Raw genomic sequence first — 61,921 nt, forward strand, 5'->3', positions numbered from 1 at the left:
GTTTAGAGAGTATTCAGAGTTTTTGAAGGCTAGAGACGGCTAGAGACCAAGGAAAAGGGAGAAGAAGCATTCTTGGCATGAAGACGGACGAAGCGACTACCGGAGACGGAGAAGCATCATCTACCTTCATTTTTATTTCATTCTTTCTCCTAATTTTTGAATGTTGTTCAAGAAAATGCTTTGTTTGATTTTTATTTTCATTATGAACTAATTTTTTTGTTAGAGGGACGACGTAGCTTGACTTGAAACCATGTTTTTGATACATTGATTGATATATTAGAATTCTTCATTCGGTTTATTTGTGTTTTTCTGAATTGATTGCGTTCAATTAACTGATCATTAGTTGAATTTTATATTTATTTGAAATCTAGCACTCGAGAGAGGCGATTTTGAATAGGACCGTAGGAAAATACATCATTGGTGTTTATAGAGTTCGAGAGGCCTATAACTCCATTGAAGCCTTTGTAAGAATTATTGTGCTATTTACCGGATTTAATAGTTGAACTTAGATAGAGATATTGAGTTTGCTATTGAATACGAATTTCTGCTTGACACTCGAGAGAGGTAGTAGAAAATAATAGGAATTCTTGGCTAATAAACTAGAAGAATTGATAATTGAACAATCATTAGAAATAAATTGTGGTGGACAGTCAAGTGAAGTCGAACCTCTAGCATTCATCGCTTATTGAATTTTCATCTCGTGAACTCGTGGTTATTGAATTTTATTTCTTGCAAATTTTAGTTTCATAAAAAATCAAACCATTTTCGTAGCTCTACATAGGATTAGGATTTTATTAGTTGCAAATATTTTGATATAATTCATTTATTCATTCTCCGTGGGATCGACCTGGACTTAAATTCCTATATTATAACTTGACATCATGCGCTTGCGAGCGAAAAACACGCAACAAGTTTTTGGCGCCGTTGCCGGGGATTGAATTTTATTTGATTTATATTAAATTGTGCTAATTAGTCTTAATTTTGATTTAGAGCATTTTATTTTATTTTGTTGGTTCTAATTTTAAAATTTTCCCTGTCTATGCAGTTTATGCGAAAAAGCCAAAGTTACGACTCACTGCTCTTTGATCCGAAAATCGAGAAAACTGCTAAAGCTTTGAGAAAAGCTAGAAGAGAAGAGTTGCAACAAATGACTGAAGAAAGGGAAAGAGCTGTCAATAATGCTCCGATGCCGACCAGAGATCACTTTCGATCGGTGATCAATACTCATTATTCTGGGATAGCTCGGTAGAACATCACGGCGAATAATTTTGAGTTGAAGCCAGCTCTGATTAATATGGTGCAGCAGAATCAGTTTAAGGGTGCAGCTACTGAAGATCCAAATTTGCACCTACGTATTTTTTTGGAGATTGCTGACACATGGAAAATTCATGGTGTTACTGAGGACACCATTAGACTACAATTGTTCCCGTTCTCTCTTAGGGACAATGCTCGCAGTTGGTTGCAGTCACTACCTCTAGGGAGCATCACTACATGGGAAGACATGACATCTAAATTTCTGGCTAAGTACTTTCCTCCTGCCAAGTCTGCCCAACTAAAAATTGAGATCACAACTTTCAAACAGCAAGATTATCAGCAGCTTTATGAAGCTTGGGAGCGGTACAAGGAGTTGCTTAGGAAGTGTCCAAACCATAATTTTCTGGATTGGGAACAGATCGAGTGGAACGGATAAATGCGCCTACGAGGATGAATGTGGATTCTGCGGCTGGAGGTACTATATTTGCAAAGGACCATGTACAGGCCTAAGATATGCTGGAACAGATGACGGTCAATAGTTTTCAATGGCCATCTGAGCGTATGTGAGTCAAGAAGCCAGTTGGATTGTATGCAGTGGATCCTCTCACATCGATCACCGCTCAATTATCTGCACTGACTACACAGGTAGCTGCATTGAATAAAGTGAGTGTTACAGAGCCAGCAGGTGTGTCGGGTGCTATGGACAAATCTCACTATCATGAACAAGTGCAGTACATCAATCAAAGAGGTTATGGAGGCTATCAAGGTAACCCTGTCCCTAATACTTATCACCCTAGTATGCGTAATCATGAAATTTTTCTTATGCTAACAATACTAATAAGGATGATGGTAAGTTGTCTTTGGAGGATGTGGTAAGTACCTTTGTGCAGGAATCAGGTAAGAGGATGGTGAGAACTGAGTCTCGCCTTGACAGCTTGGAGACGCATGTGGTAAATATGGGTGCCATGATGAAGTCTATGGAGACTAGCATTGGGCAGTTGGCGAACGCACTGAAGGATAATAACATAGGCCAGTTTCCGAGAAACACTGAGGTAAATCCCAAGGAGCAGTGCAATGCTATCATGTTGAGGAGTGGAAAGCAAGTAGATAGAGAAGAAAGCCAGCCATCTGAAACATCTGAAAAAGTTGTTGTTGAAGAAAAGAAAATTTTGGAAGCGGTCGAAGAGAACAAGCCTGAACTTGACCAGAAACCAATGTACAAGCCTCCACTTCCATATCCCCAAAGGTTCCAAAAGAAGACTCTTGATGAGCAGTTCTCCAAATTCTTGGAGATTTTTAAGAAAATTCATATCAACATCCCCTTTGCTGATGCTTTGGAGCAAATGCCGAATTACGCAAAATTCATCAAAGAGGTGATGTCCAAGAAAAGGAAACTGCTAGAGAACAAGGTGGTAAATATAACTGAAGACTGCAGTGCGGTGCTACAAAAGAAGATGCCACAAAAGCTTAAGGATCCAGAGAGTTTTACTATTCCTTGCACAATTGGTTCTTCTTATTTTAATAATGCACTTTGCGATTTAGGAGCTAGCATAATTTAATGCCTTTGTCTGTTTTCAGGAGCTTAGGACTTGGTGAGGTTAAGCCCACAATGATCGCTTTGCAGTTGGCTGATAGATCTATTACATATCCGCTTGGAATCATTGAAGATGTTTTGGTAAAAATAGATAAATTTATTTTTTCTGCCGATTTTGTTGTGCTAGATATGAAGGAGGATACAAATATGCCACTGATATTGGGGAGACCATTCCTGGCCGGATACCAAGATCGAGGTAAAGAAAGGTGAATTGTCGATGGGTGTGAAAGGCGAGAGAGTAATTTTCAACATATTCATGAAGACACTTAATTCACCCATCGAAGAACTATGCTCAATTGAACCGGTTGTGAAGTTGGAGAGTTGTCAAAGAGCTGATTTTGCGGTTGATTCATTGAAGGAGAAAGCGCCAAATTTACCACCAAATAAGGCCACGAAAAAGAGAGAAAAATTTAAAAGGCGGTTCGTGGAATTTATTTGGCGCGTGAAAGAGAAAGGGAAGAATTAATAGCGGTGAAAGTCGGGTTGTCGACTCTAAACTAAGCGCTTCTTGGGAGGCAACCCAAGCTAGTTTTAATGCGTTTTTTATTTTCTTTCAGTTGTTTTTGTTTTTATTTTCATCTTGAGAAAACTAGACATTAATAATGATTTTGAATTGTGTAGGTGAAAAATTATGGAGCTGAAAGAGTTTAGGAGCCACCCCTGATGAAGAGTTTTGAGTGATTACGAAGATGCCGAGTACTGAAGCTCGGTTCCCAAGGTATGTGTTATTGGTTTTATTTTAATTTTTTTTGTACATCGAGGACAATGCACAATTTAATTTTGGGGGTGTTTATTTAAAAAATTCTAAAAATTTTGCAAATTTTTCATGAGTTAGTTTGAGTTGAATAAATGATGTGTACTTGTGTTGGCCTATGATGAAAATAATTTTTGGTGTTAAAAATGTTAATGTTAGTTATATTTAATCTTGAGTTCTCACCCATATGCACTATGCCTTGATTGTCTAGACTTAAGTGATTAGAGAATCTTTGTGATTTTGTAAGTGAATTGGATGATTTGATTCTTAACTTTGGTGATTTATGCTTGAAACTGAGGCAGAATTCTACGAGCTTAGAAATGAATTAGGCATTAAAATATGAAAAGATTAATAATAACTCCATCCGGGTCATTGATAAGGAATTGAAATCCTAATTTCCTTGTCCTTGGCTAAGTATGCGGAATAAATGGGGTTGCAAAAGTGAAAGAATTAATTTTTGAAAAAAAATTAACAACTCCATCCGGGCTTGGAAAGTGTTTGAAATTCTATTCACTATTCCATGCTAAGTTTGCGGGAAAAAATAATGGGGTTGATGTTCCATCCGGGCTATAGACGAGGGGATTGAAATTCGAATCCTATCTTTAGTTATAGCTAAGTATGCAGGTAATTATTGGGGCAAAATAAAATAAAGCCGGATGCAAAATATGGAGAATTTATGAAATTTTTTTGGATATAACTTGAAAAGTCCTTTTGATCTTAGTGAGTAGAAGTTGAACTTGGTGGATAGTGTTTTGAAACTAGAGAGCGGAGTTGATGATTCTATGAAACAAACTTGTTGCATTAGTGTATCGAAAGCGAGGAGGATAGACAAGATTGGTGAATCACACACACACGAGAAATCTTGAAAAAATTAGCGGACATGTGTATTGAATCTTGAAATTTAAAAATTCGGAGGCCGATTACATTACTCATTATTGTTTTGCTCGGGACTAGCAAAAGTCTAAGTTTGGGGGAATTTGATAAGTGCAATTTATGCACTTGATTTATATATGATTTGTCTTGACTTTTGTGATGTATCAAGTGGATATTATGCATGTTAGTTGTTGTTTTTGTGAGTTGCAAGAATTGGCGCGAAAGTAGCAAGAAGAAGCGGAAGGATGCATTATGGAGTATCAATTTCAGAAAGTTATTGGGAATTATTGAAGCATCAAAATCCAATCTCCACTGTTCATATTAAAGTTTAGGATGTTTTAAAGTTGCTGTAAAAATTTCAGCTCAATCCGACGGTTAGTTTGGGAGATATGATTTTTTGAACATTGTCGCGCGTTGCAGAACAACACATGAGAGAGTAGGGCGCGCCCGCGCCTCCTAGACGTGAAAATGGAAGCTAAAGACGTAGCTCAGGCGCGCCCGCGCCGTCCGAAAGTCAGATTTTGTAATTTTTTGGGAAGGAAATTTTGAGACTTTTTCGGGCTTTATTCGGCGGGCTTCGAGGACATATAAAAGGGACTTCAAGGACACAATCAAAGGGGAGAGCCGCCACAATACATCAAAGAATTCTGAGAGTTTAAACTTGAGATTTGAGAGAAAATATTGGAGGAGAAATCTGCACTACATCAAAGGAAGAACACGGAGATCGATCAACCGGACATGGAAGAGTGACTACGGATTTGTTCTTCTATTTTTATCGTTCTTAATTGTTGAATTGATGTCTAGATTTATGAATATTTTGTGTTATTTGAATTCAGTTATGAACTAATTTTTATAGTCTAGAGGTCGGATGGAACCTAGTGTAGACACTTTCATGAATTTTTTTTTTATTGCATTGAGTTTCTTCTATATTAATTATTTTTTCTAGAATTGATTGTCTTTTCAATTATGTGATTAATAATTGATTTGTAATATTTATTTGAAATCTCGCACTCGGGAGAGGAGATTTTGAATACGACCATTGGAAAATATACTGTTAATTATTTATACAACTCGGGAGAGTGTATAATTTTAACATAGCTTTTAAAAAGAACATTGTTTTGTGATAGATCACTGCAAGTAGATTCTTAATAAGGATATTGGAATTGAATTGTAGTTGATAAAAATTATTTGTTGCTCGGGAGAAGGAAATAATAAATTTAAGTGTTCTTTGCTATTAATTTACTGAAATTCATGAAGATTAATTAATTAGGATTGATTGTTGTTGAAACCAGGTGAAATCTATACCTCTAGACCATTTTTTCTCTGATTGATTTTTATCTGAAAGTTGTGTGCGTGCTATTAAAAACTCATTGATTATTTTATTCTGCAAAATTCTGAGAATTTGATTTTCTAGATAAAGTTTAGACTATTTTAATTACAAGCACTAAATATTTTCATTTTACTCTCTGAGGGAACGATATTTGATTTTTTTCACTATATTAAAACTTGACACTCGTACGCTTGCGAGTAATTTTCACAACAGCAGCGAAAGCTTATTAGCGTTGACTCGTGGAGGTGCTAGGTAAGGGTAGTTAGTGCCGATCTGGTCTAATGTATCTGGACCTAGTTAATAAGTCTTGAATTTCGAGGACGAAATTCTATGTAAGGGGGGGAAGGAATTGTAGCACCAAAAATCTTATTTACTAAATCCCATTCATTAAATTAAATAAATATCATGATTATTATTTTTAAGTTTAAGTTTAATTGATTTAAATTCTTTATGTGAATTATGTGTTAATAAAATATTTTATTATTTATTCAAATGATTTTTATTTTATTGACTATTTAATTAATGTTTTTAATTGTTTAAATTTATTTGTCTAATTGATTTTATTGTGCAATTTCAATAGTTTTAAATATTTTAAAGGTTTAAGCTTGCATATTTAAATGATTTTAATTTTAATTGTTTAAGTTTATTCTTTTAAATGATTTTAATTGTTTAAGTTTATTTTTTTAAATGATTTTAATTGTTTAGTTTATTTTTTAAAATGATTTTAACTGTTTAGTTTAGTTATTTAAATATTTTCGAGTGTCCAACTTATTTATTTTAAAATAACCTAATTTTAGCGATTAATTATTTTAAATTATTTTAAATGTCTAGCTTATTTATTTAAATCATTTCTAATTGTCTAAATCATTTTAAGGTTTTAGACTTGTTTATTCAAATATTTCTTTTTATTTGTCCAAATTATTTTAAAGGTTTTTATTTCCACTTGTGTATTTATTTAAATTGCTTTTAAACGTTAGTCTAGTTTGTTCAAACTATTTTAATCGCTCGACTTGTTATTTAAATATTTTACTCGTCGCCGTGACATCAGAATATTTTAAGTGTTTAATTCTTGGATTTTCATGCCTAAATCAGTCTTTAATATTTATGATTTTAATTATAAATATTTTCTGTGCTAATTGGCTAAATGTTATATTTTTCCCGCGTATTAGAATTTATTATTTTTAACTTTTGCAAAAATTAGTATTTTTATTTCCAGATTAGTAAAATCAAATTTAATATTTTAAATTATGATTTTTTTAAGTTTGTATTTTTATTTAGGCGATTTAATTGTAGTCCTAATTGCTAGAATTGATTTAACACTTTTTAAAGGTGTGTTTTATTTTTTCATGAAATTTCCAACACTCTCATTTTTCTAGTGTTTGCCTACCTATACACTTGAATTCCAAGGATTTATGTCCTGCGCATCGGCTTCTCCCTTCTTAAGCTCACGCCGCCTGTTCTTTTTCTTTCTTTCCCTCTTCTCCGGCGAGGCATCAGATAGGCGAGCTGGTCGAGCTTCTTGTTTCATTCGGAGCTCGGTTTTCTTTTTTTAGCTCATTTCCAGCTCACTTCGGCCGCGGCATTTGAGCCCTTGTTCCCTTTGATTTCTTTGGTTAAAGCTTAGGCAAGGATATAAATTTCCTTGCTTCATTATGTGGTTATTATATATATTGTGTGTTGCATTTCTTGGAGCATTTGAAATTCCTATGTATATTGTGCCCTGTTTTCGAAATGTGTATGAGCAGATTTTTCGATTTGCTTACATGATGATGCTTTGATCTTTCATTGTGAAGTATAAAAGGGTGTTTGGCATTTAAAAAGGGTTTTCAAGAAAGCTATATTACCATCGAAAACTCCAGATTTTTCCATGCTTGTGATTGTCAAAAAAAAAAATCCAGAAATGTGCTTGACATCGGCTCGATAAATCTCCAGATTTATTTACATGGTTTAGTTCGAAAATTTCCAGGTTATTTCGTGTCATGATGTTCGAATTTTCAGAGGTTGCATAGCATATGATTTGAGCATTTTTCCAGCTTTCCTTCATGGCTTGAATTCGAAAGTTTCATTGTTCGCATAGCATGATGATTGATCAATTTCCAGAATTTTTCCTTAGCTTGTTGGTTCGAATATATATGATGTTTTTTTGTGTTGATTCGGATGGTGATTTAGAGCTACCATGGATGATATGTAGTTCACGTGGTAGCAACTAGGATGAATTGAAGATGGCTTGTGAGGAGTTGAAGGGCATTCGAATTTTATGGGTTTTGGGGCTCGGTTTTGGTTGCTTTGTTGACTTGGGTTTGAGCTGGTTTATGGGAGTTTCTAAGGGGTTAATATGAGCTTAAATGTTTGTCTTGAACCTAGACTAGTGACTTGGAATATTGGAAGATTTATAGCTAAGTTTTGGTTGAGTTTGAGATTTAAGCTTGAGCAGAATTTTCATGGATGTTGGGGCTGTCCGGAAACTGGTTTTGAAATAGAGGTTAAACTCGGGTTTTGGTTAAGGGCTCGGGTCTGGAATTATTCTAAGATGTTGGGAATATGTCGGTTCAAGCGTGAATTAATTCGGTTAAGTTTTGGTCGAGTTTTAGATTTTTGATTTAATAAGGTGCAGAATTTTCTTGAAACCAAAGGGCTGTTGCCCGGAAATAGGAATTTTATAAAATGATCGCTTAGGAAATAAATTCCAAGGATGATTTCCCTACTTAGTTCTAAGTGTCATGGAGTCGTGGATTCAAGCGGAATCCTTTTTGATTAAGAATCGAGCAAGTTAAAAATTTTGCGGGCAAACCGCTCGAATTTGTCTTAAGTGCAAATTATGGGTTAAATTTTCCATCCTTTGGGTAGCTTCCTAAATCACCATCCCGGTCATTCTTGTGTGAGTCATATGCATGATTATCGATCAACATTTACATGTACATCATATTTAAATATGCATGCTAAGTCTCATATTTATAAATGAAAGAAAGTATTTTACGAACGAAGTGAGATGATTGTGACTACAGTAAAATTCATGTGTTTGGACGGACTGGAAGACGTCTTAGCTTCCCTTACAAAAATTCATGTGTATGGACGGGATAGGAGAAATCTTGGCTTCCCATACCAACCATAGGGCAAGACGGGTTGGGTGTTATCCTGACTTTCATTCGGCATAGTGCACTGCAGCCATGATCATGATCGAAACCCACAGAGTCACAATCCAAGGATCTAAGTTCACAGTTTCAATTCAAGTCATTTATATGCATGTTCAGTACAATATATTCAGTTTCATTGTTCATGTTTGACTTAGCCATGCATATGTTAAATTCATATTCACGTCATTTATTCAGAAATCATTTATTTAAGTTTAAGGGCACAAAAGTATATTTTATTACAAGTTATTTTCAATTTGCTTGTGCTTGTATTTATGTAGTACTTGTTATCCCCCCATATTTTTGCTGAGTCTTTTAGACTCACTACACTTATTGTTTTCAGGTGAGAAGTTTTTCATAGAGACTGAGGGGCAAGACTATCGAGCGGACTGCGATGCAGGCACGGCACATCCCTCCGACCTATGCCAGTCTTCCACAATAGTAGTTCAAGTTTTAATGCTTCAAAGACTCTTAGCTTATTAATTGGACCAATGTAATGAAAGACTCATATATTTATTTGTGGGCATGTAAATATCAGATTATTACGATTTATGGATGTTTGAATGTCGTAGATCTTTCTTGGGTTCTCGTTCTTTCTTTTCTCAATCTAGATTATTTAGTATCGTCGGTTTTATTATTTTTTTAAAATTATTGTCTGCGTCAGGTGGGTTATGATTTAAATAGATAGGTCATGCCGAAATTTTTTTGAAAATCCGCATTTTATTTAATTATTATTTAAAATAAAGGTTAGGGTTGTTTCACATGAAATTCTAGAAACACGATTAATCTAGAGGAACTCAATTTATTAAAATCACAAATTCATGAAAGTGTGTACACTTGGTTCCATCCAACCTTTAGACTCTAAAAGTTTAGTTCATAATCAAATTTAAATAAACACAAAACATGTTTATAAATCCAGAAATATTCAGAAATAAATAAAAAGTAGAAAATAAATCCGTCATCGACGTCGTGTCCGGACTCTCGATCTCTGTCTTCATTCTTCAATTAAAACACCGACTTTTACCAGAAAATCTTTACGTTCAAGCTCCAGAAACCTTTTCTCTGATTCACATGTGATGTGTGGCGGCCCCCTTTTTTTCTATCAGACAAATCCCTTTTATATGGCCTACAAATCGTCCAATAAAAAGCCCACGAAAATACCCGAGTTTCCTTGAATATTAAAATTCCTCACGTATGAAATTCCGTCGCGCGGGCGCACTACAGCTACATATTTCTTGTCTTCAGCAATTCCAGGTAGCGCGGGTGCGCAGGCAAGGTAGCGCGGGCGCACTTGACCTTCAAATTTTATTTTTTTCCCCTGCTTCACAACAGCGCGAGCGCGCTACTAAGGCTGCGCGGCCGCCCTAGTTTTTCGAATTTCAACCTTTTCGGCTCTTCTTTTTATCTCATCTTGCTTTTTGGACTCATTTCCACGCTCTTTTCCTTCACATCAACGCAAAAGTCATCTTTTATTTATTTCACTGCACACCACAAAACAACACAAATACCACATAATTCCGCTCGAAACAACAATTAACAAGAAACTCAAATACAAATTAAGTGCACAAAATGCACTTATCGGCCGCCTCTTTTATCTACGTGTGATCTCCCCACTTTCATCTGCTGTTAAGTCCCCTTTTATAAGGATTTGAAAGCTCATAAAATAAAGCCATCAAAATAAGATTTTTAATTGCCAAAAATTCTGATTTTCTGATTTGCGCGATATCTCGCTCGAGCAGTAAAAAATACCGCTCGAGCGAACAACATTCTGCCCAAAAAATTTATTTTTCCAGCCCAGGTCTCGCTCGAGCGGTAACAAATTCCCGCTCGAGCGAGCGAGTTTCTATCAAGTGCGCAGCGTTTTTAAAAAATCATATCTGGGGTTCTAACCTTCGGATCGAGACGAAATTTGGATAGCAACTTCAAAACAACTTGAAATTTAATTTGGACATTAAAGATCGGATTTAGATCTCTCTAGCATTAAAAATGAATTTTTGACCATTGATGCTCCGTAAATCATTCATGTGGCTCTTCTCTTTCTCCAAAAATCATGATTTCTTCTCAAATTCCTAAAAAAATCAACCCGAAGAGTGAAATGCACATGCATGAGATTAATTATAAATAAAACATATAAAAACACACATGAATCCATATGAATGCACACAAAATGCACTTATCAGGTACCAAGACACTAAGGTCAAGAAATAAGGTCATAGGCCGGGCCCAGGGTATATAGCACGCTGCGCCGTCGCCTGAGGAGGTGGCTCCTACACCCAGTGGATAATGGTGACCTGATACTAGTACAAGTGTCCAACCGAAACGGTGACTGACACAGGACTTACGTATCCAACCATCCACAAACTCGTTGGGTGAGCGCCTTACTACAGGATATCTTAAGGATATGGAATCAATATGCTCATGTATGCAACATACAGTCATGACATGATGTATCATATAAATCATGCAATCATATAATACATGCAAACACATAATACTTGCATACTCAATCTGGATATCTCGAATAATACTTTCGTACATTACTAAGGCAGATCCTAGAAGCTCCCCTCTAGGTCCAAGCCTACCATGCAGCACTACAATACATAAATACCATGTATTATCTAGCATTCCGAACATCACCTATCATGCTCTAAAAGCCTTAATTAAACTATAGCATACTCCATATTTCCTATAAAGAGCTACAACCATACTTTTGTCCATCGTCATCCCGCTGATTTATCATGCCCCAGATTCTGGGTATAGCCTAGCTACGACTCTTGGACACCTCGCCAAAGCTCCGCTGCTTGGCCGCTACTATGGACACCTTGCCAGAGCTCTGCCGCCTGGCCACTACTACGGACACTGTCCGTTATATAATAATATATTATTTTCTACTCCAACTCTTAAAGAAAGAGTCCCGAAGCCCTTAAAATAGAGCCATTACGGAGAGGAGAGGAAATTTAACAATTCAAAAGTGAGCCCTCGGACCCCTATTTATAGGCATCGATCGGACGGTCTAATCTTTGCATGGTTACCACGTTGCATGCAGACCAAGTTCGGACGGTCCGACCCCTCTTCGGATCGTTCGATCTCATACGTCCGAAACACTTGTACAATATTTCTTGCCACGTCCTGGTGGACACATCGGACGGTCCGATCCTACACATCAAATCGTCCGATCCGGCTATGTGACGTCAGCAATGACATCATCTCTTACCCGAGATTTGGACACCTGTCCCTGGGTGAGTTCGGATAGGTTAGATCCCTTGATCGGATCGTCCGATCTCACTTTGACTCCGAACCCAAATCGTGCCTCTGAACCATCCTGGTTCGGACCCTCTGAACCTAGTTCAGATCTTCCGAACTGCCCGAGCCCAATAAGCCCATTAACCATTTTTTGGGCAATTATGGACCCAATTCCTTGATCTGTTAGATCTTATTCAAATCCCTTAATCATGTTTTATTAAATCTAAACATGATTAGCAACTTAATCTTGTAAAATGGAACTGGGTTACTACAATACTTTACAAATTGATTGAATCTTTTTTTAAATATATCACAACCCTTTTTTATTAATTGTCTAGAATAAATATACTAACTGAATCTTGGTAATCAACTAACGAACTTTGTAGGACAATCCGGACTCAAACCCGGTTTATTATAATTTGACCTAGTATACTTGCTAGTCCCAACTAATTTTGTCGGTCAATATTAAAAAACAATCATGTTTTGATTTCTTTTTTAAGATTTCTTTTCTAAGCATTATTGATTATGTTATTGTATTTATTGCACCTATGAACCGTGATTAACTTCAAAGGTATTTTATATGCTATAATTGAGACCGAAAATTTATTTTATAACACGATAGACTAACATAATCCATGGATCTAGAACTTACACATACAATGTAGTTTGGGTATATGTTCGTCATATTCCAATATCTCGAAAGATAGATGATTCCACATTTCGTTAATGAAATTGAAATTGTTAAATAACACAAAGACAATTGGTTATCGCATTTGTTAATCAGATCAATATAGCTCGACATAGTATATCGATAATTATGGGAATCTCATCAAAAGCATGACTTAAGAATTTATTCAATCATTAGATAATATTACGGGGCAGGTGAACCAAAATTCGAACAATTGTTTATTTATTATTTTAATTTAATTAATTAATATTGCATTTGTTCAATATTTTAATTTGAATTTTCATTTAGTTTATTAATTTATTCACTTATCGTTTTAATTAACTAAATAACTGCGATCGAATTAAATTTGACAACTTGTTAGACTATATTATAACTTAAATCGTACACTTGCGGTAATATCGAGCAACTTGAGATTTAATTGTTACAAAATAATGTCTGAAAAAAATTCTATTAGGAATTAGAAGGTTTTTTCGGAATTATGAAAAAATAATATTCAACTTGCTATTAGATCAAGCGGAGAAGCATAAAATATTCCGCCTCCGATCGCAGCATTATAGGATGTCTCTGACATGGAATGTAGTGACCCGTATCCTAATTAAGGTGATTAAATTGCTAAAGATGATCAAGGGATGTTAATTGGACAAATCCAAGACTTAATTGAGTTTCAAATTATGAATCTGAACTTCGATAATTTGGATTAGTTCAAACGATCCGAACTAGGATCGGAGGATCCGATCTGCATGAGTTCGGAAGTTCTGTTGGAGTTTGGAGGCAATTGTCCCAGATGAGGTCATTCAGGTGACGTCACATGGAAAGATTGGACGATCTAAAGTGGAGATCGGACCATTCGATGTGCTGTTCGGACAGATGTCACAAATTGGTTACATGTGGCGATTGAGGGAGATCTGACGATCCGAAGTTGGAGATCGGACCGTCCGATCGTGTTCTATAAATATGGGGTCCGAATCCTCATTTCCTTGACAATTCACAAACTTTTCCCTCCTTTTCTTGGTTGGTTGGGACGTCTTTCTATTCTCCTAGGAAGAGTGCGGTCGATACCAAGGCGTTCCGGAAGTCATAGCGGAGTTGTGACCAAGATTTGGGACTTTGATAGCAAAGGGCTATCGACAGACGCAAGTATAACTTAAGATCCCTAATAGGATTAGGGAGTATCTATTAGTCTAGTTAAGGCTTTTAGATCAGTAATAGTGACATGGATAATATTGAATTGTAGGCTTGAATCTAGATTTGTGATTCTAGAGATTCTGGTTTTGAGGTACGTAAGTACTGACCGAGATAGTCGGCATGATATACACTTATATGTTGAATTTTATGTGCCATGATTTACTGCTTTATGCACATGCATGATCATATTGGACTTGTATCTCTTTACAGATGAGTCATGTTGGTAGGGAGGGCCCTACATTTATTGTATTTTTTCTATCACCAGGAGACGTCGTGACGACAAGGACTGACGCTACGGTGGTAGGGTGAGTATGTGGATGTACCTTGCGGATTTGACTCCAGCCGGTACTGCAAATTTGATAGTGCCCCTGAGAAGACTGAGTTTTAAACTAATTTCATACATCATATTTGTCTGCATATTCATGCTTTCGTATTGAGCGTAATCGCTCACGTTCAGTATTTCTATGTGTTCTGGACACCCAATTCGACGGGCAGGCCTTTGATTGGACGATGCCGGAGGATCGCGGCAAGGTTGAGACCAGTTGTCAGTTTTCAGCGAGTTTCCCTTAGTGGTTAGAGATTTGATACTCTGCTTTCGATTTGGTTGTATTTATACAGTTTTTACTATGGGTTTAGTGTTGGTTGTATTCCATCGACTGTTTCGTATTTGGATTTTTGAATTTTGATGTTAATTTCTGATTATGTTTTGCTTAAGTCAAATGCATGCTTAACTAGTCTTAAGTTGTAGGTGATCCAGGTTGGGTCATGATATGAATCTAGAAGGCTCTCGAAGATTCATATTGTTCCAAGAATTGTCCCATAAGTTGTCATCGAGATTGGACTGATTTGGGATCCATGGTAATCAAGTTGAATTGCTTGAAGATCAATTTGGAGGTTGTTTTAATGTTCTTGAAGTGGAAGAGGACCAACAGGGTTAAGGAAGATGGAGCAGGGAAAGGCGCCTCTGCGCATTGGGACGCGCATCTGAGCCTCGTGGTAAGGAACAAGTGCAACTTCTCTTGTGGGAGCACTATCGCGCAAGCGGTAAGCGCAATTGCGCTTAGAGCAGCGCTTCTGCGCGTCCGGGAAATCCAAGCTACGTACTTGTGCGCATCTGCGGGAAAGTGTCTCGCATTATTATGCCTCTGCAGGAAAGTTTATCACATTGTTGCGATGCTGCGGGGATTTCTTGCGCTTCTGCGTTTTTTCCAAGAAAAACACACAACACAATGTTTTGTGTGTGTTTTGAATTTTATTAATTATTTGTTATTTAATTAGTATTTTCCTATTTTTGAGTGTTATAAGTCTACTAGGAAACTTTTAGAAGATGATATCTGATATCTTTTGCAATATTTTGCATTATCTTTTATTTTTTATTGTAAACTATAAATACATTGTTTATTTTCATTAATGAATAACATAGTTCATATTATTGATTTTTATCAGTGTAAAATTCTCTCTAGAATTTTATTGAAGCTTTTGCTTTGTCAAAAATCAAACTTATCAAAGTTTAATTACTTTGTGGTTTTTTCAATTGATTATCTTCGTGGATTGTCAGAAACAAGTTTTCTAAATGTTCCGTTGTGATTAATTGTTTATCTCGTGATTATCTGTTGCTAATTTCAAGTAAATTAGAGGTCGATATCCAAAAACTTATTTGTTCAAAAGATCGGGACAATATTATAGAATATGTTTTTATTGAATTGAGGGTACGATTCGTTTATAATCGTGTTTGCTTTTCATGCATCCAAGATTCGCATCATTTGGTATCAAAGCCAAAGTTTTGAATCAAGCAAGTATCATATCTTTTCGTTCTTCGTGTTCTTCATGTTCTTTGCTCTTCATGTTTCGTTCTTCATCTAAGTCTATTTTGTTTCAAATTTCCAAATCTTTTTCGTGTCAATCTTGTCGCCCAAGTTTCGTTTCTTGTGCTGCAAGCTATCTCAAAAAATTCAAAAAAAAAAGACAAAAATCGGTCAAAAAAATTGAAGGACCGAAAAAGCTCAAAAAAAAAAAGAGAAGCGAGAAAGAAAACTTGTGGAAAAATTTCTTGTGTCTTGTGAGTCTTTGGGTACAAAGTTATTTCAATCTTCATAAAGTCAATTCTTTGTTTTTGTGCCATCTACGTGAGTCGATTGGCAAGTGTTTACAAGTTTTGAATTTGTGAGTTTGATATTTAAAATCACAAAGCATAAGACCTTTCTTCATAATATTGAGTGAAAAAAAGGAGTGTTTGAGCGATTTCTTTGAAGTGACTTGTGAGATTTTGGGTGAGTAATTTTATTACTAACCTTTTTCTTGCAGGTACAATGAGTTCTAATAGCCAAAATTTTTGACAACGCCAAATTGGTGATTTGTCTAAGATGATGAGAAAGACGGCTAAGGATGCGTTTAAGCCAATACATAAGAAATTGAGTAAGTTGGAGGATGAATATGGCATTGGTAGAGATGAAGAAAGTTGTAGTGCGAATTGGGGAAGAGAAATGAGAGATTATGTGGGTATAACTAAGATGATGAAGATTCCGATATTTTATGGAAATGAGGATCCGGAATTGTATTTGAAGTGGGAGAAAAGGGTAGAAAGTGTATTAGATGGTCATGATTATTCCGAAGTGCCAAAGGTTAAACTTTTCACAAACGAGTTTATCGGCTATGCTTGAACTTGGTGGGATAAAGTGGTGGTTAATAGGAGAATATGTGGAATGAGTCGTATAGACACATGGGATGAGGTGAAGAGAGCTATGTGGACATGTTTTGTTCCTAATGAGAAGAAAAGTGGAGTTCCAAAGCATGAATATCAAGGTACATCTAAAATTTCAAATTCTAGTAATTTTAATATTGTATTCTTATGGTGTTCTAGAAAATATGAGCATGATATGAGGCAATGTCTAAAGGAGTCTATGATGAAATTGGTGGGTTCTCAAGTAGATGTTGAATCCAATGTTTTAGTGGATGTTGAGGCAAAAGCTGAAGTTGAAGAAGTTGAAAAATTTGAGGTTGATGATACTTCAAGTATTGATGATGTGAGTGTTGAAATATGTGCGGTGGAGGGTGAGTCATTGTTTGATGATAATTCTTCTATTGTGCATGTTGTGGGTGATAATCTTGTTGGTATCACTTGCGAGTCTATTGATGAGTCGTGTAATTGTTTTAATATTTCTTTGAAATTAAATCCAAAAGAACTTCTTGAGGATCAATTGAATGTTGAAAATTTGTGTGATATGGCTGAAAAAAAAGAGTGAACAAAAAAGTGAGATAGCCATGGAGAAAGAAAAATAAAATTTAGAGGACGAAAGAAAGAGAGTACAAAAGAGTGAGATGACCTTTGAGAGAAAAAAAGAGAGGAAAGAGACCAATAAAAAAGAAAATATTATGGTCCAAAATTGTGAGGTTGAAAATTTTGTGCAAATGAATAAAATCCCTAAAGTACTTTTGTACAAAGAGGTTTTATCTCATTGTCATGATTTAGCCGGTTCAATCCCGAGCATTGTTTGTTCTTCTTTGCAGGATTTTGGAGAAGTGATGATGAAGAAGCAAACGAGATACACTACTAAAAGAAGATACAACATGTTGGATCCATGTGAAGTTGGTCACACACAAAGTCAGGTTAGAGATTTGAGAGTTGTTTCATTCGAGGGGTATGATTTAAATTTTAAATACCAATCAAATGTCTACTTTCAAATGTATGATCTCAATTTTAAATTTCTTGGATTAAATTTCTTAGTTGAAGGATTTGTGAATGTGCTATCTATGAAATATGGATTGAATTCAAATCTGGATCTTAAATTATGGGAATCTAGGTATGTTGAAGAATTGAATAATTTGGATCATATGGTAGTGTTGAAGTCATTTCTTGTTCTTGATGTGTTGGAATCTTGGTGTGATTTAAGAGTAAGTAAGTTGGTGTGTGTTCAGGGATTTAGAATTGTTAGCGAAGAGTTGATCAAGTACCAACGAGATAAGAAAAATGTGGTAGTTACTACACTATCACAAAGGTATGAGTTCTTATCTCTTTTGGTTACAAGGTTCTTATGGTTTGAAATTATTAATAAATTGCATGAATGGGTCAATGACTTTGAGGATGTGTTTGAAAAATACTTGTGCAATGTTCATGATAAATCTTATTTGAGCACGTATTTGTTTAAAGAAAATAAGTTTTTCTTTATATGTTCTTCATTGCATGATTTGCTTGATGAAAGGGTATGTGTCTTGAGATTGAAGTGTAATTTTGAGAGATCCAAAAGAATGAGTCTAATGGATGAATATTTGATATGGTTGTGAAAATATTTGTTGAGTGGAGTTGCAAGAAGCATGTTGCATGTGTACAAAAAGTGTTAAGAGTGCAATTCTATGATTTAGATGGCTTAAATCTTATTCCTAGGACACAATGGTTTAATATGTCAAGAAAATTTGTGTTGGGGTTAACTAGGTTTAAAAAGGGGAGAAATCTTATATATATTATTTGTGATGCAATGTTGAACATAATCTTGCAAGTTAATGGTTTTACTGTTATTAGTTGGTACATGAAAAATTTCATGAATATTGATATAGTTATAATTGTGCGAGATATGCTATTGTTTGTGAAAAATATTTATGAAATTATTGATATTTTTTTTATGGATTTTGCAGGTAAGGGGAAAAGGATCAACAAGGTGAAGGAAGATGGAGCAGGGAAAGGCGCCTCTGCTCACTGGGTCGCGCATCTGCGCCTCGTGGTAAGGAACAAGCGCAACTGCACTTGTGGGAGCGCTATCGCGCAAGGGGTAAGAGCAATTGCGCTTAGAGCAGCGCTTCTGCACGTCCGGGAAATCCAAGCTACGTACTTGTGCGCATCTGCGGGAATGTGTCTCGCATTCTTACGCCTCTGCGGGAAAGTTTATCGCATTGTTGCGCTGCTGCGGGGATTTCTTGAGCTTCTGAGTTTTATTCCGAGAAAAACACACAACATGGAGATTTGTGTGTGTTTTGGATTTTATTAATTATTTATTATTTAATTAGTATTTTCCTGTTTTTGAGTGTTATAAGTCTACTAGGAAACTCTTAGATGATGATATCTTTTGATATCTTTTTGCAATATTTTGCATTATCTTTTATTTTTGATTGTAAACTATAAATACATTGTTTATTTTTCATTAATGAATAACATAGTTCATATTATTGATTTTTATCAGTGTAAAATTCTCTCTAAAATTTTATTGAAGCTTTTGCTTTGTCAAAATTCAAACTTATCAAAGTTTAATTACTTTGTGGCGTTTGTCAATTGATTATCTTCGTGGATTTTCAGGAACAAGTTTTCTGAATGTACCATTGTGATTAATTGTTTATCTCGTGATTATATGTTGCTAATTTCAAGTAAATTAGAGGTGAATATCCGAAAACTTACTTGTTCAAAAGATCGGGACAACATTATAGAATCTGTTTGTTATTGAATTGAGGGTACGATTCGTTTATAATCGTGTTTGTTTTTCATGCATCCAAGATTCGCATCAGGTCACTACATGGAACAACCTCCATTACTACATTACAACATGATAATGTTGAGCTTATAGAACCCGACCATCTTCTCCCGATTTTCCTGGTGAACAAAAATGTATGATTCCGCTTGTCTGATTGTTATGAGATTTTTGTGGCTTACCTTTATTTATCTAGTATAGTTGCAACGTTTCCCTTAAAAGAACATGTCACCAAAGCATCTCCCACTGGAAAAGATGATGAACCGAGTCTCCACTCGAAGTGGACCCATTCGGTGTGCCACCGACAACTTGTTAGGTGGGGTGGGTTGGTCAAAACTAAAATCGAACTTGATTTTCCCGAGATAGATTCAAGTTCTAAGTTTTAATTGTTTTTCAAGTAACTATATTTTGAAGACTATATTTGACTCATTATGATGAATTGAATGGTCCAGTTCATTCCTTGCCACAACGGTCATTAGTCACTTGGTGGACAATTTAAAGTAATAGTTAGTTAATTAGTTCTTCTTCATCTTTTTCGTGAATCTACACAAACCTCTGATACGGGTGATAAGTGCATTTTATGTGAATTATTTCGTGTTATTTTTATGTCTATTTTGTGTGCATTCATATTGTTTTATGTGTGTTTTTATTTGTTTTATTTCATGTGTGTGAATTTCACTCTTTGGTTTTAATTGTAGGAAAGATGAGAAATTAAAGGAGTTTTATGCAAAAGAAAATAAAAGAAAAGAAAAGAAAAGAAAAGAAAGAAAGAATGAAGCACAGAACAATGAATATGAAGAACTACAGCTGTTGTATAGAGCTACAACTCTAGGAGAGAGAAGAAAGTAGAGCTACAACATAACGTTATTGCACTTTGAAGATTGTGGAAAAGTAGCGCTATTGCGCTAATGAGGGAACTACCGCACTTGATGATATGCTATGAAGAAAATCTCGGGCAGAAATCATCTCGCTCGAGCACAAGAACATGCGCTCGAGCGAGACTTGTGAAGCGTAAAAAAAATAATTGAGGCAGAGAGTTGCTCGCTCGAGCGCAACTTTATGCGCTCGAGTGAGAGATCGCGGAGCATAAAAAAATCAGAATTTCCAAAAATAAAAACTCTTATTTTGCTGGCTTTATTTCATGGGCTTTTGAAGCCATATAAAGGAGCTTTTCAGACGTGAGAAACGGGGGGATTCACGCAGACAGAATGGTGGCTAGGCGGAGGCTTGGAGATTTGAGATTTGCTCCATCTTCTTCAGAGTTTTCTTCATTTCTTCTTTAAATTTTTAAACTTTTGTTTGAATATTGTTTTCATTATTTGATTAGTTTTTATTCAACCTAGGCCACGTGATTGGGCCGAAAAAATCTATGTAAAAAACTTGAATGTTTATTTGGGATTTTTCAGATTTGGTTTTATATTATTGATTTTTGGATTCAAATTTGTCTTGTGAATAATCTGGCCAATTGTTTACTTGCATGTTAATCGATTTCAAGTCGACAGAGGAGGAATTGATTTCGATCACTCTATAAATCAACACAAGGTTAAATTGACTAGAAATAGTATTCGATTTCATTGTGCAGTTTAGGTGCAAACTTAATTATCAAGATTCTCAATGCATTCGAATTTGATTTGAATTATGAAATATTGATCTGTCAATATTTGTATAGGTTTAATTGTTCTAGAAATATACCTTTAAATAAGTTAGGATAATTCACCGTAATTTAAGATTTAAATATGAGTCCTGAATTGACTACATGTTACATGATTTGTTCGGTACCTGCCCGTGTCTTAGTTGGCTTATTTTAATTAGAATTATTATTGAGTCCTAGTTTTTAGTTAATTTCATAATTATTTATTATTTTAAATTCTTATTTTATTCAATTCATACTCCTTTCTATTATTTTTTCTAGATTAAGTAAAATAATCAAATCTTGAGAATTCACAACAGTCCCTGTGGGATTGATACTTGGACTCTCTGTCCATTTACTATAACTTGACTTAGTGCACTTGCTAATAAATACCAAATTAAGCGGTCAAGTTTTTGGCGCCGTTGCTGGAGACTGTTTAGTTAATATGAGTATAGAGTATTTGCTTAAGACTCGACATTTTTTTCCTTGCATTTGTTTAATTTTTATTTTTAATTTTTAATTTTCTTACTTGTGAGGTAAATGGAGATGGATCATCGACATGTGTTCATAAGATTTGGCCAGCAATACTCGGAGCCATTATATGTTGCTTGGGGGAGATTCAATGATTTGGCAAACAGATTTTGATACCATGCTTTGTCAAACTACACTCTAGTTCAGATTTTTTATGGTGGATTGAATGAGACAACAAGACGTTGGGTGGATTATGGAGCTTTGGCCACTGGCAGTCACTTGTTAAGCAGAGATTACGACAGTGCGATGCACTTGTTAAATGATATGGTAGATTTTGACTACCATTGGCATTGTGATCCTTCACTGTAGGGTTGGAGTCACAAATATCCTCCAGAATTCAACTCCACAAATTTTGCCAGCCAACCACCTGAGCTTCAAGAAGAGTGTATAGCGCATTTTGAGGATCATGTGGCTCAGTTGGAGAACATTGTGCGACAACTTACAGAGATAAAAAAGTTCTTGAAAAGCCGCATCAACTCTTTGAGTTTTTGGATGAGCAGATTGAGCGTTTTATAGAACCATTTTCTGAGATCTGTGAAGAGAATGAAGAAATTGCGCTAGATCATGAGGAAATAATTTTTGAAGAATTTTTAATTGAGGAGGAGCCAAAAGTAAACTTGGAGGAGGAAGAAATATACAAGGAGAAATATTTGACCTCGTCAATGGTCTTTACATGTACACCGTTAGAAGATCCTTTCTTGCCATTGACGTCAACTCTACGGTATTCTATCCTCCATGAGCTTCAGACTAAATTCGGAGTCTCCTTCCAAAAGAAAAAGTTCATGCAAAGTATTGTTGGACCGAAGATCTTTCCATGTCAATATCACGTCAAGATTGAGGGCGAAGGAAATCAATACACATACATAGAGTCGTATGATTCTTACTATGGGTGGTAGCCGCTCTTTGATGGATGCTACTGGAAAGTCGGACAATAGACTATAAACTTAGCACTGACTGGGAGGCAACCAAGTGTTCTTTTTTTATTATTTTTTTATTGTTATTTTTTTTATTATCTTTTGCTAATCCACCGCCTTACCCGTCGCTTTTCATGTTTAATAGGTTGCCCCGATAAGAGAAGTTGCTTTGGAATTTTGAATATGGAGGAAGAGTACGAAGCATAGACCAGGGGAGTGTTATTTTTGTGTTCATTGTGTTTTTGTTCGTCTTGCATTTGTGTGTTTGTTTTTTTCATTCTGTTCATTGTTTCTTAAGCATTGAGGGCAATGCTTTGGATAAGTATGGGGGGTAGTCTAGTCTAGTTTATTTTATTGTTGTGTTTGTGCTGCATTCGTAATGATTTTGTTTGTTTGAATTTTTAGTTCGTTTTGTGGTTGTTGTGTCTAGTTCGTTTTAGTAATTGTTTGCATATGTGTTGAGTAGGATGATGAATGAGAGCCAATGATGATATGAAGTTATGAATTTTGTGAAAAAAAAAATTGTGATTGCTCTGGACTTGACATGAGAAACCGTAGGTTGACCCGTGAATATTTTTAAGCCCTTATGTTAGACCAGCTAATTGTAGCAAAAGATTTGAGTAAGTTTTTTTCTATTTTATCATTGCATGACAATAGGTGTTTTGTGGAGCTTAACTGTGTTCTTTGAATTTTGATGAGTCTTTTACATTGCACTTATGATCTTGGGCGCACCAAATTTTTTTAAAAAAAATTGAAAAAAAAAATTAGTTTTGAAAAACTCAACTCCATCCAGGTCATGGACGAGGAATTGAAATCTTAATTATCTCTTCCTCATTCATTAGATCTTGAGAGAATTAGAGTCGATATATTGTGAGATGTACCTATCACGTGTCAATTAGGAGGGACTAGTTCTTAGATTACATAGAAGTCGATTCTGGACATGTTCTTCTAGGAAACAATTAATCTTGTAAGATTCATTGTGTTGGGACAGTGAGGTTAAAAATATGGGATGGATCAATTAAACTTCTCACAGAGGTTAGATACTTCCTGATTTAAAGAGAAATTTGATCTCTTTAGGTACCTTGGTAAAAAAGGACTGACTTACAAAGCTCAAAATGGAATGTTGAAAGTTGTAAAAGGAGCATAAGTTGTTATGAAAGGCATTCTGAAACAAGGCTTGTATGTTCTATTGGGGACAACTATAAAAACAAATATCAATATATCTGTATAAGAGAAGTATCATACACAACTTTGGACAGAAGGCTTGGACGTATGAGCCTTAAAGGACTCCAAGGACTCAGTAAACAAGGTCTCTTGAAACCTAAGCAGATAAAAAATCTGGACTTCTGTGAGAAGTGTGTGTTAGCAAAACACATAAACTTAAATTCAATGTAGCCCTTCACACTACAAAGTCAGTACTAGATCATATAGACTCATATTTGTGATGTTCATCGAAGGTACCTTTATCACTCTCTAAATCTTAATATTTTATTTTCTTGATTGAGGATTATTCTAAAAAAAGTGTTGATCTATTTTCTTTATAAAAAAAAGAAGAAGAAAGAATGAAGCCTTTAGAAAATTTGTTGAATGGAAAACACTGGTAGAAAATAAAAAAGGGAATAATTAAAAAAAATTTGAGAACAGATAATGGTCTAGAATTTTGCAACCAAGAGTTTGATGATTAATAATAATGGTAGATTAATTAGCAAAACTTAGTATTGTTTATAGATTTCTTAAACTTTATTAAAATTTATATTCTTAATTTATTGTGCCAATTAAATTTTGTTGAATTATTTCGGCTAAATTTAAATGAGAAGATATGAATTATAGAATGTGGATACTATCATTGTTTTGTATATCATTATTTTTCTTATGCCATCTCGTCTAACCTCAACCCAAGATGATTTGGATTGCATTGAGGTTTACTAGCCCATCAAATTTGATGGGCCAACTACTAGGATCCATTTGAGGATGGTTTGGTGTGGATTGGACCGTTGTAATGGCTCCAGTACCAATTTCAATAAATTTAAAAATTAAAAAACTTGCGCACAAATTCCTGGAAATACGTAGCAAGCCACAAAATCATCAATACCATGTAAACCGACTTTGACATACTGTGTAACTGATTTCTTCTCCAGCCGCCGCCCTTCCTCTCACCATTACCTTTCTTTAATTTTTCAAGTGTCCATTCTTATTAGGAGAACAAATTGGGAGATTACCAGTTTACCACAATACAAAGAAAATAAACTACGTATCTATGAACATTTATAGCTTTAGTCAAATTGATATTAACAAAATATGTTTGTAAACTATGGAAAACAAATTGGGAGATTACCACAATATAAAAAATAAAATTGTTTATCTATGAAGTCTATGCTATCTCACCCGGGCAGTGCCCGGGTTGAGATCCAACGGCCCGGATCACCCGGGAGAACAAATGATTTGATCTCCTGAGTGATCCGGGCCTTTGGATCCCCACCCGGGCACTGCCCGGGTGAGGTAGCATAGACTGCTTCAATTGGGCTATGTCTATGCTGGCACACGGGCACTGCCCGATCTGCCATCATTAACGGCCCGGATCACCCGGAAGATCAAATGATTTGATCTCCCGGGTGATCCAGGCCGTTGGATCCCCACCCGGGCACTTCCCGGGTGAGGTAGCATAAACTGCTCCAATTGGGCTCAGTCTATGCTGACAGACGGGCACTGCCCGATCTGTCAGCATCAACGGCCCGGATCACCCGGGAGATCAAATCATTTGATCTCCCGGGTGATCCGGGCCGTTGGATCCCCACCCGGGAATTGCCCGGTGAGCTAGCATAGACTACTCCAATTGGGCTCAGTCTATGCTGGCAGACGTACACTACCCGATCTGCCAGCATTAACGGATCCGGGCCGTTGGATCCCCACCCGGGCACTGCCCGGGTGAGGTAGCATAGACTGCTCTATAAAAATTGATATTAACAAAAATATTTTTTGAAATTATTGAAATTCATTGATGTAAAAGTTGTGTTCTTATATTGTTAATTAATTTATTAGGTAATTTAATATATTTAAAATGCTAAAAAAATTCATTTGAATTTTATATCTAAAATTTTGTGTTTTCAAATACAAATTATGAACATTCAAATTTTATTCACTAGACTAATTTCAAAAATTTCATCACTAAATATTTAGCTATTTTAAAATTTTCAAAATATATTTTTCATATTGAATCATAATCTACGTACAATATTTTAAGAAAATAAAATTAAAATATTTTCCCAATTACTATACAATATTTTCCAAATTCCACAATAAATTTTGCATATTTTCCCAATTCCACAATATATTTTACATATTGAATCATAATTTACGTACAATATTTTAAGGTATAAAAAATTTAAAATATTTTCTCAATTGCTTTAATTTTTTTCAGTATAAAACCTCCTTCTATTCTTTACAAAGTGCACGTAATATTTGTTTCCATAGAAATTTTAGTAACAAATATAATTAGTTAATTAATGGACAAGTCTCCATCTCCCCATGTGCTATTCCTCGTCTTTCTCCTCCCACAATTGTCAATTACCTTTCTTTAATTTTTCAAAAGTGTCCATTCTTATTATGAGAACAAATTGGGAGATTACCACAATATAAAGAAATTAAAATACGTATCTTTGAACATTTATAGCTTTAGTCAAATTGATATTAACAAAATATGTTTGTAAATTATTAGAAACAAATTGGGAGATTACCATTCACCACAATATAAAGAAATGAAATTGCGTATCTATGAACATTTATAGCTTTAGAGTGTGTTTGGTTTCAATAGAAAAAAGAGAAAAAGTTTTTTTTTTAAAGTGATTTTATTATCTCAAATGTGTTTGGATAAATTTTAACTGCTTTTAAAAGCACATAATTAAGCTAAAATAAATGTTTTTTTAAAAGCTCATATTTATAGATTTTCAAATGCTTTTTTTATAACTCAAATTTAAAAGAGTTCGGTCAATCTATATACTCAAACACAAAATTATTTTTTACTTTTACTTAAAAAAAATGCTTTTAAAAGCAACTAAAAAAGCACTTATTTTTTTTAAAAATACTACTGAAATCAAACGGGCTCTTTGTCAAATTGATATTAACAAAATATGTTTGGAAATTACTGAAATTCATTGATGTAAATAGGGGTGTTCATATTTCGGATAAAACCAAAAAAATCGGAAATCCAAACCGAAAAAATCATAGACCTAACCAAACCGAAAACCGTATTTTTTAATTCGTATATAAATATTAAAACCGAAGTTTATTTGGTTCGGTTTTGGATTATATATGTCAAATCGAACCGACCGAAAAAACCAAAATTTAATTAGATTAATAATTTTATTTATATTTTATATTTACATTATATATGTTATAAGATGATATTTAGTGAATGAATAATCATTTTGAATAATTTTTAGTTGATTTTTGTTTATTTATTTATTGTTGTTGTTTATGTAATTTATAGTTGATTAATTGATTGTTGTTTATGTAAGTCATTTAAACTTTATTTTTAAATATTTTTACTAAGAAATCATGTAAAAAAAACATATTATATTTTACAATGTATTTATATTATTAATTTTCATAATTCTATCAAAATCAGAATAACCGTAGCAAAATTTTTTTTGTTTTTTTAAAATATTATAAAACTGTGGTTGAATGTTTGTCCTTCTATTGTTTGTTATTTTTTTTGTTTCTTCACTCTATGACTATAACTTTAAGTTGTGTGTTGGGGGATTTAAATTACATGTTGAATAAAATTTATGTTTCTTTTATTATGTTATGTATTATTAATGATCAAACCGACAAAACCGAACCGTATAAACCGATCCATTATAGTACAAAAATCAAACCGAACCGAAGTAGAACGGTTTGATTTCGGATTACATTTTTTATAAACCAAAAACCGAAAAACCGAACCGAAATTAGACAAATTAAAACCGAACCGACCGATGAACACCCCTAAATATAAAATTTGCGTTCTTATATTGTTAATTAATTTATTAGGTAATTTAATATATTCAAAATTCTAAAAAAAATTCATTTGAAATTTATATCTAAAATTTTGTATTTTCAAATTCAAATTATTAACAATCAAATTTTATTCAATTGACTAATTTCAATAATTTCATCACTAAATATTTAGCTATTTTAAAATTTCCAAAATATATTTTAATCATAATCTACGTACAATATTTTAGGAAAAGAAATTCAAAACATTTTCCCAATTACTATACAATATTTTCCCAATTCCACAATATATTTTACATATTGAATCATAATCTACGTACAATATTTTAAGATATAAAAAAATTTAAAATATTTTCTCAATTTCTTAAAATTATTAACAATCAAATTTTATTCATTTGACTAATTTCAATAATTTCATCACTAAATATTTAGCTATTTTAAAATTTCCAAAATATATTTTAATCATAATCTACGTACAATATTTTAGGAAAAGAAAATTCAAAACATTTTCCCAATTATTATACATAATTTTCCCAATTCCACAATATATTTTACATCATAATCTACGTACAATATTTTAAGATATAAAAAAATGTAAAAAATTTTCTCAATTGCTTTAATTCTTTCAGTATAAAAACCCCTTCTCTTCTTTACAAAGTGCACATAATATTTGTTTCCATTGTAATTTTATATAACAAATATACTTAGTTAATCAATGGACAAGTCCCCATCTTCCCATGTGCTATTCCTCGTCTTTCTCCTTCTGATTGGTGTCGGTCGGTCTCTTTCTTTATATAATTTTATTTCACGAATTTACAAATTGTTCATATATCCACCAAGTGACATCAAAACAAAAATACGATGCGGAAAAAAATATTGTTTGGTTATGTAATTTTATAATTAACGAAATCATATTTATGTACTAACAAGTTTACGTAATAAATTCTGACAGGTTTTATGCCATCCAACGCAAGATTCTTGGGGCCAAGATGCAAACATGACGTTCAGTGTATAAGATATTGCCCAAATAGAGCAATTTGCGTTGGTGGGTTTTGCCTGCGATGTGAAAAAAGTATGGAACAAAGCAAGATTGAGAAATGCACTTCAGAAGATTGCAAGAGAACTTTGCGTGTGTGATGGGCAGTAGAAGAGATTCAATCATCACATAAAGTTAAATTAAATATTATAATTAGTTATTTATTGCAAGAGAACTTTGCGTGTGTGATGGGCAGTAGAAGAGATTCAATCATCACATAAAATTAAATTAAATATTATAATTAGTTATTTATGATTATCATAATGATAATAACAAATTTTATGTTTTATGAAATATTTTTCTTAAATTTTCATCCATTACATGATCCATGAATCATATGATCCAACGTAAGATTATTCAAATAATTATAAGGGAATAGGGGTTGCACATAACCAGTTTGAGGTGTTGTCACAAAGTGCTGACAATATCTTCAATAACACCTTAGTAATACGCAGCGGAAAATAATTAAAGCATGTATAAAATATACTAGCAACCAAATAAACAGACTCAAGAATAATTATGCAAGAGTATAAAATACTCTTGCAATGCCTCAGGACAAAACTTTCACTGGAAAACGATCAAAGAGTTTTACAAACCCTAAAACTAGTGATTATTGTAAAAACACTTTTTCTCTTAACATGTGAGAAAATAAACCATAAAAACAACTCTTAAAATTCTATATGAAATAGAATAAAAAACTAAAACAAGGAGTTGAAAATCTTGATACAAAAACTCGTAGAGACTAAACACTCTTTCATCCTTGATCTTCAAGTGTTCTTTAAAGCATCAAGTAATCACGACCGATACGAGCTTCAGAAGATCTTTGTTTCTTCCCTCAAAGTACGTACGTGAAGCTCTCACACAACTCTATGTTAGTTGTTCTCTCGGCCTCTTTTTTTTTTTTTGCACGCCCAACTCAATATATAGGCAAGATCCTTCTTGTATTAGTTTCCTTGTAGGCGTGAGATACCTCAAAATTTGATCATATCAAATCTACATAAATAAGAAAAGATAAGTTAGATATGAGATAAGCGAATATTATAATTAAGCATAACAATATCTCAAATCTACTTAACTAAGGAAATAAATAACTCATGTAAGCCTGGACCCACAACTAGTTGTATCCCTGAACCATTGAGTGTTACACAAGTACTGGTTTTCCTGTTTCCGTTGAGATAATAAATCAAAGAGTTGAATTTATGAGAAATAAATTTGACTGGATCGATAGATAAGCTTATAAATTATTTATAAAGGCTTATAGAAATTTTGAGAGCAATATTAATTAAAAGGGTTTAATTAATTTTTCCAAGTTGGACTTGGATTTTAAAGACTCATAAAATTATATATTGTTTATAATAATATGTATATATTAATAATATATATATTAATAGTGTCGGCCATTATTGGCCAACACATATTAATTATATTATTATTATTATTATTATATATATATATATATATATATATATTATATTTTGAGGAGCACCCCAATCAATATTTCAATTGATTGGGGAGAGTCTCAGATAATGATAAGGGGAAGAAATTGTTTCTTCTCTCCGCTGCTCGAATTGTTCGAAGCTCTCTTCCTTCCAGTATTTTTCTTTGTTAATTTTTCAACGGAAAAATTTCTTCTTTTTTTAAGTGCAATTTAGAAGAGGAACAGAAAATCCGGTCGTGTACCTGATTCGAAGATTAAAGAAAGGTGAAACTCCAGTTGATTGTTCGTAGGGAAATACAACAAGAGCTATTTACGAAATTATTTTGAAATAGTTGGAGCCATCATCAATATATTTAGATTGATAGGTAAAATTCTTGAAACACCCTACGTATATTTATTTAAACCATACGAGTGTCCAAGAAAATTTTGAACGCCAAAATTAATTTTAAACTTCCGCTGCGTCTTGTACACGATCGAGATCCGAGATCCAACAATTCTGAACACCATTGATGTTGCTACCCTACAGGATTCGAAGTGGTTTATAACCGCCTCTAGTAAAACTGAAAACCGAAATAAAAAAAACGATGACCAAACTGAACCTATCGATGAACACCCATACTATTTAATAGTCATTTCTCTGTTCATCTATATGACCCAAATGTTGTTCTCATGTTCACAAAATAAAGTGTTTGGAAGATGATTAAAAAAACAAAAAACAAAAATAAAACAAAATTGATTGAAATCAATTATTATTAAATAATAATGGTGCAATAAAATAATCTCTGTAACGTTGGCTCCTTGCACAACACCAACTTTTTTTTTTTTTAAACTTTGCACAACACCAACTTAAAGAAGTGAATATTCAATTCTTGGGCTCTTTTTCGTCGGTAATTGAGAGATTAATTAGTCTTCCAATGCTTCAAGTCATTCGTGCAAGAGGACAAGAGCAACAAGGCCAAATGCAATATAATTGTAGTGCAGATCGATAGAGTACCATATAGAGAAAAAGACTCTCCTTCCAAAAAACAAAACAAAGACTGGCTATAAATAAAGCTATTTTTTATATTAGTTTATCTTTCCCTTTCCAAAGCAATCTCAATACTGTGGCTAGAAATAAAGACTGCATAGACACACTTAACTCAAAATAGTATAAAAACCATCATAAAACGCAAATCATTATCATAACCAGAACGTGGCTTGTGATCATAATTCTTTGCTTAAAGTAAAAAATGGATAATAACTACATTGCTAACAGATAGTTAAGAACCACGCAACAAAAAAAACATAGTTATCAATATCAGCAACAAGAAATTGAGCTATCGTCATATCTTGGCCAAGCACGTACCCACTTTGCCATCCTTCTATGACACTTTACAATTCTATTGTAAATCCAGCACATAACTAACCATCCTAGATTACAATTCTATGTGTCTCCACCTCCCTGAATGTATCCTTGTTGGAAAAGAAAATAACCACACCAATAGCAAGGTACATGATCAAAAGCAGAAACTAACTAGAATGAACATCAACAAATACATTAATAAGCCATAAAAAAAATATCAGAGCACTATCTCAAATCTGCCAAAAAACAGTATTGAAAATTTCAATATTATGAAAAAAATCCCAAAAATCAAAGACTTTCATCATTAGTTTCATTCTCCACATCTGGAAGAACATCAACCATTAAGCCCTCTACATCATCTCTAATTAACTCAACATCTACAATATTCACATCACCTAATATCAACTGCATATTAGAAAAGTTATTATGAGTAAAATGCATTGTATCCATGTCATATTCATGATATAACCGAGAAATTTCATTAAAAAGGGGTCAAATTGGTCGTTATCAAGCGTGAGAATTTTGAATATTCCGTGTTTTTGTCTAAAATTTGAGTTTTTGAGTTTTATGGTATCTACTCATGGATTTAAGGTTTTTGGCAGGGAAAAAAACTGAAATCGAAGCTAGGGAATGAACAATTTGAAGATATGGGACATAAGTTTATCCGCCTAGGCGAGTACTTTTTATCGCCTAGGCGGGAATCGCCGAAGAGAAGAATGCGGAGGCAGAACGTTTTCCGCCTAGGCGGGATTTCAATAGTATAACAAGATGGAGGCAGAACTTTTTCCACCTAGGCGCGATACGCTGTTCAGCAAAGAAATATTTTCTCGGATTTTAAAAAAGGAAGGACAAAGTGTGAGGACTCTTATCATATAAAAAATTCGAGATTAGGGTTGGAAGAGGCATCTTTTGACGGCTACAACTGAAGAGAACGAGAGACGTAAGGAGTAACTTGAAGAATTGGCCGATAGCGTTTATTTTTGTTCCAAAAACTCTTTCTCTAGATTAATTCTTAGTATTATTTATGAACTTAGATGTTTTTCATGGATTTGATGTGTAGCTAAACTCTTTTTATTGAGATTTAGGGGACCGACCCCAAATTTTGACTCTTTAATATTGATCTTCGAATTTTGACGAGTGTTTAATTATGTTATTGTTTTTGCTTGGAATTGTTGAAGCGTAGCTAACTTCTACAATATTTTATATCGTGATTTGTTTCGAAAGAAAAATTCATGATAGGAAAAGATAACATAGTTCATGGATTTACAATTTCTATAGACATATGAAATTGAATACATGTTGATAGTGATAATCCAATAGGTCGAAAGCTAAGGGATTCCAAAAATCGTTAATGCAATTTGATACCTATTAAATAATTGAAGACATTTAATTATTTAATGGTATTAAGTTAGTGTAACGCCCCAAATTTATCTTAATTCAGTTTAATTGAGATAATCAGAGTTTTCAGAGTTCAAGAACCGAATTGATTTTGATCGGGGTCTTTTTTGCAAATTTTAGAATTTCAGGGACTAGAGTGCAAATTATGGAATTGTTAGATATTTATAAGCCCTTTTTGACTTTTCAACCAATTCCTTCTCCATTTTATTCTTCTCTCTCTCGGCTCGCCTCTCTCCTCCATTGTTGAAGAAAAACGTGACTTCAAGCCTTGTGATTTCAGTTTCCAATCGATCCGTCCTTTGGAATTTAATTCTGAAGGCAGATTAACGATCACGGCAGCAAGAGCTCTGTTATACCATAAGTTTTGCTACGATCCACGAACTTTGATTTTGGTTGGGTTGTCAGAATTTGATAATTTTTGGGTATGATGTTCTTGAGCTAGCATAGACCGTGTATTTGAAGTCGGTTTGGAAAAAGAACAAAGTTTGGATTTTATATGATTTTTGGCGCATAATTTCGAAAATGGGGTTTTGGATTTTAGTTGGAATTGGTTGTGTTTTGTTGGATTGGTATTTGGGTTGAATTTTATTGTTGATGATTATTGATTGGAGGTTGTTGGTTTGACCGTTTATAGCCGTTATGCCGTCGAAATCGAGTTTTGGATTATCGGTTGTTTTGTTTCGGTTTGATTTCCGGGTTTGTTTGAGTTAATAGATTGACATCGAATCCGTATGTTTCATATTTCAGAGTTGGGTTGAAGAATTCGGTTTGGAACGAACTGGAAGTTGAATCGATTCGAGAGTTGAAGATGGTATATTATTGAGCTTCTCCATTTTGATTTGTTTTGATTTGGTTAAATATTGATTTAGCTCGTGTCATTTTCAGATTGGAATCCCCGACGAACTTGAAAAGGTAAAAGACGACTTTGGAATGGAATAGGACGATTAACTCGAATCCAGAATGATTCGAGTGTCCTATGGAAAATCACATACTTGCATGCTACTTGAATTATATGTTATTGTTTTACTTGAATCAGTTGAATGAGTTTTGATTTGCATTGCATTCATATTGAGTCAATTACCTTTGTTTTGCGGGCAAGAGAGGCCCAGAAGAGTTAGATGTTCTGTGGACTATAGTTGAGTGACATTGGTTAGCAGATTTCTACCAATTGTCGAGAAACACTCTCTATAGGTGGCCAGAATCTAGAGGAGTAAAATATGCACCGTCCACCTCGATCGGGAGTGTCGGTGAGTTGGTGATATTTTATCCTCGGGATCCCAAATAAGAGAAGAGAACCTTTACCTTTTGATTATCCAGACTTGATAATCCCAGATTTTTAAAGTCATGCATATCATTTTAATTCCGCATTTGAATGAATTTCTTATGTATATCTTGAGTTGATATATTATGTGGAAGTTGATGCATATCATGTTGTGATATGTTTATGTTAGATTGCATGTTAGTCTCTTTTACTGGGAATATTATTCTCACCGAATTATCCGGCTGTTGTCTTGTCTTTGTATGTGTGCTTGGCAACAGGTGGGGCAGGACCGAGTCAGAGATCGCATGGCTAGGTGGTCGAGTGATAGAGTGAGGCCTTTGTGTTCTAGAAGTCGAATTGTAATTCGAACTCGATTTATATTTTGGATTGTAAACTAAGATTGAAATCATGTTCTATTAGTTGGATTAGATGTATAACTTTATAACTATCTTGTGTTGTAAGATGCATGTTTTAGATTGGAGTTTTGATTGGTGTCTGAATGGTTGAAATCCTGCCCTGTTCTGATGTTTTTCTGGGCAGAGGGCGCGCTCGATCGCGCAATTCGTCGGATCGAGCGCGGCCCTTAAATTGCTGAGGCAGCAACTTCGCAGAAATTGGTGCGCTTGATCCCACGAGTTCGTGCGATCGAGCGCAGCACTATTTACCAGCACCTAGCGCATTTTGGGTGCGCTCGATCCTACGAACTCGTAGGATCGAGCGCGGCACTATTCATCCGAAAAAAAATTTTTGTTTCGTTTCCTCTACTCTTTTGTTCGATTGAAGTTTTTATTCGAGTTTAGAATATTAGAAACGAGGTCTCACATTAAGTGGTATCAGAGCGATAAGTTTCTTGGACCAAATTAGAGTGAGCGGGGTAGATCGAGTCCGCATGAATCGAATTCTCGCATGTGTTTGAATTATTTTATTGATTTGTTTAGATTCCATGCGAGCATGCCTATTATGTGAAGATTATTTGAATTGCATGATTTTGTGATTTAAATTGTAGAGCATGAATTATTTGGAATATAAAATGTAATTGTTTCTCTATTGCAATTGAATATTTCTGAGATAGAAGAAAATTATTGAATAGAGATTATGGACACGAGATGATTGAGCTTGAGATTGAGATGTTTGTGTCCTAATGCTCTCGAATTTGAGATATGTATTCCTCGATGAATTTTGAACAAGAATTATTCCGCATCGAAATTCGATTGAACGAAGTTGTTCCACGACAGAAGAATGGACGTTACACTGACACCGATGGAAGGCTTGTTGATGAGGTTCCGGACCTTTCAACCCCCAACCCGGAGGAATGCAGAGAATGCGGTGGAATGTGTAAATTGGTTAGAAGAAATCGACCAGTTATTTGATTCTCTAGAATACAACGATGACCGTAGAATTCGGTTAGTTATGTACCAACTACAAACGACTGCCAAAAGTTGGTGAATTTCTAGGAAGAAGGCATTAGAGAATCAAGGTTTGGTTGTTTTGTGGAGTTTGTTTAAAGCTGAATTTCTCAGACAGATTCCGTTCCAAAAACCGACCGTATACAGAGGAAGTACCCCTAGAAGTACTTTGCAACCGAGAGGGCAGTCATTCAAGAAGTATGGGAGTAGTTATTCTAGCTCCAGCGGATCGAAACAATCTGGTTCCGGACATAGTTCAGGATCTTCCGGTGTGACTTGTAATAATTGCGGAGGTCAACACCTCAGTGAGAATTGTCTAGGAATTTCTGGATGCTGCAATATCTGCCATTTTCCAGGACACTTTGCTAGGAGATGTCCTCAGCGTTATACCATTGGATCTCAGTCGGGGAGTTCTTTTAGACCGATGGTTCAACAGGAGAGACAAGCTCGTGTGGTTCACTCTTTTCAGCCGCCGCACCAGAATCAACTTAGAGGCTCTTCAATCATGAATCAACCTCCGATTCAACAGACATTGAATCTTGCTCTGAACGAGGATCCGCAGACTTGTGTTGCACCCGATGATGACACAGCAGGTAACCGTTGAGTATGATTTTATACTCTTATTCTGATTGTTCTGTTACGCTCCTTATTTCTTAACTGAGGATATTACTAGGATGCACAATCTGCTTTTGAGTTTTGCATTCCGTAGTTTCTTTTGTTCTATTTGAGAAAAGAAATGGATTTCAGGAGAGTCAGTTCAGAATCTCCAAAGTCAGAATTGATGGGAATTGGTAGGGACAAAGAAGTAGTGCACTTCAGTTATCAGATTCTTATTATCTGTTTAGTTGCTTTATTCAGTACAAGGCAAACGTGTTTAAGTTTTGGAAAGTTGTCAGATTTAGATCCGAGTCAATAGACGAGTGGAAATCCTCCGGTAAGAAATTTTGATTCAGGATTCTTTGCTATTGTCTATTGTATGATCGTTTGATTTCAGAAATTTTGCGGAGGAATTCTATTTGTATGCAGTTGATGTCTTAGAATCTAGCCCATATAGAGTGATAAATCAGTGGTTAGGGAGTTTGATGGTATTTCCAGATAAGATTCCGGTATTGCCTCTGATTTATGAGGTTGATTTCAGCAACGACTTGAGATCAGACATCATCAGCAGAGAGTTAGTAAGAAAGAAGTAAGGAAGACTGGATTTGAAATAAGGTATGGCCGCGTTGATTTTGTTGTAGTACCGTTGAATTGTAACTCGTCTTCAGTATTATAGGCCCTTTGGACTAAACCTATCAGAGAGATTAGATGAATTCGTGAGTATTCGATCGGTGGATTTCACATTCGTTTGTAGAATTGTACTGATCTTTCAGAGCTTTTGAGAATCGTATGTCGGATTGTGGTACCAAGCAGTTGTATGCTATTCTTTGATGCCTGAATTCTGTTTGGATTAAGTTGTCTTCCTCGATTTGATGATCTAGATCGACGTCCTTATCTGAGATTGGAAGATTTTTGAATTCTATCCCTGATTGTTCGAGGGATTCTTATCGTTTGTGAAGCCGATTACTTCGCAGAGTATGTTCTTCTGTTTGGACTTCATCTTATGAGAACAGTGCTTATTGATTGCAGAAGAGATTGACCAGCGCTTCTGAATTCTTTATTCTTATATATTGAATACCTTACGGTGCCTTGCACTTATTCTTATTGAGACTTGAGGCATATTCTTATTCGGAAGAATCGATTATTAGCTTGAGCATCGAGACAGCGGAAGACGCTCGAGACTCAATGTATGAATCTGGACTTTAAACTCGTCGCGATCTTATTGATTAAGAAGATCTGTGTTGCTTTTCTTATGAGGAAATTTCCGAAATTTCCCTGATATTGGAAACTGTAGTAATAATTTTGCCATACACACTGAGGGTAAGAAAGAGAAGATGATTAGAAGTACTGAGGAATTTTGATTGGAAACCCTTTCCTTCCGGAGATATTGAATGCAACAGCTGTTGCTCTGAGCTGAAAGATGTGTTTTTATTTTATCTACCATCGGTATTTCTCTTTGATTGTGATTGATACAGTTTCGATTTTGAGTTTGAAGCAGATATGAGAATCCGTTGAAGAAATTCAGATTGAGTTAGCAGTTCGCGTTTCAGTTCAGTGCAGAGATCGTATATTGTGAGTAATTGTTTCTGTTATGCCAGATGTTTAGGGAAAGCAGAGTATCTAGAGATCGGCACTTTGGAGTTATTCAGTATTCTTTCAGATGACAGACGGATATTTAGAGGATTGAGGAATTGATCTTTTCAGAACAGATGCAGAAGGAAGCTTAAAGAATAACTACTGATAATCTGGACTGTCCACAGCTGGTAGCTGAAAGAGAGATCTGATTTCGGTTGTACCGTTTATTTATTTCAGAATAGAATTGGGAACATTCGATAGGTGTTGTCGCAAAGCTATCGGTCAGTCTGAGTTTGAATTGCCATCCGAGTTTGTATGGCCGATTGATGAATCTGCTATTGTTTTCCCTACAGAATGGTTCTCAGACATGATCATATGTTAGTGTTTCTGTCAGAACTTTTGTCAGATTTATTGAATGTCAAATTTGGTCATTTTAGGTAGAAATATTGGTTATGGTCTTTCTTTTGGTTTAGTCTTCGAAGAGACTTTTGTTAGTGTAGTACATCTGAGTTCAGTGATTATCCTCAGAACGACGGACAGCCAGGACAAATGATATGGATTTAGAGGCTTTGCCTGCTGTTTAGAAAAAGTTTTTGTATGAGCAGTCTATGCCTTCTCTTAAGCTCAACTTTTACCAGACTTGGTAAATCATGGTACCAATCCCGAAGGTCCAAGGTTCAAATGAGAGGAAGATATGAAACTCTCTGATCCTGGGAGGGGGAAATATGAATCATGGTGCTTGACTCTTGCACAAGCTGAAGAGTGTCGCTAACTTCTATGAAGTTCTTGTACAACAAAAACTATCAGATGATTATCTAGATGGAATCTTTTGACGAGTTGTGCGGGCAGAATTGAAAACCTCTATGGTATTTGGATGGTTCTTCTTCTGAATCACCTGTTTTGGGACCAGATTTGGTTCGAGGTTTACGAGCAGTTGATGATGGTGTGTCAAGAATGAAGGGGACTTGGACTAAGTGGTCAAACTATTCAGATTTTAGATGCAGACTTTTGTATTTTGATCGGAAAGATCAAATATTTCTGAAGATTTTGACTTTCAGAAAGATTTGTCAGAGATGAGAAAAGAGAGAAATCGTCTCTGAGATTGTTTGAATCTCATTAGAGTCCGGAGATGATGGGCGAGGTTGCCTACAGACTTGTTTTATTCCGTCTCTTTCTGGTTTTTGTGAAGTGTTTTCCCGTCTTGTGATGCGGATTATAACCAGATCCTTGTTGTCGGATTAACATATCAGAATTTCTTTTGCTCTTTAGCTGATGAGACTGAATTTATTGAAGTGACGAATTACATGAGACGACTGATTCAGAGTATGACCGAACAGAGTAGTAGCTTCACAGCCAAACCGATTCAGTTGTGTTTGTTCAGATGAGCCGATACAGATTTGGAGAAGCAGTTAGAAGAACAGAGTTTGGTTGGAATAGCAAATTCAGAGTCAGTCCTGAGAGAAGAATCTTTATTGCAGTTTTGACTCTATCTCGTTCTTATGAGATTGAACCGTTTTGATTTCGAGGACGAAATCTATTCTTAGATGGGGAGAATTGTAACGCCCCAAATTTATCTTAATTCAGTTTAATTGAGATAATCAGAGTTTTCAGAGTTCAAGAACCGAATTGATTTTGATCGGGGTCTTTTTTGCAAATTTCAGAATTTCAGGGACTAGAGTGCTAATTATGGAATTGTTAGATATTTATAAGCCCTTTTTGACTTTTCAACCCATTCCTTCTCCAATTTCTTCTTCTCTCTCTCGGCTCGCCTCTCTCCTCCATTGTTGAAGAAAAACGTGACTTCAAGCCTTGTGATTTCAGTTTTCGGTCGATCCGTCTGTTGGAATTTAATTCTGAAGGCAGATTAACGATCACGGCAGCGAGAGCTCTGTTATACCGTAAGTTTTGCTACGATCCACGAACTTTGATTTTGGTTGGGTTGTCAGAATTTGATAATTTTCGGGTATGATGTTCTTGAACTAGCATAGACCGTGTATTCGAAGTCGGTTTGGAAAAAGAACAAAGTTTGGATTTTAAATGATTTTTGGGGCATAATTTCGAAAATGGGGTTTTGGATTTTAGTTTGAATTGGTTGTGTTTTGTTGGATTGGTAGTTAGGTTGAATTGTATTGTTGATGATTATTGATTGGAGGTTGTTGGTTTGACCGTTTATAGCCGTTATGCCGTCGAAATCGAGTTTTGGATTATCGGTTGTTTTGTTTCGGTTTGATTTCCGGGTTTGTTTGAGTTAATAGATTGACATCGAATCCGTATGTTTCATATTTCAGAGTTGGGTTGAAGAATTTGGTTTGGAACAAACTGGAAGTTGAATCGATTCGAGAGTTGAAGACGGTATATTATTGAGCTTCTCCGTTTAGATTTGTTTTGATTTGGTTAAATATTGATTTAGCTCGTGTTATTTTCAGATTGGAATCCCCGAAGAACTTGAAAAGGACGACTTTGTAATGGAATAGGACGATTAACTCGAATCCGTAATAATTCGAGTGTCCTATGGAAAATCACATACTTGCATGCTACTTGAATTATATGTTATTGTTTTACTTGAATCAGTTGAATGAGTTTTGATTTGCATTGCATTCATATTGAGCCAATTACCTTTGTTTTGCGGGCAAGAGAGGCCCAGAAGAGTTAGATGTTCTGTGGACTATAGTTGAGTGACATTGGTTAGCAGATTTCTACCAATTGTCGAGAAACACTCTCTATAGGTGCCCAGAGTCTAGAGGAGTAAAATATGCACCGTCCACCTCGATCGGGAGTGTCGGTGAGTTGGTGATATTTTATCCTCAGGATCCCAAATAAGAGAAGAGAACCTTTACCTTTTGATTATCCATACTTGATAATCCCGGATTTTTAAAGTCATGCATATCATTTTAATTCCGCATTTGAATGGATTTCTTATGTATATCTTGAATTGATATATTATGTGGAAGTTGATGCATATTATGTTGTGATATGTTTATGTTAGATTGCATGTTAGTCTCTTTTACTAGGAATATTATTCTCACCGGATTATCCGGTTGTTGTCTTGTCTTTGTATGTGTGCTTGGAAACAGGTGGGGCAGGACCGAGTCAGAGATCGCATGGCTAGGTGGTCGAGTGATAGAGTGAGGCCTTGGTGTTCTAGAAGTCGAATTGTAATTCGAACTCGATTTATATTTTGGATTGTAAAATTAGATTGAAAGCATGTTCTATTAGTAGGATTAGATGTATAACTTTAGAACTATCTTGTGTTGTAAGATGCATGTTTTAGATTGGAGTTTTGATTGGTGTTTGAATGGTTGAAATCCTGCCCTGTTCTGATGTTTTTCTGGGCAGAGGGTGCGCTCGATCGCGCGAGTTCGTCGGATCGAGTGCGGCCATTAAATTGTTGAGGCAGCAACTTCGCAGAAATTGGTGCGCTCGATCCCACGAGTTCGTGCAATCGAGCGCAGCACTATTCACCAGCACCTAGCGCATTTTGGGTGCGCTTGATCCTACGAACTCGTAGGATCGAGCGCGGCACTATTCATCCGGAAAAAAAAAATTTGTTTCGTTTCCTCGGCTCTTTGTGTTCGATTGTAGTTTTTATTCAAGTTTAGAAGATTAGAAACGGGGTCTCACAGTTAGTTTATCATAACTTGAAAGATTATGTTAATAAATTAGGGAATCTTTTCAAAAACATGAGTTGGTTGTTTGAATTGGTTATCATAGTCAAAAAGGGGAAGGTGAACTAAAATCTCAACAATTTTCATCAACATTTGAATTTAATTTTTAGAAAAATTATTCTATATCTTTGATTGTTCTTGTCTTTAATTGATTATTTGCTGATAGTAATCGGATAGAAAAATTCTAAATTTTTGTTTATACTTTCTAGAGAAGCATAATTAAGTGGAAATTGTTTAATACAGTCTTTGTGGATGATACTTTTACTTATCCACTATCTTAAAATTTGACTCATGCACTTGCGACAATCTCGAGCTTAGCGGTTTATTTATTTATTTATTTCTTTAGTTGATTCACTATGCAAGAAAAGCTTGATCAAGTTTTTGGCGTCGTTGTCGGGGACTGTTAATTTCAAATTTACTGCTTAGAGATCTTCTTTAGTTTTGTTTAAAATTTTACATTACTAATCTATTTTTCGTTGCAGGTATATCTTCTGGTGCATGCTACGATCATCACACTCAGAACTCGAACCTTTTGATCTTGAAATTGAGAGAACTTTTCGTAAGAGGAGAAGACAACAAAGAGTTCTGATGGCTAAAAACGAACCACTGCGGGGAGATGGCGAGGACAACAATGGGCCACCTGCTACTAGATCTATGATGGACTGCGCTCAACCATCCATCAATGTTTTTAGGCCTAGCGTCATTCGACCAGAAATTCGTGCTAATCAGTTCAAAATCAAGCCAGCTATTATCCAGATGATTCAGAATACAATACAATTCGGTGGATCCGCCTTAGCTGATCCGAATGCTCACATTGCAAATTTTCTAGAAATTGGTGATACCTTTAAGCATCAAAGAGTTTCTGACGATGTTGTTCGTTTACGTTTATTTCACTTTTCATTGGGAGATAAAGCTAAGGCATGGCTGAATTGTTTACCTGCAGGTTCCATCACTACATGATAGGACATGGCCAAAGCGTTTCTTACCAAGTATTTTCCTCCATCAAAGTCTATGAAATTGCAGACAGACATCACAACTTTCTCCCAGTCAGATCAGGAATCACTCTATGAAGCATAGGAGTGCTACAAAGATTTATTGAGAAGATGCCCACATCATGAACTACCAGACTGGCTTGTGGTACAAACTTTCTATTATGGTTTATTATCTACTAACCGTAATATGATAGATGCAGCAGCAGGTGGAAATATTTTTAGAAAATCACTAGAGGAAGGTTATGAATTATTAAAAGAGATGGCTTCTGGCAGTTATCATCCTCAGTCTGAGATGAATATGTCCAGAAAAACTGCAGGATTTCATCAAGTTGATGCAATCACTGCGATGTCTGCCAATTTGGAAGCTCTTACAAAGAATATTGATGGTTTGATCATGGGAAATTCTGTTATGCATATTCAAGAGGTGTTCTGCAACAAATGGGGAGGTGAGCATTTCACACAGGATTGTCAAGATGATAACCCTTTTTATGTGCCAGATGGGATGCCAGTGAAATAGGTGGGGAGTTAGAATCGTCCAAGAAACAACCCATATTCAAATTCAAACAATCCGAGTTGGAGGCAGCATCCAAATTTTTTGTGGGGAGGTTAGAATAATCAGTATAGACTGCAAGGAAATCAAAATTATGGGAAGCAACTCCAAGAGGGGAAATCACCATTGGAGCAAATGATGAGAAAGTTTATGTCTTCCACTGAGACCAGGATGCAAAACCAAGATGCATCGATAAAAAATTTGGAGAATAAAATAGGTTAGTTGGAAAAAGCAATGCCCAGCAGAGAGCCTAGAACATTACCAAGCGATACCGAGAAAAACCCAAAAGAGCAAGTCAAGGCAGTGGAATTGAGGAGTGGAAAGAAGCTAAATGCCAAGATGACTGAGCAGAATGAGAATCAGAAAGAAGGTGATCAAGAGGCTTCAACATTTAAGATTTCTAACTCTACACAAACACCCACAGCACAGCCTAATATTGTCATCCCACCCCCGTTTCCTGCATCACTTAAGAAAGCTAAGATTGATGCACAATTTGCAAAATTTCTTGAGGTGTTTAAAAAACTGCATATAAATATTCCTTTTGTTGATGCTTTGTTGCAAATGCCTAGCTATGCAAAACTTTTGAAGAAAATCTTATCCAACAAGAGGAAAATAGAGGCGCATCCAATGGTGAACTTAACTGAGAATTGTTCTACATTAGTGCAAAACAAAATCCTTCCTAAATTGAAAGATTCAGGGAGTTTTTCTAATCCTTGCGTGATTGGGAATATCTCTTTTCATAACACTCTTTGTGATTTAGGTGCGAGCATTAACTTGATGCCATTTTCTTTTTTTAGGAAACTTGGGATGGGAGAGCCACAACCTACAAGAATGTCTTTGCAGCTTGCAGACAGATCCATAAAATATCCATGAGGGGTAATATAAGATGTGTTAGTCAAAGTTGACAAATTCATATTTCCAGTCGACTTTGTGGTACTTGATATGGAAAAGGACGTGGAGATGCCATTAATTTTGGGTCGACCCTTCTTGGCAACCAGAAAAGCAATATTGATGTCCAAAAATGGAAGTTGTCATTAAGAGTAGGAGAAGAGGAGATCACCTTTGATGTCTTTGATGCAATCAAACATTCACTTCATGATCATGATTTTTATAGAATAGATTCATTGGATTCACTTTTGTATAATTTTGTGCATGGAGAGTTGAAGGATCCAGTTGAGGCCGCACTCACCAGTAGAGGAAGCGATGATGCCGTGGATAAAGAGATAGCAAATATCATAGCATATCTCAATGAAAATCCTCCATTAAAGAAGCCACTGAGACTCCGACTAGAAGATCTTGGAGATAGGAAGGATCTATCTCCTCAAAATCCCAGTCTTGAAACAACACCAACTCTTGAACTAAAACCCCTACCTTTGCATTTGAAATATGTTTATTTGGGAACAAATAATAATTTACCTGTTATTATTTCATCTTTGTTGACAGATGCAATGGAGGAAAAACTAGTGGAAGTCCTTAGAGAACACAAAGAGGCATTTTCTTGGAAGGTGGCGAACATCAAGGGAATCAATCTATCAGTTTGCATGCACAAAATTCTGATGGAAGAAAAGTATACACCGTTGGTTCAACCTCAAAGGAGAATTAACCCAAAGATGCAAGAGGTAGTGAAAGCTGAGACCATTAAACTTCTGGATGCAGGTATTATTTATCCTATCTCTGACACTGCATGGGTAAGTCCAATTCAATGTGTTCCTAAGAAAGGTGGTATAACTGTAGTGACAAATGAAAAAAATGAATTTATACCCACAAGAACTGTGATGGATTGGCGCGTGTGCATTGATTATAGTAAATTGAATGATGTCACCCATAAAGACCATTTTCCCCTCCTCTTTATAGATCAAATGCTTGAGAGGTTAGCGGGTCATGAGTTTTATTGTTTTTTAGATGGCTATTCAGGATATAATCAGATCATGATTGCACTTGAGGACCAAGATAAAACCACTTTCACTTGTCATTATGGCACTTTTGCTTATAGACGAATGCCATTTGGATTGTGTAATGCACCGGCCACTTTTCAAAGATGCATGAACGCAATTTTTCATGACATAATTGAGGATTTTCTAGAGATTTTCATGGATGATTTTTCTATATTTGGATCTTATTTTGATATCTGTCTGGAAAATTTGCATATGGTTTTGTTGCGCTGTGAGGAAACTAACTTAGTGTTGAATTGGGAAAAGTGTCACTTTATGGTGCAGGAAGGGATTGTGCTTGGGCACAAGGTTTTTGAACAAGGCTTGGAAGTGGATAAAGCGAAAGTTGAAGTTATTAAGAACTTGCCACCGCCGACATCTGTCAAGGGAGTTAGAAGTTTCTTAGGCCATGCCGGGTTCTACCGGCGATTTATTAAGGATTTTCAAAAATTTCTAAGCCTTTATATTCCTTGTTAATGAAAGATGCACAATTTGATTTTAACTATGATTGTATGCAGGCATTTTAGGCACTGAAAGAGCGACTGGTGACAGCTCCGATTTTGGTAGCTCCTGATTGGAATCTCCTTTTTGAGATAATGTGTGACGCAAGTGACACAGCAGTAGGTGTTGTTTTGGGTCAAAGGAAAAACAAGGTATTTCACACTGTCTACTATGCAAGTATAACTTTAGATGAGACTCAACTGAATTATGCAACCACAAAATAGGAATTTCTTGCTATAGTATTTGCATTTGATAAGTTTCACTCGTACCTTGTTTTATCTAAAGTCATTGTGTACACCGATCACTCAGCATTGAAATATCTCTTGGCTAAAAAAGATGCAAAACCACGCTTAATTAGGTGGATTCTTTTACTTCAAGAATTTGACTTAGAAATAAGAGATAAAAAAAGGTGTAGAGAATGTTGTAGCTGATCACTTGTCGAGACTTGAAAATTTGGGTGAGGAAAAGAAAAATGAAGAGGGTGAAATAGGTGATTGGTTTCTTGATGAACAGTTATTCACACTCAAAAATTGCCCATGGTTTTGCAAATTTTGCTAATTATCTTGTCACAGGCACACTTCCACCAAATTTATCTTTTCACCAACGCAAAAAATTCTTGTCGGACGTGAAATATTATCTTTGGGAGGAACCATTTTTGTTTAATATTTGTGCAGATTCCATGATAAGGCGATGCGTACAAGAAGAAGAGATGCAGCCGATCATGAGTCATTGTCATGATCGTGAGGTAGGTGGTCACTTTGGACCAATGAAAACAGCGGCAAAGGTACTATCATGTGGTTTTTATTGGTCTACCATTTTTAGGGATACTCGTGCATATGTTGTTTCTTGTGATTGATGTCAGGGCACATGTAACATCTCTAACTGGAATGAAATTCCCTTAAATAATATCATAGAGTGTGAAGTGTTTGATGTATGGGGGATTGATTTCATGGGACCATTTCCCACTTTCATGAAAAAATATATTTTGGTTGCGGTTGATTATGTCTCAAAATGGATTGAGGCAAAGGCTTGTGCAACTAATGATGCTCATGTGGTATTGAAATTTCTGAAGAAAAATATTTTTAACCGATTCGGCACACCACGAGCAATCATTAGTGATGGGGGTTCACATTTTTGCAACAAATTATTTGAAAAACATTTAGCTAAATATGGTGTCACGCACAAGATCTCCACCCCATATCATCCCCAAACTAGTGGGCAAGTGGAAGTTTCAAATCATGAGATAAAACAAATTTTGGAAAATACACTTAATACAAGCAGGAAAGATTGGTCGGTAAGGTTAGATGATGCTTTGTGGGCATATCGCATTGCCTTTAAGACACTGATAGGCACTACGCCTTATAGGTTAATTTTTGGTAAATCATGCCATCTTTCTGTCAAGTTAGAGCATAAAGCTTATTGAGCAATCAAATCTCTAAACTTTGATTATTTGGCTGTAGGTGGAAAAAGGTTGCTACAATTGGACCAACTAGAAGAATTTTGGGAGCAAGCTTATGATCTGACATTATCATACAAGGAGCAAACAAAGAGAATCCACGACAAGCGGATCAAGAAAAGGGAGTTCAGAGAGGGTGACACAGTGTTGCTTTTAACTTCGAGGCTGAAATTATTTCCGTGCAAACTCAAATCGTGATGGTCAGGCCCGTTCGTCATTGATAAATTCTACCCATCGGGCGCCGTGGTAGTGAAGGATTCTCAAGCTGCACAATTCACAGTCAATGCACAGCGCCTCAAGCACTACATGGGTGAAAACTTTGACGCAAAAATTGGAACTGATGTGTTCCTATCAGAAAAAGCTTAAATCAGAGGCTATCAAAGTTTTGCTCTAGACTATAAATTGAGAACTACTTCTCTATCCCTTGCTTTACTTAGTTACCTTTAATTTTTCATTAGTATTTTGATTATTCAAGTTAATTTGTTTTTTTTATTTACTCTAAAAAAAATAATGAATTTTATGCGCAAGGTTCCGCCTAGGCGGTGAGAAATTTCCGCCTGGGCGAGAAATTCTCTGTTTTGACTGATTTTCGTGCGCATACATCCCGCATAGGCGGAAATTTTCTACCGCCTAGGCATGATGGATCGGGGTTTAAATCCCAGATTCCTTCTTCTTTCTTATTTCATGCATCTCTCTAAATCTCTCGCCCCTTTCTCGAACCCTAACAGTATCCACACCACAAATCCACTCTTCACTCTCGAATTCCTTCAATTTGCAGATCTATCACATTAAGGGAGCACCAAGCTTTGAAATTTAAGGACAAATTCGGCCAACAGTAGGAGATTCAATCCATCCAATCCGAAAATGTCTCCAAAGCGCAGCAGGGTGTTGGGGTCATCTTCATCGAGTTTTTCTATTTTATCGGGTAAATTCGTCTCTCAAGAAGAAAAGCAGAGATTTGAACATTCAAAATTAGACCGCACTTGTTGGCCTGAGCGTGGATTTCACATTAATAAAAGGAAAAGTTTTTTTTTGTGAGGATTATTGAGGAAAGGGGTTGGCAAAAATTTTGTGCCCAACCAAAGGCCGGTATTGTTCCGTTAGTAAAAGAGTTAATGCAAATGCTAAAGAGGGTAACGAGAGAAAGTATTCGTTCGAGGAAAATGGGTGCCTTATGGTGAAAATGTGATAAACGAGTTGTTTGTGTTTAGCCGAGGTGGATACTATGACGTATGATGCATTGTATGCAGAGCCGGATTGCCATATGATTTTGAATGAATTGTGTCATGACGGGGCGGTATGGAGCGATCCTCTGAAATTTCTGCTATTTCAGAAGAAATATCTCAAAGTCGTACCCGCTTTGTGGTATGCATTCCTGGTGTGTAGATTGATGTCGGTCTCCCATGTTAGCGAGGTTAAAAAGGACAGGGCCGTTCTTTTATTTGAGATCATGAAGGGTATGACGATCAACGTTGGACATATCATTTCATCTCATATATTGCAGTGCGCCCATAGCCCGAATACTAAGCTATTTTTCCCGACCATTATCACCGAGTTGTGTGCATTGGCTGGGGTGCCGACAGGGGCGGACGATGAATGGATCCAACCTCAACAACCCATTGATGAAAATTTTTTAGCGGGAAATAAAGATACAAGAGCCCAGATTCCCCCAGGAGGGAGTTCGAGTGCAGCTCCACCGCCTCAAGCGAAACGTCGATCTCTGACTGCTAAGGTCGATGACTTATATTCGTGGGCCGAACATCAAAACTAGTATCAAATGCTGAATGCCCAATACATGACATCTGTGGATTAATTGATGAGGGCATTGCTGATCACTTGGGCATGGACTCTTCTTTATATCCGAGGCCACCACCGTACCCGCCAGCATTTCAGTTCCCATACTCAATGGGACCACCCCAAGCTGATGATGAAGGAGTTGTGCCACCGGAGCATGAAGAGGAGGAGGATTGATGGCACCAGGAGAGTTTCTTTTTACTTTTCAATTTTTTTTGTTTTTGTTTTATTTGAGTTTCGGTGTTTCTTTGTTGCTTTTTTGTATTTAGTTTAGTTGTTTTAATTATGTTGCAGTGGGGACACTGCAATGTTTTAGTATGGAGGACTTTGTTAGTTTATTTAGTTGTTTTAGGTTTGTTTTTTCGCCTTCCTGCTTTGTTCTTTCAAATTGTGAATTTTTTTTTTGAAAAAGTGAAAATAAGAGGAGCCAGTGATGATGTTGGGTTGATGCGAACATGTTTTAAACTGTTGGTACTTTTTATGCTAAGCACCCCTGAAAATTTCAAAACATGAGAAACCGTAAGTTGAGTAGTGAATAATTTTAAGCACACATGTTAAACCAATGAAATGTAGCGATGTATTGGATGATGTTTGTGTCTGTTGGATCATTGCACGTCAATAGGTGTTTGTGGAACTTGATAGCGTTTTTTAATCCCAATAATTTTTACAACATTGAATGCACGATCTTGGGCGCAACTGTTAAAAGTTTTATGAAAATTTTTGTGAAAATCAAATTAACTCCATCCGGGTTATGAGCAAGAGATTGAAATCCTAATCACTTGTTCTTGACTAAGTTTGCGGATTAAAATGGGATAAAGATTAAAAAATTTTAAAATAAAATAAATGACAATTCCATCCGGGCCTAGAAAGGGATTGAAATCCTAATCACCGATCCATGGCTAAGTTTGCGGGTTCAATGAGATTGTAGCTCCATCCGAGCTATAGACGATAGGATTGAAATTCGAATCCTCTCTTATTTATATCAGTATGCGGGTAATTATTAGGGTTTTAAAAAAAAATCGGGTGGAAAATCCGGAGGTGCGTAATTTATCTCAAGAAAGTCGTGTTTTTGTTTGGAGATTGTTGGGAGGAAGGAATGCGTGATGTTAATACTTACACTGATTTGTCATTGGTCGTTAAGCACTCGTAGAACTAATTCTTTTAAAGTTGCATGTAACTGGAATAACATGACACACACACGTTCACTTACTCTTCGAAGGTGTATTGTGGAAAATTTGAAGGCAGTGCTTTATTGCAATTCATTTGAAAGAAAAGATGAAAGTTCGTTATTGATTCTCTGAGGCTTTTTGAAAAAATATATGTTGTTCAGAAATGGTGATCTTATTTTGAGGCCATAACCTATTTTACTCGAGTACGAGTAAAAGGTTAGTATGGGGGGGTTGATATAACCCGGAAATTGCATTAAAAAGGGGTCAAATTGGTCGTTATTAAGCGTGAGAATTTTGAATATTCCATGTTTTTGTCTAAAATTTAAGTTTTTGAGTTTTATGGTATCTACTCATGGATTTAATGTTTTTGGCAGGAAAAAAACTGAAACCGGAGATAGGGAATGACCAATTTGAAGATATGGGACATAAATTTTACCGCCTAGGCGGGTACTTTTTACCGCCTAGGAGGAATCCTTGGAAAGTTGAAGTTGTGGGCAGAAGTTTTTACTTTTTACCGCCTAGGCGGGAATCACTGAAGAGAAGAATGCGGAGAAAGAACTTTTTTGCCTAGGCGGGATTTCAATAGTATAACAAGATGGAGGCATAACTTTTTCCGCCTAGGCGGTAAAATCGTATAACAATATGGAGGCATAAATTTTTCCGCCTAGGCGGTAAGATTTTACCGCCTAGGCGCGATACGCTATTCAGAAAAGGAATATTTTCTCGGATTTTAAAAATGGAAGGACAAAGTGTGAGGACTTTTAGCATATAAAAGAGTCGAGATTAGGGTTGGAAGAGGCATATTTTGATGGCTACAACTGAAGAGAACGAGAGACGTAAGGAGCAACTTAAAGAATCATCCGATAGCGTTTATTCTTGTTCCAAAAACTCTTTCTCTAGATTAATTCTTAGTATTATTTCTGAACTTAGATGTTTTTCATGGATTTGATGTGTAGCTAAACTCTTTTTGTTGAGATTTAGGGGATCCGACCCCAAATTTTGACTCTTTAATATTGATCTTCGACTTTTGACGATTGTTTAATTATGTTATTGTTTTTGCTTGGAATTGTTGAAGCGTAGCTAACTTCTACAGTATTTTATATCGTGATTTGTTTCGAAAGAAAAATTAATGATAGGAAAAGATAACATAGTTCATGGATTTAAAATTTGCATAGACATATGAAATTGAATACATGTTGATAGTGATAGTCTAATAGGTTGAAAGCTAAGGGATTCCAAGAATCGTTCATGCAATTTGATACCTGTTAAATAATTGAAGACATTTAATTATTTCATGGTATTAAGTTTGTTTATCATAACTTGAAAAGAGTATGTTAATAAATTAGGGAATCTTTTCAAAAACATGAGTTGGTTGTTTGGATTGATTATCTGAGTCAAAAAAGGGAAGGTGAACTGAAATCTCAACAATTGTCATCAACATTTGAATTTAATTTTTAGAAAATTATTCTAGATCTTTGATTGTTCTTGTCTTTAATTGATTATTTGCTGATAGTAATCGGATATAAAAATTCTAAATTTTCGTTTAAACTTTCTAGAGAAGCATAATTAAGTGGAAATTGTTTAATACAGTCTCTGAGAACGATACTTTTACTTATCAACTATATTAAAATTTGACTCGTGCACTTGCGACAATCTCGAGCTTAGCGGTTTATTCATTTTTTTTCTTTAGCTGATTTCACTGTGCAAGAAAAGCTCGATCACTTCATCCCCCATATTCTAAGAATATTATAAGTTTATACCTTAAAAATTATTCAAGCTGATAAGGTTTATAATTTAAGTAGAAAGAGATAAATGGGGAGAAATTGAGTAATTTATTATTTAAACTAAACAAATTTATTTAAGGGTAAATAGGCCTGTAGATAAAACAAATATTTCAATGGCTATCAATCAAATCAATCACTTATATATCATTTATATATATATATATATATATATATATATATGTGTGTGTGTGTGTGTGTGTGTGTGTGTGTGTATGTGTATAACAAAAATAAGAGTATGTATTTATTTTGTAAAAAGGTCTAACATTTATATACATGAGACGAGTCTATTTGAATTATATCGACAATAAAAAAAATAATATTTTTGACATAAATATATTTTTTTTCATGGTTCGAGCCGGATAAAAAATATGTTCACAAAAATTGACTCGTGAGACCGTATGATAAAAAAAATTTTGAGGTTGGTACACAAAAGAAAGATTACAATGTCAATCAAATCAACCACTTAATATTGTTTATAGAGTTTTGATCTTTTGAACAACTGCTGTGGGCAACTACATATGCACCGTCTGATATGACATCTTTTATATACAATAAGTGAATAGCATATCAGTCGATGCTCATGTAGGTATCCATGATGATTGCACGAGAGATCAAAACTTATCATTTATATATACTAGCGACTGTGGTCACGTGCTCGATAATTTAATTGTTATTTTTAAAAAATATATAAAAAATTATCAAGCTGAAAAAATATGAGAATTTTTATATAAAGTAAAAAGAAGTTGTACAAAAATTGTGTAAATAATTTAATAGGAATTGATAAATAATTAAATTTTAAAAAAGATATAAAAGATAAAAGGAGATAAAGATTAAAGATGTTTTTAGAAAAATGAGGATAATTTAGTCATTTAAGATATAATATAAAACATATATGTGTTAAATTTAGGGATAAAATGGAAATAATTTTTGGTGAAATTCGACACACCAAAATAGTTAGTATAATGGTTGAACTATTATGAGATAGTAATATATATATATATATATATATATATATTGATGCTCAACTCGTTTCCGACCACTAAAACCCGGTACCGTGTTTTAGTGATGCGAAAAATAAAAAAAACAACTAAAACCCGATACCGGGTTTTAGTGGTCGGAAACAAGTTGGGAAAGAATGGTTAGGAAGCTGAAAACTTCTCTCTCTCTCTCTCTCTATATATATATATATATATATATATATATACATACACACACACACACACACACACATATATATATATACGTATACATTTGCTTGTGTATAACAAAAATAGAAGTACATTTTATTAGCCGGTTGACCGGCTAAATTGGTGTGATATAAATCTACTGGCAAGCGTACCAGGTCAAGTAATAGTAAAGTGGACTGAGAGTCCAAGTATCCATCCCACAGGGACTGCAGTCAATTCTCAAGAATTAATTATTTTACTTAATCTAGAAAAAATAATAAAAAGCAATTTGATTTAAATAAAATAAGAAAAATAAAATAAAAACTGCTTAAGAAATAAGAATAAAAAAACTGAAGATAAAAATAATAAAAACGAGACAACCAAGACACACGTAGGTACCGAACAAATCATGTAACAAGTAGTCGATTCAGGACTCAGATTTAATCTTAAATTACGGGAATTCTCCTATCTTGTTCAAATGATTATTTCTAGAACAATCAAACCTATTCAAATATTGATGAACTAATCTTTCGTAATTCTAATCAAATTTGAATGCATTAAATATTTGTGAAAATTCAGTTTACTCCCAAACCGCACACTGAAACCGAATTCTATTTCTAGTCGGTTTTACCATGTGTTAATTATCAGAGTGATCGAAATCAATACCTCCTCTGTCGACTTGGAATCGATTAACATGCAAGCAAACAGTTGATCAGACTATTCACAAGACAAATATAAATCTGACAATCAATAAAATAAAATCAACTCTGAAAAATACCAAACAAACATCCAAGTTTCCTACATAAATTTGTTCGGCCCAATCACGCCGTCATGGTTGAAAATAAACTACTCAATAATTAAAAATAATAATTCAAAAATAAAAATAAGAAGAAGAAAAGAAAAGAAGAAATCTTCTCTCCCAAGCCTTGTAGCCGCCTCTCTTGCGTTCTCTGCGTTCTGGAACTTCCCAACCCTCAAAAATATGTTATATCTTGTATATATATGGTCCGGAACGCCTACCAGTTAATTTCCTCTCAAAACAAGGATTTTTCGGAACACATATGACCCCGAAAGATGCGCGCGCGTGCGGAATATGCCTCGCGTGCGCAGCATTAAAAAACAAAAGTCTGGACGTCCGACTCGCGCGCGCGCAGTACAAATTTTCTGCGCCGAGCGAAGATTTTCAAAAAGTCATATCTATAGATCTAGCCGTCGGATCAAGCTGAAATTTGGACAGCAGCTTCAAAACATCCTGAACATTAATCTGAACGGTTAAGATTGGATTTGGATATATCTAGAATTAATTTAATTTTTCGAACAAAGCTGCTCCGTAATTCACACTTCAAAAATTCATTTTCCTACAAAATCAACCCGAGGAGTGAAATACACACACATGCACTAAAACACATAAAACACATAAAAATAATATGAATGCACACAAAAAAAAACATAAACCTTTCACAAAATAATGCATACAAAATGCACTTATCAACACCCCCATAATTAAATCTTGCTCGCCCTCGAGCAAGACTTACAAAAACAATATGCAAACAACGACATAAGTAAGAATGAATCATGAACAACATAGCCTCCGATAAGTTTCAACTTCAACAACAAAAACCACAAAAACTTTTTAATTGTTTACAATACACTGTCAGTTTAACGTAAAAGTGTGTGTCTGTCATGTCATTCCAGTTTCATGCAACTTCAATAAATCTGTCCTAAGAATGCTTAGCGACCTATGACAATTCAATGCAAGTATCACAATCCAGCACTCCATCATCTCAACAATCCCAAACAAAAACATGCACTTTCTTGAGATTAATTACGTACCTCCGGATTTTGCACCCGATATTTTTAATAAGCCCAATAATTACCCGCAAACTTAGCTATAACTAAGATAGGATTCAATTTCAATCCCCTCGTCTATAGCCCGGATGGAGCATCAATCCCATTTAACCCGCAAATTTAGCTATGGAACAAATATTAGGATTTCAATCATTGTCCAAGCCCAGATGGAATTGTTACTTTAAAATTTTAAATTTATTAACCCCATGGAATCCGCATACTTAGTCAAGAACAAGAGATTAGGATTTCAATCTCTGCTCATAACCCGGATGGAGTTAACTTAATTTTCAACAAAAGTTTTTTCAAAAATTTTATAAGTACGCCCAAGATCATACATGCAATGCCTAACAACTATCAAGAATCCAAAGACACTATCATGATCAACAAACATCTATTGTCGTGCAATGGTCAAACAAACACGAACATCATCAATTACATCGTTACACTACACCAGTCTAACACGCGTGCTTAAAAATATTCACTATTCAACCAACAGTTTCTCATGTTCAATCAAAAGCAAAATTTTATAATTTTTTTTTTCAACTCTATCATCATCGGCTAACATTAATCATTCTACTCATGCAAGACAACACGAACAACAACAAAATGATATGCATGATTACGAACCAAACACAAAAAGTAAACCAAATGAATGCAAACAGAATGAACACAAACATAATAACTAAACAACAACACAATAACCAATGCAATAAACTAGTCTACCCCCATACTTATCCAAAGCATTGCCCTCAATGCTTTAGAACAATGAATATAATGCAAAACAAACACACAATGAAAACAAAAATAACACTCCCCTGGTTGCGTATTCGTCATCTTCCTTCTTGACAATATCAGCTGGGACAGCAGTAGCAGACTGTGTATATCGGGCAGACTCGGCAAACTGGAATGGGAAAGAAGTAAAAATAAAATAAAAAAAACAAAAACCAAAAATAAAATAAAAAACAAGGGAAAGAACACTGGGTTTCCTTCCAGTCAGCGCTAAATTATAGTCTAATGCCCAGACTATGCAGAAGCAACCATCAAAGAGCGGTTGCCGCCCATAGTAAGAATCATACGATTCTACGTATGGGTCTTGATTTCCTTCGCCCTTAAGCTTGGCGTGATATTGACAATTTAAGCTTGTCGGTCCAACAACACTCAGTCTGAACTGATTAGTTTGGAAGGAGATTCGGATTGCAGGCTGAAGCTCATGAAGGATGGAATATTTTGGAGGTGGCGTCAATGGCAAGAAAGAATCTTCTAACGGTGTACATGGAACAACCATTGACGAGGTAAAATCTGTAGTCTTGTATGTTTCTTCCTCCTCCAAGTCCACTATTGGCTCTTCTTCACAAGAAAATTCCTCAAAAATTATTTCTTCATGCGCTGGCTCAGTTACTTTACTCCCTTGGCAGATCTCAAAATTTGGTTCTCTAAAAAGCGCAATCTGTTCATCCAAAAGACTCCAAGACTTGATACGACTTTCTAAGAATTGATTTGTCTCTGTCTATTGCCGCAAAAGATTCTCCAACTGAGCCATATAATCTTCAGAACACCCTACACACTCTTCTTGACTCTCCGATGGTTGGTTTGTAAAATTTTTAGAGTTGATATCTGGAGGATATTTGTGACTCCAACCTTGCAATAAAGGATCACAATGCCAATGGTATTCAAAATCTGCCATATCATTTAACAAGTGCATCGCACTGTCTTCATCTCTTCTAAATAATTGACTGTCAGTGGCCAAAGCTCTAGAATCTACCCAACTTCTTGTAATCTCATCCAAGCCACCATAAAAAATTTTAGTGAGGGTGTAAGTCGAAAACTGATGGCATTGAAATATGTTCGCCAAATCATTGAATCTCCCCCAAGCAGCATAGAAAAGCTCCAAGTATTGCTGGCCAAATCTTGTGAACACCTGTCAATGATCCATCTCCAAGTACCTCACAAGTAAGAAAAAATAAAATTAAAATTAAAAATAATGAAAATAAAGAAAAGACAGAAGGGAAAAAAAATTTAGTCTCAAGCAAATAATCTATCTAATATTAACTAAACAGTCCCCAGCAACGGCGCCAAAAACTTGACCGGCTAAATCGGTGTGATATAAATCTACTGGCAAGCATACCAGGTCAAGTAATAGGAAAGTGGACTGAGAGTCCAAGTATCGATCCCACAGGGACTGCAGTCAATTCTCAAGAATTAATTATTTTACTTAATCTAGACAAAATAAAAAAAAGCAATTTGATTTAAATAAAATAAAAACTGCTTAAGAAATAAAAATAAAAAAACTGAAGATAAAAATAATAAAAACGAGACAACCAAGACACACGTAGGTACCGAACAAATCATGTAACAAGTAGTCGATTCAGGGCTCAAATTTAATCTTAAATTACGGGAATTCTCCTATCTTGTTCAAATGACTATTTCTAGAACAATCAAACATATTCAAATATTGATGAACTAATCTTTCGTAATTCTAATCAAATTTGAATGCATTAAATATTTGTGAAAATTCAGTTTACACCCAAACCGCACACTGAAACCAAATTCTATTTCTAGTCGGTTTTACCATGTGTTAATTATCAGAGTGATCGAAATCAATACCTCCTCTGTCGACTTTGAATCGATTAACATGCAAGCAAACAGTTGATCAGACTATTCACAAGACAAATATAAATATGACAATCAATAAAATAAATCAACTCTGAAAAATCCCAAACAAACATCCAAGTTTTCTACATAAATTTGTTCGGCCCAATCACGCCGTCTTGGTTGAAAATAAACTACTCAATAATTAAAAATAATGATTCAAAAATAAAAATAAGAAGAAGAAAAGAAAAAAGAAATCTTCTCTCCAAGCCTTGTAGCTGCCTCTCTTGCGTTCTCTGCATTCTGGAACTTCCCAACCCTCAAAAATATGTTATATCTTGTATATATATGGTCCGAAACGCCTACCAGTTAATTTCCTCTCAAAACAAGGATTTTTCGGAACACATATGACCCCGAAAGATGCGCGCACGGCATATGCCCCGCGCGCGGCAACATTAAAAAACAGAAGTCTGGACATCCGACTCGCGCGCGCGCGAGCTTGATTCTCGCGCGCGTAGTACAAATTTTCTACGCCGAGCGACGATTTCCAAAAATTCATATCTCGAGATCTAGCCTTCGGATCGAGCTGAAATTTGGACAGCAGCTTCAAAACATCCTGAAATTTAATCTGAAAGGTGGAGATCGGATTTGTATCTTTCTAGAATTTAATTTTATTTTTCGAACAAAGCTACTCCGTAATTCACACTTTAAAAATCCATTTTCCTACAAAATCAACCCGAGGAGTGAAATACACACACATGCACTAAAACACATAAAAATAATAAGAATGCACACACAAAAAACATAAACCTTTCACAAATAAAACGCACTTATCACCGGTCTCATGGATTTACATTTGTGAGATTGCTCGTTTTGATTCATTTCGACAATAAAAAAGTAATATATATTGTTTGACATAAAAAATAATACATTTTCATAGGTTTAATCGTACGAGATCTGTGTCTCAAAAATTGACTCGTGAGATCAACTGATAGCAATTTTGTTGGAAATATAAAACAACGAGAAATGAAATCATCATTTTAGTTTAAAATTATTCACGTGTTGAGGCAATCCTAGTCCCAATTTCCCGTTGAACAAAATTAACAAAATCAAGGGATAATTGTATATGCTACCCCTGTGAAATCATGAGATTGCTAAAAACATCCTATGACTATAAACTCCTCGTGTTTTCAAATTTTATGCACAAATACTCCTGAAAATATGTACTGACAAGGGGTTATATGCTCAAATTTTGAAAACACAGGGATGTATGTGCTCAAAATTAGAAAAAACATGGGAGCTAGTACATTACTATTTTTTCATAGGGGGCTTTTAGCAATCTCGGTATTTCACAAGGATAATGTATGCAATTACCCCCAAAATCAAAGCACATATTTTGGCAACTCGGTAACGACTGTCAAATTTGAATTGGAAAAAAAAAAGGAAAGTCATGATTTAGTAAAGACCACATTAAATCAAGCTAATTTCCCTAAAGATAATCAGTTCTAACTTTGATTTGCAAGAAAGGAAAAATTGTAAATGAAGGGAATATTTATTTCCTAAAATCCCTTAGGTTTTAAAAAGTTTTATTTTAAGTATTTTGCCTTTTTTGGACTCAAAGTTTTAATAGAATTATTTCCTTAGTTGATAAGATATGATATATTGTACACTTATGATATTATCTTATATTTATTCATATCTTAATCTCTTGTTATTAATTATCTTATCTTTGTAGAATTCAATTTGAAACAAAAAAACAAGATCATGGCTAATTATGAACCACGTCTTCTTGGAAACAAATCATGAGGATTTTATAAAAAAAGGTGTGGAGGCTTACACGAAAAGGGAGACAAACAAGAGAGAGCCGAGATTGAGAGAATTGTGCATACACTTTGAAGGATTTCTAAAGCTTGGGTTTTCGACTTTGTTCGTGTTACTTTACTTGATCGGACTTGAAGGTTTTGAGAGCATAGAAGATTGGATCGTCGGTGTTGTTGGTGTCGTGTTTAGTCGTCAAGCATCATCTCCTTACTTTGTTTTTGATTCCATCTCACATAGAATTTTTTAGTAGATGTTTTATTCTTTATTTTCTCACATGTTTTTGAGAAAATTGTCTTTTACAATAATTCACTAGTTTTTAAGGTTTTGTAAACTCTTTGATTTAATTTTTTAGTGAAAGTTTTGCTCTTAGGCGTTGCAATAGTATTTTATACTCTTGCTTAAATATTTGAGTATGTTTATTTGGTTGATTGTTTATTTTATTCACGTTTTCATAAATTTCGCTACATGTTAGGATATATATGTTGCCAACATCTATTGACAACATCTGAATCTGTTTTTGTTAGCAACCAATTATTCCTTACAGTAAACTTTCATCCTTGAGGTATTATATTTTTATTATTTAAGTTTTTTATGTTTTTGAATTTAAGTTTTTTATACATTATCTTTGTTTTTTTTGTCAATTTTAATTTGTTTGATTATAGTACTGGCGTGATATTGATGTGTTCAATGTCATACACAAATAATTTCAATTAAAAATCCATTAAACTATAAAATGACCAAAATTGCCCAAAAAAATTGAGTAATGCTAGATGGTAGACAACCTTAGTATACAACATGGATTTACAACCTTACTTATTACAAAATTTTTCATTCATCCAACTAGCTTATTTATTTCTTATCATGGGTCGTTTTGTATTTAATGAGAGAAATAATGAAAATTTTAAGTTAATTTATGTAAAATAAGGTGTAAATATAATATTTTTTTAAAAAATTAAGATGTGGAAACAACAATTCATTCTTATATTGCGACAAAAAATCGCCCTAAATATTTTTTGGTCGAATATTAGTAGATAGAAAACCCATTAATTTTCCAATAAGAATAATAGAAAATCATTTTTGAGAATATGATGGAGATTCAAAACAAGGATACAGTTGTGTCAATGCAGAAAATCATAATGAATTCAATTAACTAGCCTAGAGTTCAACCTCATGAAATCAAATCAGCTGAATCTTATTTAGGAATAAAAAATGTCATTCTATTAAAGGATGTCACAAAAGGCTAACACAATCAGACAAAGAAGAAACATTCATAAATCAAAATCTGGCGGGCAGTGTTTCACATTTCAATCCTTCAACAATGCACCGAGCAATGGCAATCTCTCAAAACTTTCCTCTGTTTTGGTTTGTTCTTTGTGTTTTGGGTCGGGATAATATGTTGTCATGCTTCAGACCAAGAAAGAAAGATTTACATAGTGTACATGGGACAGATCGGGGGTAGAACGTAGGAATCGTCATCTTCCACATACCACTCGAGCATGCTTCATGATGTTGTTGACAGCAGGTATCGTAAACTTGTGTAACATTTTCCCATTCAATAAAGATATGGGATTAGTACGAAAAAAATCAAAGTTTTTGTTTTCTTGATCTGTGCTCGTTTCTCGAAGGTTTCGTGGTCAATCATTAATCCGAAGTTACGGTCGGAGTTTCAATGGTTTTGTTTTATTGCCTATCTCACACATGAAGAGCAGGAAAAGTTGGCGAGTACGTTAACTTCTGTCTTTGATCTGTTTTCACATATTTTGGTCTTCTCTATCCTAAAAGTGCTTTTCATTAAAATATAGAATGGATTATGTTGCATGTAAGTGCATTTAATGTCTTAAGAATGAAATACAGGTAAGGAAGAAGTGGTATCGATTTTTCCTAGTAAAGGCTCTTCAATTACAAACATCAAGATCATGGGATTTCTTAGGGACTCCGCGAAAATTTTCATCGAAATCCAACTATGGAGACGCGACACGATTGTTGGGGTTCATTGACTACCGGAATATGGCCGGAATCAGAGAGTTTCTGTGACAAAGGCTATCAGCCCTCCTAGCAAGAAATGGAAAGGAGCGTGTAAATGGAGGACAAAATTTCACCTGCAACAAGTAAAATATAACCATTTTGTCTCCGCACATGTCATTTATGTTCTTGAGAAGTTGAATTATCTGTTTTGTGTATGCAGCATAAAACTACAGACTCCTTCAAGCTTTCGGATGATTCGGCAAGGGATGAAGAAGGCATCGGATCTACTACGGCGGGCTACTGCAGCTGGGAACATGGTTAAAGACACTAGTTTTTATGGCATTGCTAATGGGACTACAAGAGGAGGCGTGCCGTTGGCTAGAATCGCTGCATATAAAGTTTGTTATCCTGATCTGGGGTGCCAGTCTTCAGATATATTAGCTGCGTTTGATGATGCTATAGCTGATGGAGTTGATATCATTACCGTCTCTATCGGACACTCTCTTCCACGCACATTGGATAAGGACGAGGTTGCAATCGGATCGTTTCATGCTTTACAAAAGGGTATTTTAGTAGTACAATCAGCAGGGAATAACGGGCTTAGTGGGATCACAAGCGTCGCTCCATGGATTTTCACGGTTGCGGCTAGCATTACTGATAGAGGTATAATCACCAATGTGGTTCTTGGGAATGGAACTTCAATTTCGGTATGCATGTTCTTAAAAATATAAGGAATCATACCTTAAATTCTGAGATCCCATTTTGATTAAATTTTACGTTATCTTACAGGGAAAATCGATCAATGCTTTCGATTTCAAGGGGAAGAGTTTTCCCTTGGCATATGGGCAAGAAACCTCAAGCGGATGCACCGAACCAGATGCTGAGTTTGTTAACTAACTTTCCATTCGTTGTTACAAAACATACACTTTATTTTTAAAATTTTCTGTATGAAAATTTCAGGTCCTGCTCAACAGATTGCTTGGATAAAACAAAAGTAAAAGACAAGGTTTTGCTTTGCAACAAAGACATCGGCTTGGCAGAGGCTTTCCGCGCTGGAGCGGTTGG

The 61,921-nt window shown here is 35.1% G+C and overlaps 1 protein-coding gene, 1 long non-coding RNA gene and 2 other non-coding genes across 4 annotated transcripts; 2 read left to right on the plus strand and 2 right to left on the minus strand.

The window, feature by feature from the left end:
- Nucleotides 1–1,549: 1,549 nt before the first annotated feature.
- Nucleotides 1,550–1,656, minus strand: LOC140870126 (small nucleolar RNA R71). The gene has a single exon (XR_012147104.1). It is a non-coding gene; the product is annotated as a small nucleolar RNA R71 (small nucleolar RNA).
- A 26,569-nt stretch (nucleotides 1,657–28,225) lies between these two features.
- LOC140894519 (uncharacterized) lies at nucleotides 28,226–28,906 on the plus strand. Its single transcript, XR_012153850.1, has 2 exons — nucleotides 28,226–28,348; nucleotides 28,525–28,906. It is a non-coding gene; the product is annotated as an uncharacterized lncRNA (long non-coding RNA).
- Nucleotides 28,907–42,305: 13,399 nt separating this feature from the next.
- Nucleotides 42,306–42,411, minus strand: LOC140869902 (small nucleolar RNA R71). Its single transcript, XR_012146892.1, has one exon. It is a non-coding gene; the product is annotated as a small nucleolar RNA R71 (small nucleolar RNA).
- Nucleotides 42,412–43,066: 655 nt separating this feature from the next.
- Nucleotides 43,067–47,086, plus strand: LOC140861722 (uncharacterized). The gene is made up of 9 exons (XM_073264740.1): nucleotides 43,067–43,462; nucleotides 43,630–43,708; nucleotides 43,784–44,520; nucleotides 45,049–45,153; nucleotides 45,291–45,441; nucleotides 45,939–46,009; nucleotides 46,127–46,640; nucleotides 46,725–46,856; nucleotides 46,926–47,086. The coding sequence occupies exons 1-9, from the start codon at nucleotides 43,067–43,069 to the stop codon at nucleotides 47,084–47,086; spliced, it is 2,346 nt and encodes a 781-aa protein (XP_073120841.1).
- The last annotated feature ends 14,835 nt before the right edge of the window (nucleotides 47,087–61,921 follow it).

The sequence above is a fragment of the Henckelia pumila genome, chromosome 4 (assembly GCF_033568475.1).
Source record: "Henckelia pumila isolate YLH828 chromosome 4, ASM3356847v2, whole genome shotgun sequence".
Classification (NCBI taxonomy): Eukaryota; Viridiplantae; Streptophyta; class Magnoliopsida; order Lamiales; family Gesneriaceae; genus Henckelia; species Henckelia pumila.

Coding starts and splice junctions, on each gene's coding strand:
- LOC140861722 (XM_073264740.1), top strand. CDS start 43,067: ATGCCCAGCAGAGAGCCTAGAACATTACCAAGCGATACCGAGAAAAAC. Junction 43,463..43,629: donor AAATAGAGGCGCATCCAATG/GTGAACTTAACT, acceptor TTCTTTTTTTAG/GAAACTTGGGATGGGAGAGC. Junction 45,442..45,938: donor TCACACTGTCTACTATGCAA/GTATAACTTTAG, acceptor ATATTTGTGCAG/ATTCCATGATAAGGCGATGC.